The following is a 69,886-nucleotide window of genomic DNA, read 5'->3' as shown; positions in this document are numbered from 1 at the left end:
TCTAGAAGGAAGGTCACGACCCTGAGATGGTGACCAACGCCCACAGTCTGAGTACACCTGAGACATGTTCATGCAAAACCCAGAACGACCAGGAGACCCGTACCTGTCGAAGACCACAGCTGCAAAGCTGGGCTCGGAGAAGATCACTTCCCCCGTGTTGAGCTCTTTGGCGGCCCTCAAGCCTCGACCTTTGCTCCCGGCATCAAACAGCTCGGCTCGCTCCATGTTCCCTACAGTCATTGTGCCGGGCAAACAAAACACAGAGGAGACAGTGAGGAAGGAGAAAGCAGCCGAGGGCGGGACAGACTGAGGGAGTGCAGGACTCTCACTAACATTCGGGTGCCCTCTCTCTCTCCTCTTAGGCCGACCCCTGCAGAGGCCAAAAATAACCCTGAAGGGGTTGAACCACCTCAGCAGAGCGGTAAGAGAGGGAGGGAGGTGACGGAGGTATGAGGTGGTGCATGTGGGTACCCCTTGTTTGGGTCGGTTCCCCCAGTGGTATTTTGGTCCGGGGCAGCTGTGGCTGTCTGTCAGAGGCACATGACAGGAAACAGATTCAGTGACTTTATCTTTGCTTTTTACAGTAGAGTGGAGGTGACTGCACCCAGTTTACACTCATTAACACATAAAAGAAGATTTTAAAGTCTTCTTTTATGAAATAAATAGAAATAAAGTCACTTTAGTGTTAATTTTCATTGGAAAACAGACAGAAATACAAAGCCATGCTTCATATTTAAAACAATAAACTACATTATTCTTGTTTTAAAGTCACACCATCCACAAAGTGATGAGTCTGAAATAACTGCTGACCCAATAACCAATAAAGTGTATATCAGTCATGCTGACTGGTCACATGTGCAGATAAAAGTATTAAAAGATTCAGGACAAGTAGCGAAGAGGCAGAGCCAATGAGAAAGTGAATCCAGGTGTGAATTGTTTCATGCTGTGGATGCTGCACGCTCAGCACCAGTATGAGGAAAACGTGTATAAATGATATTTCCAGTAAATGTACATTGGTTACAGGCTGTGATTAAGGTCCTTAAAACAATACTAATACGTGGTATAGCCTGAACAACCTGATTTATCAGCATCAGCATTTAAAATGGTTTGTAAATCTAAATAAGTAAAGAAGAGACGAGAGAAACACCATTCATCTGTGCTGTGAGTATCATTGTCAGAGTTTATCCACTAGAGGGCACTCTTCAACATCCCTGTTAGCAACACAGTTCGAGGATTTGTTCCAGTTTCTTCATTGACCCTCCCATCGGCAGAGCTCCAGAGGATCTTGTGAGTACCGATTTATTCAGTCTTTCTTTGCTTTATTTTCATGAAATAATGGTGAAAAACAGTTAAATTATATTATTTCAGACTCACACGAGGCTCTCTGTGATTTTCTTTCTGTGACTGTGTGAATCAGTGATTTCAATGTTTATCTAACACACGGGTGGAGGATTTAAAGTCGGCACACAGTGTTGGTCAGTGTTGTGTTAACCGAGCACCGTTCACGCTGTACATCCGGTGACTTATTCCACTGTGAGAGGATGATCCAGCTCATCATCATAACATCTGTGCTCGCTGCATACATCAAACTGTATAAAACACCTGATTCTACAAGTGAAGGCTTTGATGAAAGAGTGAGCAGATTACTAAAAACTGTGTCAAATTCTCTCTGTTTCACATCCAAAGTGCTTTAAAACCAAACATATTGAGTTAGATTTTTCTTTAATCACTGCATTTACTATCTCATACTCATGCCTAATTTTAGAAGGAGCATTTAACATCTGGTAGAGCCCCCACTGGGACCCTCATCCTAGAAGCCTCCAAAGAAGTCCAGGTCATTGGTCCACGTCGGGCAGGCTGCGGAGCCCAGAGGAGGTGGATGCCTCAGAGGGTTTGTTACACCAGCTACACCAACCAACAAGAAATGGTTTCTTTCTGCAGTCTGATCAGCTTCCACTCTCTTCAATTTAAACATCAAACGCTTCATGAACTAAAACATTTACTTCTCTTTCGTTCAGCCTCTCACTACAACCACATCCAGCTCCTACCAGGAGTCACAGGAGGAGCTGCTGGAGGTCTCACAGGGCCTGGATCAGCTTGCGGAGGTGCCATCTCCTGCTGCTACTCCTCACAAGGCTCCCCTTCCATCTTTGGTGGCTCCTCCACCATAACCGAGCAGTTCCTGACCTCGTCCAACCTGAGCCCTGGTTTCCACTGCCAGACCAGATGAGGTGAGCCAAAGGTGTTTAGTCTTCACGTGGGTTTGATCAAGCCTGCTGTGTACACAGGTTTCACCTTTAAGCTGCTCTGTTCTCACAGTATAAATGACGTTCATACTTTGAGATCTACGTGTGATGAGTTACACAAAACTGATCGGGGTGGAGTAGCTGCAGCAGCAGCAGGCATCAAGCTCAAAGATGTCAGCTGACGTTCTGGACGAGGGGACCGACCCACCGTCATCACCTCCAATTCTTCCCCCCTTCCGATGCAGACGGTGGGTCAGCTGCAACGCGCAGAGATGACCTGATGCTGCCGTCTGCATTGGCTTACTCTGACCCTACTCACCCATCCCTGTTGCTTGTCACGTGTTTCCATGGTGTTATGGTGTGAAGATTTTTGTGCTGAGGAGTTTTTGTTTTCTGTTCTCATACTGATCCCCTATCAGGAGCTCAGTCTGAGCAGAGTTCTCTTTTTTCTCCTCCACTGCCCTTTTGTGTTGTACATTTCATTGTTGTTCTTTACGCTACCTGTTCTGACCTGTCTCCCCAATGTGAAGTTTGTGTAATGTATGTATGGTTGCAAGAGGTCCAATTTTGCTGCAGGCAACTGCAAGTCACAAATAAAGGCTTCATCAAATCAAATCATCGACATGGATATCACCAGCACAGTGACATGTCTCCAGACTCCTTTTTAAAAAAGAAAGAACTATTTGCCATCTTTGTTTACAGTTATTTCCACCACAGTGATAAGAAAGAATTTATTAGTCCCAGAAATTCACTTTGTTATAGCAGCAAAGTAGAAAGAGAAGGAATAAATCAATAGATGCAGCATACCGAAGAACAATAATAACAATAATGCAAAAACAGAAGAAAATATAAAATATACAAGGTAGAAGAAATATTTAGACATGCATGTAAACAACAACAAGACAAGCTCAACAGGTCAAACAGTGCAAACATGATTGAATTACAATTACACCTGATTTGATAACAGAGTTCACTTCTGTGTGATTTCAGCTCAGACCAATTTTTGAGATATTCACAGTCATATGATGGAGTTCAATTAGAAACATCAGTGTCAGTGATGGAGGTCTTTACACTCCACCACACATTTCAGATATTAAGTCACACTGAGGAGTCGGTCCGTGGCCTCCATGTCAGGAGGAAACACTGCAGAATGAGAAGGACATTTTCTACAGACACACTTTATCACTGCTTACTACAGGTTAGCTCAGTCGTCTGAGGAGAGTCAGGCCGAGCGTGAACGAGTCTATAAAGAACTAAACATAACAAATGTTACAGAAATCTGCTGCCGTTTTAACCTTTAAGCATATTTCAGAGCCTCAATTTCTCCATTTCTTTAAAGATAAATCAGTACTTCAGCTTCGCCCTGAGGCTGTTCTGTACTTCTGAGTATCTAAGTATTTGTGTACTTCTGGTCCTGGCACAGGACTGAAGCATTATCCACACTAACCCTATCTTCAGAGACCAACAGGATATAAAAACTTCATTAACTCTGATCAAAGTTTACATTTCAATTCAGAGCGTTTAAGTGTCCCCTCTCTCTCTTTTAACACGCACTCATTAATTTTATAAATATTTTAATAATATAAAAATATTACTTAACTGCTGTTAAACACGTTTCTGAGCACCGAACCAGCCTCTGATCAGGAACGTTTACAGCATAATGTGCGGCTTTAAACTTCACACTGATCTCATGTTACAATCCTGCTGTGATCTCAGTAAAAGTCGTGCAGGAGAAGCAGAACTTAGCATGTGGACAAAAATCCTAAATCTTAAAATTTAAATGTTTCGGCACCGCTGCCATCGCCTGCTTGTGTACCACCAGGGGGCGGAGTCAGAGGCACTTCCTGCATGATTTAACTTTACAGTCAGTCAGCTAAAGAATGATTAAACACAGATTTTGTGCGTGTTTTAAAAGGGAAAATGAGGAACGCTTCACGAATTTGCGTGTCATCCTTGCGCAGGGGCCATGCTAATCTTCTCTGTATCGTTCCAATTTTAGTATATGTGCTACCGAAGTAACACGACAGCTATAAGGACCCGGGAGCTATTTAAAGCCCTCCGTCACGGAAGCTGTCTGAGTCACGGTTACAGTGGGAAGAGGCTTAAACTGCGTTTAAACTGATGGGAAACTGCAGCAGAAACACGTCTGGGTGCTGCTGGGTCGGTTATACATCTGTAAGAAGACACAGAGGCTCAGAGAGCGCCAGTCTGAGTCTGTTCCTCATTCTCTGCTTTCACTTTGAGCCCGTGAGACACACGGAGGCATTGTGGGTAATATACACAAATCGGTTGTACTCACACGCTGCTGATTGGACGGCTGAAGGCAGAACATTACTCATTACCACTTGGTGGGAAATTCGGCACATAGTATATTTCAGAATCTCAGCTTATTGTGGGCAAAAACACTGATCAGCTCCTTCAGGCTGCGGAGGTCGCGGACAAACAGACTCCAGGACAGCTTGTACAACAGCGCAATAGCCCTAATCAATGCTAACAGCTGACAGCAGCCAATCAGGTCCAAGCTGACCTGAATATCTGCCTTTATGGACAATAAAAATAATACTAATAATGTGCAATAAAAATATACACTCATTCTTTTTATTTATTAAGTTACTGTGTTGTGTTCTCTTGTTTGTGTTGTGTTGTACGTATTGCCAACGTGGGACAGTTTTGCAATTTCGTTGTACTATTGCACTAGGTATGACTGCAACGACAATAAAGCGTTATCTCTTATCTCTTAAAACACCAGCCGCAGTTCCAGTGGCTGCCTCAGGGCGTCGCTGTGTGGACGCGAAGCTGAGGAGTGTGACTGCAAGAGGAGGAAATCAGCCGCATCACCAATCTCATTAAAATTATCAGTTACTTCTGATCAAAGCATTAACAACGTCACAAAGATGACTCATGACAGCCTGCACTAAACTAGTTGGACCAGGTTACAAACCGGCGTAGAATATTTGTGAGATTTTCAGGTTTATGTCGGTTTTCTTCTGGACTCTCCACCATCTGACCCTAGAACTGAAGAAGCTTCTCGGGTGAGAGGTGAAACGTCTTCAAGCAACTTAAAGAAGTCCAGACTCTTTTCTTTCCAAGCTCAGTAGACGTCGGTTTTCTTCCCACAATCCCCGCCTGAAGGAGGACCGGTGACTGTGAAAGACTTTAGCTCAGCTTCACTAACATTTGAAGAACTGGGCAGTTAAAAATTGTGCTTTTAATTTTGAAATGTAGGTCAGAAAAAACACATTTATTACAGCAAATGAACATGCTCTGTATTAATTCACAAAAGACAAACTCGTACATTTGCAAAATACGGCTTCAAATATTATTCTAGCTCCACAACCTCCTGAGGAAATCGGCTCACACTGTGGGAAATATTTGAACTTCATGTTTTTTATTTCAGACTTTCGGCTGGGATGCTACATGAGGGCTGCAAAGCTCTGCAGAGCAGAAACTCTCTGTCACCAACAACCATCGCCGAATTTATTAACCCCCCCCTGCATAATTCATGTACAACGTTGGGGTTGATATAAAACTCGCTTTATTGATTACAAACCAAAGACACAGTAATTTAGCTAAATATTGAACGAAGTCTGGCGCGCACAGGAGCTACAGTCAGTCAGCTAAAGAATGATTAAACACAGATTTTGTGCGTGTTTTAAAAGGGAAAATGAGGAACGCTTCACGAATTTGCGTGTCATCCTTGCGCAGGGGCCATGCTAATCTTCTCTGTATCGTTCCAATTTTAGTATATGTGCTACCGAAGTAACACGACAGCTCTAAGGACCCGGGAGCTATTTAAAGCCCTCCGTCACGGAAGCTGTCTGAGTCACGGTTACAGTGGGAAGAGGCTTAAACTGCGTTTAAACTGGTGGGAAACTGCAGCAGAAACACGTCTGGGTGCTGCTGGGTCGGTTATACATCTGTAAGAAGACACAGAGGCTCAGAGAGCGCCAGTCTGAGTCTGTTCCTCATTCTCTGCTTTCACTTTGAGCCTGTGAGACACACGGAGGCATTGTGGGTAATATACACAGATCAGTTGTACTCACACGCTGCTGATTGGACGGCTGAAGGCAGCAGAACAAAAGCCGACTCAACAACCCTCCTCCCACCCCCGACTGACCTTCACCCGCCCTGCAGGCTGGGAGAGAGACACCATCAGGAGGCGGGAGGAGAGAGAAACCCGGCCCTGCTGCACTCAAACAGAAAGACCTCCACAGGGTCTGGATCTTGCATCAGGACTCAGATATGGAGATTTTTCTGAATCCCAGCAGGACCTGGACTCATTCTGCTGCTGACTGCCTCTGAAACAGCTCCTGATCTGGCCTCTATTTTAAAACCTCTCTTAATTATTGTTATACTGAATGCTGCCTCTGAACATTAAGTGTATGTGTGGACTAAAATCTGCTTTGCTGTCTTTATTTTCCTGCGTTAAACTGAAGGAGGAAGTCTGCTTTTGTTTAAATGATAAAAACAAAACCTGCAGCTCCACCAACCTGCCACACAAGGGCGACACTGAGATATAAGAGTCTCTGATTTAAGACGACAGACCTCACCAGACTCCGTATAAAAATTGTAATATTTAGCAATCTCAGGGCATCGCTGTCTGACTGCAAGCTGCATAGTGGGAGTGCGAAAGGAGGAAATCAGCCACATCACAGATGTCCATTAAAAGTATAAATTACTTTGATCAAATCATTAACAAGGTCACAAAGATGACTCATGACACCACGGAGTAAACCAGTCGGGTCAACCTACAAATCCAGAATAAAATATTGATCAGACTTTCAGGCTTATAACGGGTTTCTTCCCACAATCTCCCATCTTAAGGAGGACAGGTGATGGTGAACGGCTTTAGCCCAGCTTCACTAAAGTTTGGAGAACTGAACAGTTAAAATGATGGTTTTAAGTTTGAAATGTAGGTCAGAAAAAACACCTTTATTATTGCAGATTAACATGCTTAATTCACAAAAGACAAACTTGTACATTTGTGAAATACGGCTTCGAACATTATTCTAAGCAGAGGTACACATCCTGCTGAGAAAATCGGCTCACACTGTGGGGAATACTTGACCTTCATGTTTTTGTTTTTTTTATTTGAGTTTTTCGGTTGGGATGCTACATGAGGGCTGCACAGCTCTGCTGAGGAGAAATTCTCTGTAACCAACATCCATTGTTGAATTTATTAAACCTCCCTGCATAATTCAAGCACAACTTTGGAGTTGCTATAAAGCTCACTTTCTTGGTTGGAAACCAAGGACACAGTAATTTATATAAATATTGAATGGAGTCTGGCGCACACAGGAGCCACTTCTCTTTTTTTATCTTTATTTTCTTCTGTGGAATTTACTTTGAAAGGTAATTAAAATATAAGGTAATCCATAGATGGTTGTGGAAAAACACCCCCCAGTTTTACTCCTCAGGGCCACTGCAGCCTGCTGAGGAATTCATCTCAACACTCATGTCATTCATTTTGACTCAGACAGCAGAGGAAACAAACTTCATCTCTGCGTATATTTGGATTCAGCGAGTCTTGAAAATCTTTAAATGTATGAAAATCAGATTTTCTCTGTTTGGGTAACACTCACAGTATCTCTGGTCATGATCTCTGTCCATCCACAGGTAGGGTGGTGGTGGTGATGGAGGGGATTTCCTTCAAAATGAAAGTCCTGCCCAAGTTGAAGTACAACTCAGGTCAACTGTGTGTTTTAATGACAGTAAATACAGAAGAATGAATGTATATACTTGTATCTAATTTAACATAAAGAATGACATATTTTAATATTGTGTCTGACTCCAACACCAACACGTGTTTGTCCTGCTACAGCCCTTAATGTGAAAAATCTCACATTAAGGGCTGTAGCAGGACAAACACGTGAACTCTCAGAATAGCCTCCATTCGTCAATATGACATCCATTATGAGCTTAAAACGTCCAACAAAAGGAGCAAGTGCTGACTCTCCAGGTTGGTCCAGCTAATGTGTGACCTCCAGCGGCGCCTCCTGTGATGTTTTTAATTTTTGCCTTACACAAACTTCCCTTACGCAGTATCATTAGAAGGTACAGAATACATTTTCACTGATCTGCAGATAACACCCAACTTTATCGATCCATGAAGCCAGATAACACACACTAATTAGACTCTCTACCACCAGGGGGCGGAGTCAGAGGCACTTCCTTCTTGATTTCACTCTACTGTCAATCAGCTAAAGAATGATTAAACACAGATTTTGTGCGTGTTTTTAAAAGGGAAAATGAGGAACGCTTCACGAATTTGCGTGTCATCCTTGCGCAGGGGCCATGCTAATCTTCTCTGTATCGTTCCAATTTTAGTATATGTGCTACCGAAGTAACACGACAGCTCTAAGGACCCGGGAGCTATTTAAAGCCCTCCGTCACGGAAGCTGTCTGAGTCACGGTTACAGTGGGAAGAGGCTTAAACTGCGTTTAAACTGATGGGAAACTGCAGCAGAAACACGTCTCGGTGCTGCTGGGTCGGTTATACATCTGTAAGAAGACACAGAGGCTCAGAGAGCGCCAGTCTGAGTCTGTTCCTCATTCTCTGCTTTCACTTTGAGCCTGTGAGACACACGGAGGCATTGTGGGTAATATACACAAATCGGTTGTACTCACACGCTGCTGATTGGACGGCTGAAGGCAGCAGAACAAAAGCCGACTCAACAACCCTCCTCCCACCCCCGACTGACCTTCACCCGCCCTGCAGGCTGGGAGAGAGACACCATCAGGAGGCGGGAGGAGAGAGAAACCCGGCCCTGCTGCACTCAAACAGAAAGACCTCCACAGGGTCTGGATCTTGCATCAGGACTCAGATCCGGAGGTTTTTCTGAATCCCAGCAGGACCTGGACTCATTCTGCTTATCATTCTGCTGCTGACTGCCTCTGAAACAGCTCCCATTTTAAAACCACTTTCAATTATCCCAAAAAGTTGATTATGTTCATTGTGTATGACCTCCTTGGCTTTGGTGACTCTCCAGGTTGGTCCAGCTAATGTGTGACCTCCAGCAGCCCCTCATCTATTAGCTCTATTAGGGACGTCTCTACACTAACGTTAGTTCAAGACAGCTGTTATGTTCTTTTCTGTTTTGTTTTTTTTGAATAACACCAAGGCATTCTTCTTCCTTCAATTTATATTATACATGCTTCCCATAGGCGGTATCATCAGAAGGCATAGCATACATTTTCACTGCTATGCAGATGACACCCAGCTCTATCTATCCATGAAGCCAGATAACACACACCAGTTAGTTAAACTTCAGGAATGTCTAAAGACAAAGACCTGGAGGACCTCTAATTTTCTGCTTCTTAACGGTGATCAAACTGAGTTTATTGTACTCGGCCATGAAAATCTCAAAAATATGGTATCTAACCAGATTCTTACTCTGGATGGCATTACCTTGGCCTCCAGTAACACTGTGAGGAACCTTGGAGTAATTTCTGACCAGGATATGTCCTTCAATGCACATATTAAATAAATATGTAGGACTGCTTTTTTCAATTGCACAATATAAAAAAGAGCATAAGAGAGAGCATATAACCCCTGTGCTTGCCTCACTGGACTGGCTGCCTGTGTACAAACATTTTAAAATTCTTATGTTTGTTTTTAAACGCTTTAACAATCTTGGCCCGGCCTTACCTCTCTGAGCTTCTTCATCCTTACACACCCTGTCAGTCTCGTAGGTCAGCTGACCAGTTGCTCCTGGAAGGACTGAGATCCAGGAGGAAGCTCAGAGGGGACAGGGCCTTTTCTATCCTTGCTCCTAAATTATGGAATAACTTGCCCTTGCACATTAGAAAGGCCCCTTCACTGTCCGCTTTTAAAACACGTGTTAAAACCCATTTTTATTCTTTGGCTTCTGACCTCAGGGAGACTTAGTTAACAACTAATTTAAATGCAAGACAAGCTAACTAATTATTTATTTGACCTTTTTTTTTTTAAACTTTATTTGGCTTTTAATTATATTTTATGTAATTTTATTATTATATTCCAATGTACAGCACTTTGCATCTGCTGTGGTTGTTTTAAAGTGTTTTATAAATAAAGATGATGATGATGAAGAAGAAGAAGAAGAAGAAGAAGAAGAAGAAGAAGAAGAAGATGATGATGATATCTCTAAAATTAGAAATATCCTGTCTCAGAGTGAAGCTGAAAAACTAGTTCATGCATTTATTACTTCTAGGCTGAACTACTGTAATTCATTATTATCAGGATGGCCTAAAAACTCCCTGAAAAGCCTTCAGTTAATCCAAAATGCTGCAGCAAGAGTACTGACAGGGACTAGAAAGCCACTCTCTTCACTGGCATCCTGTTAAATCCAAAATCAAATTCAAACCCCTGCTCCGGCAGGTGATGACGTACCTGCTTCCGGGTCGAAACTACTCTGTGTTTATTAAGGGTGTTGTGTTTTTAACATTTTTTAATTCTTTGTATCTTGCAGTATTTAATCTGAACAAACCCCTAAAAAAAGGCAGTGATCTCCGTCGGCCTCTCTCCGTTTTTATTACCGCTATTCATTTTAAAGCTTAGTTTTTAAAACCTTACGATGCTACAACAGCCCAGCTCATGCAGCAGTATATTAATGACTATGTCACGGATCACAGAGTGTACAGACAAACTCCAGTTTTCTACCAAGTTTTAAAATTACTCTTATTAATCTTTCTGGGTCACAAAATAAACTTTTAACATATTTTCAGGCGAGGAAGTAGTTGTGTAAACTTCAAATATCTGCTTGATTTATCAAGATATCGCATATTTGCAAAAGCGCTTCGACGTTTTCGGAGACGTCTGCTACCCACCAGCTCGATAGCTAGCCGAGAGCTCGAGGGTCACTGAAGCCGCCGAGAATGGCACAACTCCCAGCACATCATTTTCAGATCACCGCGGCCTTTCGCTACTCAGGTTAAACATAATATATAAGTCACTTAGACAACCTAAAAATGTTATTGTTTGGGTTTTTTCAGTGTTTTATTTGTTCGTGAGTAAATCGGTTTGGCTGAGATTAAAGTTATTAGATTAGATTAGATAAAATAAAACTTTATTAATCCCCCGGGTGGGTTCCTCCTTGGTTTTTACACCGCTCAATAAAAGTCAAACAGAAAAATGATTAAACAGAAGTGTGAGACGTTCGAGAATTTACGCCAGTGTCCTGTTATATTTTAGATAGCAAAGAGCAGATGGCCGAGTTTATTAAACTCCACCGAGACAGCGGTGACGCTAATCAGACGGCTAGACCGTCCAATTTCCCCAGCCGTTTACTTCCGGCCTACCCGACCTTCTGAGGACCCGACTCACGTAGACCACGAAGGCCGGGTCCTCAGGAGGATGCAGCCCATGAATTTGGACACAGCTTCAGGTTACCCGGAGCGAGACAGCTAGACTGCATTAATTGCCGAGGCTTACAGGCAGAGCAGGACCGTAGAGCTTAGAGGGGAAGAGGTGTCTTTGGAGGGAATCCAAGGGAGAGAGGCAATCAAGCAAGAGGACAGGCAGGCAACAGACTACCTTGCCGAATGCTGATCACTAATTGCACAAACAAAAATCAAACGGAATCCAAAATCTCACATGGAAAAAGCAAAGATTTAATGCAGAACCTAGTTACCACCGAAGGGAGACTAACAGTCAGGCGAAGAGTAGCCATGGAGTGGATAAAAGTTAGTGTTCATCCTCCAGCTGTTTATATTATGCTAACATAGCTGAGTCGCTAGCGATCACATATTTCACATCATTATATACACTGGCTTTTTGTGACGGAAAAAGTGTGGACTTTATACCAGTTTTTAAATTGTGTTGATAGGCCACGTAAAACCAGAGTTATGATAAAATTATATGTAATGTTTGGTTTTCTTCCTGAATACTGTCGTTGTTTATATTTACTGCGGGAAGAAACGGCGTTTTATAAGGAAAACGCTCGAAAGCCTGTGAGCAAAAAGAAAACCAAAACCACCCTTTCCTATTGACCGAAAAATGTACCATGTCGACCAATCAAAAAAATGATATGGCAACATAGCATTTAGTTGTTTAGGGAGGGGGAAGTTTTACGAGTGACGGCGGTGTTTTGAGATGTGAGAGATTTGCGACGTTTAGCGCTAATCTTGCGTAGTTAGTGTGTTTTGTTGTGTAGTTCGTGTGTAGTGTAGTCAATAGTTTTGTTGTGTGTGTCAGAACAATGAGGCGACTGCTGAATGTTACAGGTGTTACAGGAGTGATACATCTCCTGTTGCCAGGCCTGCAGGTATCAGGCTGTTGTTCTCCTTTATCTCATAGTGGACAGAAATTATTTTTTGGAGTGTCACAAATAATTTGTGTGGCATCAAATTTGATGCAGAACAGCTGATTGTTCTGTAAATAGTTTGAAATGTTTATTTAAAAAACGCCTTGGCTGCATTTTTAGGTAAACAGCTGCAAAAAAACTTTGTTGTTTACAAAACTCAGTAACTTTTTTGAAGAAGTAACTATATAATTAATTGCCCAGCACTGGTCATTTTATACTGTATTTTACAGACAGAGTTACAGGACTCTCTCCCAGACCACAGACTCATAATACTCATAATGCAAGAAAGAAAGAAAGTTGTGCTTTCAAAATTGGAGTTCAAGTTATTTTTACTTCCAATAGTGTTAACATCCTACACAGGTCATGAACAAGATTTTTTCAAATTTCCATTGTAAGTGGGCTAAAGCAGTTAATTAAATGTAAATGCTGTAATTTGATTATTTTAATAAACCATGTAACTTGGATGGATTCGACGCTGGCGTGACCACAGTGCACACGTCTGCTGTCTGTCTGCGTCTGCTCACAGAGGTCCAAGGGACCGCTCAGGGACACATGAAAAATTAGAGGGAACATACAACCAGATTAACATGTGAGTGAAGTTGCCCCCCCCCAATCTTCTTCAATCAAATAAAAATGGTATCAAATGTTTGTGCTGCAAAAAATTTCGTTTGTGCTGCATTCATTTTAAAGATATTAATACAAATTTCTAGATGTCATCAGAGGTCAACTCCCCCCCTGTTTGTGCCGCTCTCATTTACATTAAAAATAAAAATATTATAATAATATAATATAATAATAAAATATTAATATTAATAAATATTAATAAAAGAATGTCTTGATGCATACTCAATCATCCAGGTAAGTCTTTTCTCTGCACATTTTAACTGAAATAACAGGGTAGGGACTTTGTATATTCCATCTGTGTAACTCACCTTGGAGAATCGTGTAGTGTTTGCTAGGAACACCAGTAGCCAGTATAGGTAATTGATAAGCACAGCTGGAGAGAATTGGTAGTTATACACAGTCTATATAAGCTTGGTGAGTAAAACAAACCTTTGGGGGTTTATGAGGAGAGAGTAGTTACAGTGAATTTACAGTGGTTAGAAAGCAATTATAGCCAGGGTGGTGATTGAGAAGCGCTTGTGAAAGTGAGTGGATTTAAGAAAGTGAGTGATTGGGGTGTTTCAGTTGGTTTGCTTTCTTTTCTTTCTGACTCTGTGTGTTTGTGGTACAGTGGAGTAGGTAAGTTATCAGGTGTAATAGATACATGGACAGGCGTAGGTGGGGGAAATGGAGCCCAAACTTGTGAGGGAGCTTCTGGAGTTCAAACTCCACAACTGCTGAAGGGTCAAGAAGCAGAGAAAGATGTACAATTAAGAGAAGAGTTGAGACCTTCAGGAAAAATGATGAGTACAATTGATTATTTCATGTAAACTATCAGAGTGTACTATTCTGCTTTCATGTGTTCATTTGTTTTGTTTTTTTCCCGCTTTTACACGTTTAATCTTGATGGAAAGAAAACTAAAACTGAGCACTTGGTGAAAGTGGTCTGCTCTGCCAAAGAGGCAAATGAAATGCTTAAGGATATTTCATTACAGCCACTTTGGTGGACACTGTGGATGGAAGAAGACTCAGACTATCATGGCACACTATTACTTCCCTGGCATGGAAGGGGACATTCAAAAATGTGTGAGTACAGTTCTTCAAGATGAGCATGAACAAAGGTGTGTGTTTTACTGTGCTTTTCTTTGTTTGTACTCTGTTGGTTTTGACAAACACATATTATCTACAGCTATAAGTTATTGTGCTGATTATTATGAAAAGCAAGGAGAAATTTAGACTGTTTTTAAGAATTTAATGTTACTCTATTTGTCACTAGGTTGCTCAGTGTCCACAATGCCAATGTAACCAGGGCAATATCATCCCATATGGAAAGGATGTATATAAATCTTATAAAGTTTGTATCTGTCTTTTGTGAAACTTGTATGAAAAGCATACAAGAGTGAAAAAAGATATAAGATCCCTAGAAAAATTATATAAATGAAACTTGTATGTTTTGGATACTTCCTAAAACAATATATGAAAGTGGCCACTTTCATGAGTAAATCATGTAAGCCTTATATGATTCACTATATGAAGTAGGCCACATCTGATGCAAGTTTTTTCTATTTCTTTTCCATATGGGAAGGGAAAAAATTATACATTCCAATAGTTGTTACAGTAATGCAGACAGAATAGTTGATACTATTCAAATACTTCAAACATAATATAACAAACTTGTCTTTTTTCCTCATAATTCACAGAGCCCTTTGAGCTCACTGGAATGGATCTTGTTGGTAAACTAACCTTAACAAATGGCGGTAATCAATACATTTGTGTCATGATTGATTATTTCACCAAATGGACAGAGTCCTACCCACTAAAAAGTAAAACAGCAGATGAGGGCACCGGTGTATTCTTGATCTCTTTTACAAATTAGGTGCACCTAAAAGACTGCTAACAGACCAGGGCTCAGAGTTTTCCCACAAGGTACAACATTAATAAATAAAGCAAATATGTAATTTCAGCTGTGATGACTAATGTGATCAACTTTTCAAGGTCATCTATGACCTGTGTGAAACTCTGGGCATCAAAAGAAGCCTCTGCTCAGCATGTCATCCCCAAACAAATGGCCTTGTGGAAAAATTAAATGGCACAAGCCAGAGGTTAAGTACTGCCCTTTATATTTAATGTTGTAACTACGTCACAAAACTGCATATTGAGTATATTTTTCTTTTTCATGCTACCAAATTTCAGATCCCTCAATAAACTGGTGACTGACCACTCAAAGAGCTGGGACAAATTTCTGCAGTTGACTATGTTCGGGCTCAGAACAAGAAAGCAGGTGACTACAAAATAAAGCCCCCTTTTCCTCATGTTCGGCAGGGAGGCAAGGTATCCATTGGAGATCCCAAAGGAATGCAGGTAAAATGCTATAATGCACTTGAGGGAAAATGTTTTAATCCAGTTTCAGTTACTCGGTGTCCTTCTATTTTGGCAGATTACAGAAGAAAGCGTCTGTATGATCATTTCAGTGAAGTTTGTGAGGGCCTAAAATCTCAGGAGGTGGTGTATGCTGAAGTGACCAAAAATGCCAAAAGCAGCCAAGAAAATATCCACAGGAGAGAAACAAAAAGGGGAGAGGAGGATAGTTTTCAGGTGGGAGACCTTGTTTTGCAGAAAAATATAAGGCAAGAAGAGAGGAAAGGTGGCAAACTGGATTTGGATATGGTGGGACCCTTTAAAATTATGAAGCCGGAGGGCAAAACTTGGTGTCAGAGAAGGGAAAGAGGACTCTCAAGATTAACACAGACCAATTGACACACTAGTTCCAGCCTAAAGAGAGGGTCCAAGCAAAACTGAAGGAACTGTTTGCTCCTTGTGAGGGGCCATCAGCACCACCAGTGTCACCACCTTCCTGTTAGGGGAAATCGCCGGTGCAGTCTTGCTGTGACCCAGAAGATGATGACTAAGGAGATGGTGAAGTTATTTTCTGAGAATGTTGACTTGGCCCCTGGGAAAGAGTTGGAAAGTGAGGTATGTAAACTTTTTCCAAATCACCTTATTGGAAGGGAATGACGGTGTAATGTTTGTGCCTATTTGACAATGGTGGGGCGAAAAAATGCTGCATTAATTATGGACTAATGTTTAATGACATCAGTTTGGCAGGGGTCCACAAAAAGTTGTCATGCCTGTGGTGAGAGAAGCTCGGGTGCAGAAACAGATCAGTGGGTAAAATAACCAAATCAATACCTAAGACTGAAGCACCTTAAATGGTTTACTTCAACATCACTGGGTAAAATGTCACTTTGATGCACCAACAGAAAACTTATAGTTCAGGTGACCTGCATGCCTTTGCACTTTAAACACACGGAGCACCTAAAGGACACATGAAAACATCGAGCAATCCACAGATAAGACTTTTGCACAGAAATCTGCAGTACCTGCACATTCAGATATGTTTAGTTCCTTCACTCAACAGCCTGACTTTAGACGAATGACTCTGACAATCTAATTTTTCTTTCAGATTGAATGCAACAGCTACGGAAAGTGATACCACACAGTGAGCGTGGACTGTACAGAAGGCTACTACAAATGTTATGCATGCTAAATAAACAGAAGAAATGATCGCTGTTGTCTTTGCTTAATGATTGGTTTAATTCTTGACAATCCACATTGCTGGCATTGCATCTTTCAACATGCTTGTGGGTAGATTTGAATGCACATGATTTATGTGAGTGAAGTTGGCCCCCAAACGAAAAATTTTGCAGCACAAACGTAGCACAAACGTTTGATACCACTTTTGTTAGATTTGACGAAGGTGGGGGGCCAACTTCACTCACATGCCAGATGCAAGTGCAGCCACTCAGCCTCTACTCAATGTGGTGATAGAACCAGGTACAGATGTGTGTCTCAAGTTAATCTGGTCGTGAGATATGGCACCTGGCCACAGGTGGCAGTAGTGGACTGAGCTCCATTTGAGAGTGCTCCAGCTGCTAGGTGATAGTCAGTAGATCTGCTACAGACTGAAGATCACATGCAAGTTTTGGAAATTAAACTATGAATATTCTTAACTTGGCTTTAAAACCAAAAAATTCTAACTCACCGAAAAAATCAAAACCACACCACAAACCAACTGACACACGTAGGTCACTCACTTTCTTAAATCTACTCAAGCTCGACTCAATCTCACTGGCTCTGTTTATTACTAATCACTGTAACTGCTGTAAATTCACAGTAACAACCATCTCCCTACAAATGTTTGTTAAATTAACCAAATTTATACAGACTGTATATAACTACAAACTCTCTCCAGCCATCTTGATGAATTACCTATATTGGATCAAAATGTTCATTTCCGGAGAAAAGACGCAGATGTCTATTTATTTGCTGTTTTCGTAGTTGCCTCATGCATGAGAATATCACCACATAAACTTGCGACATTTTTAAAATACTTTGTTGTTCAAGAGCCAGGCAGACTAAAGGTTCAGTTAAGAAACAAGGGGACAGAGCGGTTGTAGCACAGTGTGGAGCACTAGTAAAATTACTGCTCACTCTAACCCCATGATTACACTCCAAAAACCACTGCACACCATTCCAACCCCTAACTGCACTCAAGTAAATGCAAGTTTTTGGAAAAATATAGTTTTAAAAGTACTTTTATTGCACCATGTTCATTCACTCATGAGCTGCTGTAACATGAATCAGATGGCTGAATAGCCACTTCAGCATGCAGTCAAGTTCTATAGTCTTGATTTTATGAGCTTTATTTTATGACCAAATGATTTATTCTCTTGTAGATTTTTGGTTTTTCCGTGTTTTTTTCCACCGTGACATTTAGAAGAGCTAAGAAGATCTCTTCAGAGCAACAGTTAGTGTTTTGAAACAACCTTCTGTATCTGTAAACAATATTTTCAGTAAACTGACCGCTCTGTGACCATCACTAAATGAATATATTAACATGACTCCGGCTTAATCAGGATAATACTTTCCTGTTGTGACCACCTGAGCTTCAGATAAAGAACAAACTAACACACTACACATTTTTTTAAAAAAGGTAAGAATTCACATTTACAGAGGTTCAAATTGTTATCAGCAGCTTTTGCCCTGCCAGGTTGTTTTTTATTTAACTTATTAGAATACACCAAGAAACATGAAAACATGCAAGGCTAATGCAGTTTCTGAAAACTGGATGGAAAAGTAGGTGAGCTGTGAATAATATTTAAGCTCCTGAAACTCAGGATTTTTATTTTTTTAAGTAAGTAACAACTGTGTTACATCTTCCAGTTAATAAAGGAAGCTTAGTTGGGCCAGACAGGAATATAAACTCATTACAAATAGTTAGGAGAAAATTAAAAATAGTTTAGGTCTCAGGGCTGCTATTTCTCTCACCCAAAACACCCTTTCACGTGAAATACATCAGCTCTAAACTTGTGCTGTCTATAAAAAAAAAAAAAATTCCATGTGATGACGTTTTCAGCTAAGTTTCTTCCTGAACAGTAATGGCGGCGCACTGCTGAAAACGTGGTTTGTGACTTTGGCATTCCTTTAGTTTTTAAAGTAGCCTGTGGCATTAACAGAAAACAATAACATACTCATAAAACAAAATACAGTCAGCTGATCTAGAAAGCACAAGAATGGCTGCCGAGTCATCTGCGTTGTTCCGCTGGTTCTTGTGGTTTTTCAGCATTGTCATGCTTGTCTCTGCAGGTGAGCGTTATTTCTTAAACATTCACATTTGGTTTATAGAAGTAGTAGTATCCGCCCATTTTACATATAAATACTGTTTCTTGAAGAATTATTTTCATAATGACTGAGTTTCTTTGTGTGTTGACACGAGGCTGGTGGTGGTTGTTATACACACAAAGCAAGGCTACGCTACGCTAAGGCAACACGAGGCTGGGTGGTGTCTGTGGCCTTGTAACGTTTTGACTCCATGTCTGACCACAGAGACCAAAGAACTTTACTGCCTGCAGCATCTGTAGTTTTCAGAATGAGTCTCCATTGAATAAAGCTTTTTGTTCAAAGAATAAAGGCCAGCAGTGGCTGCACTGAATAGACACAGTAACCTATAATGAGGGGACTGCATATGTACCATGGCATGGTTTTGTTCTGTAATCTGTATGCACTGATTTACACTACTAGTAAAATGTTTTAGAACACAAATTCTTCTAGTTTTTAAATTTTTATTTCAGAACCCTACAAAAAGGCCTTTTTCAGGGAACAAGAAATAGCTTAACAACTTAAAGCTGTTCTGCAACAGTAGAGATTGATCAAGCCTTCAAAGTCGATGCTACCAATTGCTACAGGTGTCCCAATTTTTCTTGATTACTTACAAACTGGTCTGTCTGCTGGGGGCAGGGGGTTGTAAATGCAGTGTTGGAACACAATGAGGTACCATACCCTTAATGTACTCAGTTGTACTGCAGTAATGTACTGAAGAAATTTGTGTGTTGCTATAGAAAAAGAAAGAAAAAAGCAATTAACAATGGATGGCAGACAACTCATCATAAGGTTTAAAAGTCTTTCCTACAGTGAATTTGCAAAGAAAGTCACTGTGTTAGTTGGTACAGTTCCCTTCACCATCAAAGGGCACTCAGAACCTGGGGAATCTCAGACAGGAAGAGGTCTGGCAGACCACAATAAAAATCAACAGACAAGTTTCTGGGAGTCAACAGCTTATGTGACAGACTTCCCAACTTCAAGCACAGCGAGTTACAACAAGAAACCATTGGTAAGTCGTCAGAATAAGAAAACGAGACATGCCTGTGGCATGAAACACCACCGATAGACTACTGAAGACTGGAAGAAGGTGCTATGGACTGATCTATCAAAATTTTAACACTTCATCATGCATAATTTACGTACACCACCGGGTATTGTTTTGCTGCGGTTGACTGTTACAGAATGAGAGGCAATGAAGCAACCACAAGGTGGACATTTTTCCCTCTTCATCCTTTCTGGGTTTTTTCCCACTAGTTTTGCTTTTGGCTAGTGTCAGTTTCATTACCTGTAGCATGAGGCGATACCTGGACCCCACAGTAACCAACTCGTCCAGAATGTCTCATCATTATGTGCCACTGCCACAAAGTTTGCTGTGTCTCAGCACAGTCTCAGAGGCACGGTACACTGACCCAACAGTGGTCTGTCTCACTCCTCACTGTGATTGGCTGTTGTAGAAGCAAGCAGTTATACAATGGTTGCTCTAACCCCTCTACTTTGTGTTGTTTCCTCTTTTAGAGCTGAAAAACATCACAGCTGAGTCTGGACTGAACGTCACTCTGCCATGTCGAGCTCCAAACAATAACATCCTGATCTCAGTTGTAGAGTGGAGCAGGCCTGACCTGAAGAGAGACGAGTATGTGATCTTATACCGGGACAACCAACTTCATCCAGATTACCAGGATCCATCCTTTAAGGGCCGGGTGGACCTGCAGGATAACCAGATGAAAGATGGAGACGTCTCATTGGTGCTGAAGGATGTGACGATTAGTGATGCTGGAACATATGAGTGTCGTATCATCCAGAGGACAGGAACAACTCGAATGAAGAGAACTTGGCTGACGACTGACCCCATAAATATCATCAACCTGAGTGTTGTTCCTTCAGGTGAGTTTGAGTTCAGTGTGTGCAGTTTGAAGAGGAAATTGATTCTGGTCTGTGCTTCAGTGATCACGTTCCTGTCCCTCACACCTATTTCTCACCTACAGATCCACCAGGAGGACACAGAGAGGACAGATGGGAGGCAGATGGATCTGTTGGACTGATAGTTGGTGTGCTAGTTTCTTCTACAACAGTGGTTGTTGTCAGTGGTCTATTGATTTACAGAAAACTTCAAAGGCAACAGAATCACGGCTCAGCAGCAACAACAGGATGAAGTGCAAGCCTCCTGGTGCCGTTTCCAGTGTTGACATTGAAGACTTGACTGAACGCTCAGTATTTGGTTTGATTTTTACATGCCTCTTATTATCCTCAGTGTTTATACACCAGTACTTTCTTTGGGTTTTCATTACTGTATTTTTCGGACCACAAGGTGCACTGAATTAAAAGCCGCAATAAGCAAAACAAAACAGTCAGATAAGTCAGACTTTATTCATGTAATTTTTCTTGCTTCCTTCACTTCTGTACCATTGATTCATTAATGTTGAATTCTCTCGCAGCTTCTCTGTTCCCATGTTGTTGCAGTTTATTAATGACTAACCTCGTATTGTGGATGGATCATCTCAGTTGTTCTCCTGACCGAAGTTTGGTCCGTTTACAGCATCCTGCCATGCGATTGCATTTTCCCCCAACCATCGGGAACCCTCGTGTTATCGTTTATTTAGTTGAAAAAGGTTAGCGTTCATCCTCCAGCTTCACTGTGTTTATGTTATGCTAACATAGCTGTGTCGCTAGCGGTCACATAGCACATAATTATATACCAGCTAGTCCAACTTCTGTAACCCTGCAAACGTCACTGCTGTTTAATTTTCTGTCTTCATTTATGCTGGAAGTGATAGCACAGCTGTACGTTTGAATTTTTTAGAAATCTCTCAGACAGAACATGCTAAACTAATCTACGTTAGATCTTACAGACACTGAGCTGACTGACAACAAATACACTGTGTATTACTGTAGATTATAAACCAACAGTTGTTACTAAGCTGTTTAATGGTGCAGGACCTACTGGTTGATTACTGGGGAGTCTTGTCTACGCCTCTTCCTGTTGGTACTCTCACTACAGATTGTGTAGCATGAGTTTGTGTACTGCTAATAAATGTCTGCATCACTTTTTGTAAGTCAGTCTAGTCTTTTGTTGTCCTTGGCTGTAAAAGTTAAAATTCATCTTCAACATTTAAATAGTTGTAATTAAACAGAGCTGGAATCAGTTCAAAGCAAAGAAATCATCACTGAACCTGAGTAAAATCTAGACCAACCAAGTGATAACTTCTAGACTGCAGTTTGCAGTCTAGAAGTTATCACCTGAAAAGCCATTTAGTTTATTTATTTATTCATTTAAAAAAAAAAAAAATTATATTTAGTGGAGTCATCAGATCTGCTAATGTTAGCTAGCTTAGTTAGCGAGCTCCATTCATATGCACACACTTTTACATCCTCTCCTCGTGTCCCATCACAGATGTGAGCTTAAGTGTTAAGGTCAAATTGAAGCAACAGCTGGAACAAAAATATTTTCATAAATCATTCAATCGCTTTTAATGATCTCAGGCATAAAAGTGTTCATGGCATACTTTACACACCAGGCCAGTTCTAATTTAATCACAGCACGGCATAACTGACAGAATCAAACTTAAAAAAACCAAAAACTCAAAAAACAACAACATTAATCTTCAATAAACTCCGATGTGAAAATGAACATCTCTTCACGGGAGCCAAGAATCCAGCGACTGTGGCGTTATAGGTCGGAGCCCTCACTGTCTTCTCCGTTCGTCAGCTAACCTCACGTTAGTTACAAGCCGCCTCTGCTTCGTGTTCGTTGTTTCTAAACTACGTTTACCTTGTTTACCTTACTGCTGTTTCCTATGATCAAATCTGTGTTTGGGTCCACGTCCACGTCCTGGCCTCTGGGCTCCCTCTCTTCCGTGCCTCCTAACAGACTTCAGTCTTCAGTTACTCACCTTCACAGGCTCGTGCTGCAGCAGGACTTAATGTCGTTAAAGCAAACCTTTAGAGAGTGTTTTTCCTCACACACACAATCCAGACGTGTCTGCTTTAAAAAAAGTCAACATACAGCCAGAAACCACCTGTTACTTTGCTTAACAGCTTCTTGTAATGGACCGTGCTCTCCTGTGAAGGCTCAAAATGCACTCAGCACACCCAAATAAATACGACAATAAGAAAGATATTAAGGTGAAACTCAAACTCAAAACACACAGAAATGATAAAATTACTCAAGCAGCAGCAGAAATTTTTGCCCCATTGGTGTGAGAATCCATCTAACACAGGATCATGGCAGTTTGTGATACGGTCATCTCAAAACACTGATTTGTGTCTGTGTGTACAAAATAAATATTTTCCTATATAAGCAGGCATCAGCAATAATTTATATTTATAATTAGGGCAATGCGGTTCCTGTGTAGAGAAAAAAAAAAAGGTGTGTTGCACTGAGGTTTTCGGGTAATGTTATCAGTACATGTTACAGAGCTCTAGTATCAAAAATATCTCAGGTTGAGGACAGCAAAGAACCAAAGTTTGGGAACATGTTTCCAGCATTTTCTGGTAACATCTCCTGTGGTATTTCAAATAAATTAAGACAAATTTACATTTATTGATGGGGTGCACAAAAAGACATGCTGTTCTTGAGCATTAAATGTGGTGCAATTTAACTACTCTAATATACCAAAACATTTGCATTTTGAGGGAAACACCTACATATCCAATAACGTAAAAAAATGAGTGTAACCACACCTTTTATTTGGAAATATTGACCCCGGGCTTCTTCTTTTTTTTTTTTTTTTAGCAAAAAAATAAATAAATCTTTTAATACCAAAAGACGGGTTTGTGCTGGTTGGATTTATTTAAGATGTTTTCAACAGAGTTCTTCACAGAAAAATTGTAAATAAATTGAAATATCTCAGATGTAGTTGAAGACAAAGCAAAACGAATATAAGAAAAGAAAAAAGGGGGGATTCTGACAGCCTTTTGATTAAAAAAAAAAAGGGGTATGTAACAATTAGAGAAAGACCAAGTTTACAGACAGCAAATGCTCAGAGAGAACCAAATTAATAAGGATCAGGTGAACAAAATCAGGCATTAACAAAGACTGGACAAAGAAGAAAAGGAAAATAGTAAAACAATATATTGTTAATGTAAGAGTGATGTTAGAAACCAAAATTATCAAAAGGTTTTTTAACAAATGTGATTTTCTTTTTTGAAACTAAATGTTGCTGCAGCTGTTTTTACATTAGTGTTACATGGCAGCTCAATAGAGGATTTACCTCGATGCTGCCCCAACATTTCGTTTTGTTTGTGGAGTGAGTCAAGTATACAGCGCCACATACTCTAAATATGGAGCAAAGCTGTGAGCATTAAAAACAAGGTATGTGTTTATAGTATCATTGAATAATAAATAACTTCTCTTAAAAACAACGTACAAATACCAATAATTATCAAGTTGTTGCAATAATTAAAATTAGTAGGCATTTTGTTAAGAAAGTGACGTTGACAGGATACCATTATGAGGTAAAAAAAAAAAAAAAAAAAAAGGATAAAAGTAAAATAAAACTATTTTTTACTATTTACTATTTTTTTTTTTTTTTCAGGTGTTACATATGGGACATACATGGCTGGTGGAAGGGAAAGGGAGAAAGAAAGAAACAGCAGGGAAGAGGAACAGTGATAAAGGGCACAAAACAAAAAATGAGGTGGGGGGACAAAAAAATACATATATATATATATCACCTGGATCACCTGTTGAGAGAGAAAAAAAAGAAAGAAGAGAAAACAAGCAAAAAAGAGAGCGATATAATAAACAACATCATCACGATAATCTATGTGTATATAATATATAATATGGAATATTATTGTGCAGCACGTAGGATCGACAGCGCACAGTGTGCTTTGAGGTAGCAGCCAAAAAAGGTGTAGTTTGTGTGTGTGAGCACCCGTGTGCACACCTGTGAGCGTGAGCGCGCTTGTATTCAAAAGGTTCCTTCATGTAATGATCTGCTAGAGGGTGTGGGGGGCCATAGCCCCGTCCTCCAGGGCATGAAGCAGGTATGGAGGAGATCCAGGCTCCAGACATCCAGAGACCCTCAGAGTACAAGAGTCCAAGGAAGACTAACAGAGGGGCAGCCGCGCCACTATCCCGGAAAGAGCTGAGGAGAGTCCCAGATGAGGGCTCACCCAGCAGCCACGGAGCAGAAGCCAGATGGGGTTGCAGTGACGTGCCCGTGAGCTCCGATGGCAGCCAGCTGTGCCAGAGTGACTGAGCCCTAGGCCCAGGGGCACTTTGTTGTACCTGTGACTTTTAAATGTGCTATAGAAATAAAATTGATATTGAAATTGAATTATGATATCAAGAGAGCCAGTATATGGGACAGTATTGTTTCTCTTTCTACCAGGCTGTCAAAAAAATTATCTATTATTCTGGAAAAGATGGGCCTATGGGGGTAGGTCACCCCTTACATGCTAAAAAGAAGTGGGACAATTTAAAAAATCAAATACAAAACATGTATATGTGTTATCAATAATATGAATTTGGATGGATGCATAGATAACTGTCATCAGCATATTTTATTTAATTTTTTTTTACATCTATAACATAAAGATAATTTGGAACATTTTAAATGTCTGATTAATAAAATAGAAGAAAATGAAAAGGTAACAACAAAACGAGAATATATACAAGAAATCAAGAATATTTACAGGATAAGAAAACAACTATGTACAGGTATTTATAGTGCAGACCACAGGATTAATCTGACTGACCTGTACCTGGATTGTTTCTTTGAACTTTAATAGCACAGCAGGCCCGATGTTTGCCTGGACAGGAAGTCTCTGGCAGTTTCTGCTGAAGCTAGATCAGAGAGAGGGATGTTGTACTGTTCCTGAGACCCGTATCTTGTCTTTTCTGGTTGGGTGGTCTGTAGAGAGTGCTTTGGATGCTTCCTTCCATTGTCCATCGGTGGCTGCCACTAAGATGAAACAAAAAAAATGTGGATACTAGTCACTCTTCAACAAACAAAACAGGTTAACAAAGCACTAAAAAAAAACATAAGAGGAACCTATACTTAAATTTTTTAGCTTGCCTGTTAAAAGTAGTCGTGTTCTGGTGTACCTCCTCCAGGACAGCAGAGAGTTTGCTCTGACAGAGAGAACCCCTGACTGCCTCCAAACCAGCCATCCTCTCAACCACTCCTGCATATTTCTCAGGCTCATTCTGCGGGGCCATGATGTCACCGGCACGGAAGCAGAAGAAGCATATGCTGTTATGACCTCCAGCACTTGCAGGAAGATGGCTCAGAATTCATAATAGAATGTGCCCTGGAATATTGGCTGTTGACGCGCTGGGCTCCCACAGCTTGTACTTGCCTTTTGTAGGGAGTGATGAGGCGTAATGGACATTAGAGTCATGGGTACACTCCATCTGCCAAGATAAAATGCCCTTGAGGAGGGTAGACTGACTGACTGCCTGCACAGTGGGCTGTGGCGGAGCAGTCTGGACTCGTACACTGACCTGAGGCTGGTCAGGTACGCGTCAATAAAGCCCTGATGGTCACAAGCCGCCTGTAAGATGATGGGCCCTCAGAGGCTTAATGTAGATGTGGCAGCAATCGATTGCACCAGCTGCTTTCAGAAAAACTCTGAGGCATACTAGCCCTGCAAACGTATGGGACACTACCTCCATGTCTTTGACGGTCTTGGGGATCTGGAAGACCTGGTGTCCACGACCTCCTCTGTGAGTCTGTGGACTGTAGAAGACTCTAGAATGAGGCACCCCTAACACCTGAGAGCAGCCTGTGGGATGCTCCACTTGCCAACTAGCAAAGAAAAAGTCTCAATTGGGGCACCCCATCCATGCTTCCGATTCTGGTTCAGTGGATTAAGCAGCACTGCCAGAAACTACCAGCTCAGCTGAAATTCAGGCTTGGTGTCCTCATGGTTAAAGACACTGTCCAGCACTGGGACACTGCAGTACAGAGGTCTGCTCTGGTTAAGGAAAAGCTAAAGAACAACATAAACAGTTTTACTATTAAGGTACGATATGGGCTATCTTCAGAGATCAAAGCATTCAGAATTTTACACTTAATTAAACAAACTAACGCACAGTGAAAAGACTCCAATGTTGTACGCCTTACCTGTGCAAATCAGGTTTGTTGTGAACTCAAACATTAAAGAGTCTGTTTTCAGTTTTGTGACATTTTTCCACACACACAAGAAGATCAACTGAATCGGTGCCAAGGTTGCACATCTAATCTTGGACACTTTTAAACCTGACCCTTCCTGGCCGCCAGAGATTCTACGCGGCGCGGAGAACAACAAAGGACGGGCCGCTCATCCGAGGCGCAGAACAAAGAAGCGCCGGGGAAAACGCGCTGGTATTAGGAACAGACTGAGACAGCAGGCGCATCGCGCACCACTGCCCAGTATCCTACTGGCCAATGTACAATCCATGGAGAACAAGCTCGATGACCTAAGAGCAAGGGTCACCTTCCAACGTGACATGAGGGACTGCAACATTCTGTGCTTCACGGAGACATGGCTGTCCCCCACCGTGCCGGACCAGGCCGTAACTCCGTCGGATTCATTCTTTGTGCTCCGCGCGGACAGAACGGCAGAGTCGAACAAAACCAAAGGTGGAGGAGTGTGTTTCATGGTAAACAGAAAGTGGTGTGATGCCAGGAGCATTTCTACTCTCTCCAGCGGCTGCTCGCCACATCTGGAGTTCCTGAGCATTAAGTGCCGCCCTTTCTATCTGCCCCGTGAGTTCACCTCAGTCATCGCCACGGCGGTCTACATCCCACCCCAAGCGGACACAGGTATGGCTTTGTCCGAATTACATGATGTGCTGAGCTGGCTTCAAAACAAGGACCCGGGCGCAGCCCTCATTGTAGCAGGACACTTTAACAAAGCGAACCTCAGACAAGTCATGCCAAACTTTTACCAGCATGTCTCGTGTCCAACGAGAGGGGATCGGATTTTGGATCACTGCTACACGCCATACAAGCAGGGCTACAAAGCTGTCTCACAGACTTTTGGGAAGTCTGACCACAACGCCATCTTCCTCATTCCCCAGTATAAACAAAGCATACGGAGGGAAGACGTGACCACGAAGGAAGTAAAACGGTGGACTGCCCAATCAGAAGCTACGCTACAGGACGCACTCAACGACGTAGACTGGGACATGTTCAGAGCATGTGCAGTCGACATCAACAAGTTTACGGAAGTAGCAGTATGCTTCGTCAATATGCTAGCGGAGGAGATTATCCCCACTGCGAGAGTCACCACATTCCCAAACCAGAAACCATGGATGGACAGATCGATCCGCACTGCAGTAAACGCCAGGACCACCTCCTACAACGCGGGTCTCGCCACTGGCGATATGAGCGCCTACAAAGCGGCCTCATACGGCGTGCAGCGCGCGGTGAGAGATGCCAAACGCAGGTACCGGGAACGTGTGGAGTCCCGCTTCCACCAGGGCGACACACGGAGTATGTGGCACGGACTACGCACCATTACGGACTACAAAGCCAGGGACACTGCGCCGATCAACGCCGACTCTGCATTCACCAACGAGCTGAATCGGTTCTACGCCCGTTTCGAGGTTAGCCAGGCGGCTAATGCTATCTACCGCCTGACTACCGAGGACAGTGACGTCATCAGCGAGAGACCGGTGACCAGCATCGCGGAGCATGACGTCCAAGCGGCACTGAGGAGAGTGAACACAAGGAAAGCGGCGGGGCCAGACGGCATCACCGGCCGTCTGCTGCGCTGCTGTGCTGACCAGCTAGCAGGTGTGTTCACTTACATCTTCAACGAGTCCCTGGCGAAGTCTGTGGTCCCCACATGCTTCAAAAGATCCACCATCATCCCTGTGCCCAAGAACAGCAAACCCTCATCCCTGAATAATTACCGGCCAGTTGCACTGACCTCAGTAGTAATGAAGGTGTTTGAGAGGCTGCTGAAGAACATCATCTCCTCCTCCATCCCAGACACCACAGATCCGCTGCAGTTCGCCTACAGATCCAACAGATCCACAGAGGATGCCATCGCCCACGTCCTACACACCACTCTCAGCCACGTGGACAAGAAACAGGGTAACTATGTGCGAATGCTGTTTGTTGATTACAGTTCAGCGTTTAACACAATAGTGCCCTGCAGACTGTTCACAAAGCTCAGGGATCTGGGACTCTTAACAGCCGTCTGTGTGCATGGGTGTTGGACTTCCTCACCGGCAGAACTCAGGTGGTGAGGGTGGGCAGGTGCTTCTCCAACAGCATCACCATCAACACAGGAACACCTCAGGGATGTGTCCTCTCGCCACTGCTCTACTCCCTCTACACTTCAGACTGTGTGGCCACCCATGGCTCCAACACCATTGTGAAGTTTGCTGACGACACAGTGGTGTTGGGTGCCATCTCCAACAACGATGAGACGGCCTACATGGATGAAGTGAAGAATCTGGCATCGTGGTGCCAGGACAACCACCTCCAGCTGAACGTCAGCAAGACCAAGGAGCTGGTGGTGGACTTCAGAAGGGGTCAGCACAGAGACTACAAGCCCATTATCATCAATGGAGCTCCAGTGGAGAGGGTGCAGTCCTTCAAGTATCTTGGTGTCCACATCTCCTCAGACCTGACATGGGCTGCCCACATTCAGGTCCAGACCAAAAAGGCTAGGCAGCGCCTGTATCACCTACGACAACTGAGGAAGTTCAGGGTCTCTCCAAAGATCCTCAGGATTTTCTATACAGGCGCTGTGGAGAGCATCCTCACACAGAACATGACATCGTGGTTTGGGAACAGCTGTGTGAAGGACCAAAAAGCTCTCCAGAGAGTGATCCGTACAGCAGAACGCTGCTGCAGGATTGCTCTCCCCCCGCTTCAGGACACCTACACCAGGAGATGCCGGACTAGAGCAGCGCAGATACTGAAGGACCCGTCTCATCCTGGCAACAAACTGTTCCAACTTCTGCAATCTGGTAGAAGGTTCCGCATCTTCCGGACAAGGACAGAGAGACTCAAGAGGAGCTTCTATCCCCAAGCCATCCGTGCCCTAAACACACACACCCGCCCTCTCACATCATCTATAATTGACTGAGACAGGACTCTTCCAGACACTAAACCAAGGCACAATGTACATTTCAATTCCTTTAATTTTAAATATGTTTATATTGTCTATCCTGTAAAATAGTCAGATATCTATTATATATATATATATATATATATATATATATATATATATATATATATATATATATATATATGCTCTATTTTAAATTTGAAAGATATATTTAGTTTTTCTAGCTATAATAAATGTGTATATTTGATCACCAATGATTCAGTTCCTGAAATTAACCATAAAACTAGCTAAAAACTTACAGATTAATCAAACTATTTTACCTGGATATGATAATCTGTCAGCTTTAGATACAACGGTACAGCTCCTGCAGCTCTCTGAGGATTTTTTTTTAAAGGGAAAATTTCAGGTTCCATTTTGACACCACTGCAGGTATTTCACATTTTCACAAATCTGCTCAACTCTTGTTGTGTGTTTGTGTTCTTTCCTTATACACACTGTGCTTATGTGCTACAAGTGAAATAATTTCCAATTAGTGAAACTAGCCTACTAAATGAACAATGGGCTGTGAGGTCAGTTCCATAAGGTTGTGAAAACCTGCAGTCAGCTGAGACTAAAGAAGTCACTTGAACCGAAAGTTTGTGCAACACAAACCAGCACAAACGTTTGAGCGTGCAGAAAGACATAACCCAGCTAGGGTTCACCACTCTCTGATGGCCTGTAGGAGGCAGCACGAGCAGTCAGCCGGTATACAAAGTATAGAAAAAGAAGTGTTTCCGGGTGGCAGGTGGATGTTTTGGTGTGGGTCGGGTTGATTAGGTCGTTACAGGTTCTCCATTAAACCGTGTCTTCTGCACACTTTGATGCGCTCCCCTGAGCTCTGCTAGCCGGATATCAGTGTCGCCCCCCTCACTCGCTCCGACCCTGACATGGCCTCCAGGCGGCCGGACAGCTTCGACGGGCTCGGGTACCGCGGCCGGGATGACCCGCTGTACGGAGCGGGCTACCCGGTTCGGAGCGCCGGAGCCCCCGCCGAACCGCAGCTCCACCACTGGGTCACCACGCCGCCCGACATCCCGGGCAGCCGCAACCTGCACCCTGGAGAGCGGACACCTCTGTTCGATGACGCCCCGGGAGAGATCGCAGGTTCTGCAAGCGGCTGGGAAGCTCCAAATCCCAGCAGGCCCCCCGCTGGTAGGTTGTTGTGCAGGTTCAGAGTCACCTAGTCTAGCTGGCTAGTGACAGGATGAAGCCAGAGCTGGCCAACTAAAGAGATAATGGTCTGATAGGCGCCGATGACCTGTCAGCATGCATGCTAACCGGAAGCTAGCGCACAAGCTAATCAAGCTCAGAGTAATTATGTAATAAACGGACTGGGCTAGCGGCTAGTTAACTAGAAGGCTAATTATATTAGCCAGTTGGCTAACAAAATGCACAAATAGTAAATACAGTAATATAGTAAAATTTTGACTCGCCCATCATTTCCCAAAATGGGAAACGCAAAATGCAAAGATGTGTTAAAACATGCAAACATACCTGGAAATACAGTAAGTAACGCAAAACAGAGTCTAACTCCAACGAGCTTGACAGTAAATATCTGGTATGAGCAGCTTTATTCTGCAGCACCGCCTGAACTCTCAAAGGCAGCTTTCTGTAATTTGTGTTTGTTGTGCTATGTTTAGTTTACTACTTATTAACTAACTTTATTGGAGTTAAAAGTTATTAAAACAGTGGAATCATCCTCGGTGATGAATGAACTAGACAGCAGACTGTTTGGTAGCTTATGTGAATAAAGCCGTTATTGATTTTATTTATGGACGTCCTGCACTGTGCGAGTTTATCGTGTTTGCTTTTGTCGTTGCAGAGCAGCTGAATCGATTCGCTGGCTTCGGGGTTGGATTCGTCAGGTGAGGAAATCGTTTCTCATGGTTTCAAGATGAGCAGAGGCTCGGACCGAGTCACTGCATGTGGACCAATATTCAGCTTGAATGAGTTTATTCAGTCTGAACTGTTTGGACTCCATGGTTGGGAACAATCACACATCTTTCTGTTCTCAGTGTTTCCATTGAAGCTGAAGCTTCATTTAGTTTCAGCGACTCACTGCAACAAAAGTCTCCACTGTTGAGTCAAAGATGCTGGTGGTGATTTTGGTTCTAATCACAGGGAAAAATTAGAGCAAAAAAGGGACGAGACTGTGTCAGTGCTCGCCATTAGTGACAACCAAAAAGCGAGATGTTTTACTTTTTGACACTTTCATCCCAAAAACAGGCTGAAGTGTGAGTTTGGAGAAGTCAGGGGGTTTCTAACTAAAACGTGTGTGTGTGTGTGTGTGTGTGTGTGTGTGTGTGTGTGTGTGTGTGTGTGTGTGTGTGTGTGTGTGCACTCAGTCTGTTCACAGAGAACGTCCTCTCTCACCCCTGCATCGTGTTCCGCAGACAGTGCCAGGTATGACCTCACCTTCTTATCAATAAATGATCCATAAATAATGATGGCTATGGATTAAAATACTTTTATTAACGCTGTGGGAGAAACTTTTTTATTTCATTTTTGTGCGTTTTGAGACATTAAATGTTTTATTTTCCTCTTTCTGTTGCTGCACTCTGATTGGCTGTTTACAGGTGAACTACCACGCCCGGTGTTATCACCTGACTCCATTCAGCGCTGTCGCTGTAATGTACAGCATCACCAAAGCTCAGGTAACGGGACACACTAAAACCCAAAGATGAATAAAAATATATGTAAAAAGATCATTTTGAATATGTTTGATTGTTTCTTATAAATTATGATAATTATATTTGTATAAAAAGCAGTATAAAAATATTAATCAAATAGGAAAATCTAAATGTATTTGGACATAATGACATTTAGAATATTTCTTTTAATAATACAAAGTTAAATATATTAAAATTAAAATGGAAAATGAAAGTATTCTAACATTATTTACAAATAAGTTTAAAAAGTTTAAATATTGCAAAATAGTAAATGCAGATACAATATGGAGGTTTACAACTGATCAGAATAATCTAAATAAATAATAATACAGTATAATGTATTTATTATAAATACAATATGAAAACTCATAGATAAATATTAAAAGAATAAAAATAGAGACTTAATTATTGATGATGGAGGGGGCACTGTGATGTTGCCTCACAGGAAGGAGGACTACTACTGATCTACTCCGGCTTCCTCCCACTAACCTGAGTCGGCCTGTCCACACGCATTTATACTTCAGGATATAAATTGTGTTATTATGCTGTCGGTGATTAATATGTTGTGTTGATCAGGGTGTGAAGGCTCTGTGGAAGGGGATGGGCAGCACATTCATCGTTCATGGTGTTACGCTCGGAGCCGAGGGCATCATCAGCGAGTTCACGCCACTGCCACGGTAACCACCTGCTCCCACTAGCACATGGATACAGTATTGTACAACGTCACTCTGACGTGTGTGTGTGTGTGTGTGTGTGTGTGTGTGTGTGTGTGTGTGTGTGTGTGTGCGCGTGTGTGTGTGAAGGGAGCTTCCTCACAGGTGCAGCTGGAAACAGGTGGCTGGGCATTTGCTGCTTAAAGGGTCAGTTTTTCTTCTTCTTCATCTTCTTACCTGTCAGTTCTTTTTTTTTTTTTTTTTTTTTTTTTTTTTTTTGCTGTTAAACAGAGACTACAAATACAAACTGACCCCGCCTCCTCTTTCTCTCTCTCTCTCGCAGATTAACGGCAGTCGTCGCTCTTCCATTTTACTGTGCCAGCCTCATTGAGACCGTGCAGGTCACTGATTATTGTTTATTGAATAGCGATGCCTCTTTTATGACAGCAGTCAGTTAGCAGCAGCTCATTAGCTTTCCTTTTATCACATGATGAGGTTTACCAACTAGTGGTCTAGATCAGAACCTCTTTCTCTGTTCATGACATCACTCACAGAGCAACCAATGAGAGTGAGGTGTTGTTGCGACTTTTTGATGTTGGTTTATGCCTTCACTGCCATGAGATCACATAAAGTGGTGCATAATCTCTCCAACACCTTACCAGCGTTGTGTGAGATTGATGACGCCATCAGCCACACGGCTCCTGTTTGAAACAACGAGAGCATGATGATGTCACACAAACAGGAAGCTGAGGAGCAGCTGTTCAGTCATTTAGAGCAGCGGTCCCCAACCTTTTTTGCGCCACGGACCGGTTTATGCCCGACAATATTTTCACGGACCGGCCTTTAAGGTGTCGCGGATAAATACAACAAAATAAAACTAGTACCGGTACCGAAAAAAAGAAGATTTATTCATAACACACGTGAAAAGACCAAGGAAAACGAGTTAACGATAAAAACGATAACAAAATAACGCTGAAAACCGATAAAAACCCTTAAAACTATACATTTCACACCTGAGCCTCAACTCTTGTGGCCCGGCACCAAACGACTCACTCACGGTCCGAGGCCCGGGGGTTGGGAACCGCTGATTTAGAGCAATGATTAGCTGGATGTGTGTGGTTTTTTTTTTTTTTTTTTGTTGTTGTTGTTTTTTTTAAATTGATCATTTGATCGGACCTGTGTTCCTCTCTCCATCTTCAGAGCGAGATTGTGCGGGATGAGTCGTCCTCTGGCCTGCTGGACTGTGTCCGTGAGGGTGTTGCTCGACTGCTGGGTGTCGGCGCACCTCACAGTTGTCGCCTGCTTCCTTTCAGATGCCTGCTGCTTCCCGCTGCGCTGCATGCCATTCTGCGCTATGCCGTGGCTACCTCCATCCAGCGGGTGGTGCTGTGGCTGCACCAGCGTAGCAAGAAGCAGCGGGCAGAACCATCCAATCCACTGGATGCCTACTTCCCCGAGCTGGCGGCATCTTGGGCGGGTTCTCTGGTGGCTGACGTGGTGTTGTTTCCTCTTGAGACGGTGCTACATCGCCTGGCTCTGCAGGGTACGCGCACCATCATTGATGCCACCGATGGAGTGGTCGCGGTGGGAAATGGCGGGAGCCCGCTGGTAGTGCCCGTAAACACGCAGTATGATGGCTTCTCTGACTGCCTGCACGCCATCAGCCGCAAGGAAGGCGGGGCTGGCTTCTACCGAGGTTTTGGTGTGCTGGTAGCCCAGTATGCTTTGCATGGAGCGCTGCTGGCCGCCGCCAGGACGCTGATGAGGGTGCTGCTGCTGGATGCCAAGGCCAGCTAGGTTGTTACTACAGAGACTGTTGTCATGACAACAGGACATTTCTCATCTTGTAAATGAGACGAAAAAGACCTGCTCGTGTGACGACATCAGCACTTGAGTCCTGTTACCTAGCAACCACTAAGAATCACCAGATTGTGTCACCTCCTCCCCAATGATGTCACTTCCTGCTTATGTTTGGACAAACAGTGGTGGCAGTTGTTTTCCTTCACGTAAACTGAGCATCACTTCCTGTGTTTTTGTTCAGCTCTGACAGCTGATTGGTCACCCACTACTGATATACAAACAAACATGTAAACAGATGTTTTTGTATAAAGTTGTAAAAAAATAAAAAAAAGTTCAGTGTAGATTTAGACTAAATTATTTCTGATCGATTGGTCTCTAAAGCGATACTTGGATGAGATGAGCCTGGCTTTTCAAAATAAGTGTCTGTTTAAGCTGGTGTAAGGTGTAATGGTGTCTGTAAATGTTTAAATGTGAAATAAATCAATGTTAATTTGACATTTTTCTTCTTTTTGAAACATTTTTAAATGGATTAATTTGGATTATTTTGAAATTCAGCTTTTTAAGTTTCATAGAAGAAATTTCAAACTTTTCTGACTTATTTTGAAAGTTTTAAAAATGTGACTGCATCTGTGTCACAGCACTGTGAAGGTAAAAACTCCTGCAGCCTCTTCTCTCCTTATGTCAGGAGCAGAGATCTCCCTCAGCATGATAAGGGTTTCTTGCTCAGAGGTGGAGGACAGACATTTGAGACGTGAGAAAAACCATCACAGAGGATCCTGTACGTGTCACAGGTAGCAGGGGTACTTTCTAAAGTCTGCTTCAATGTTTTCAGCTGCAGATAATAACCTGACCGGTGGAGACTGCAGCGTTACTGGTTGTAATAACTGTGTTCTTCCACAAGGTGAAGCTGTTTACAGTAAGGTAAAGCATTTCCCTGTAGAGCCCTTAGTTCAGTTCGATTATATTTATATAAGTTTCCTAAAAGCGCTTTATATTAAAGTGTAACACACTGTTTGCTACTACAGCTACACATGTTTCTTTTCCAACTATTTATTTATGAGTGACTTATGTATGTATATATATGTATATATTGTACTATTCTTAGTTAGTGTATTGTCTGTCTTGTCTTAATATTGGTTTAAAATGGAGCACTGTAACAAAAAATAATTTCCCCCAGGGATCAATAAAGTATTCTGATTCTGATTCTGATTCTAAAGACTTTACAGTAATACAGAGAAAACATGTGGATTGACTTTTAATACAGATACTTTAACTGGGGTGAAAATAAGCATCTGTCTGAGATTCTCTTTATTTCCAAACAGGACTAAGGAGATGAGAGGAAAACATCACCAATGCTTTATTCTTAACCTCCAGCTTTATCTGGATAGTTCACATGGAACAGGAACAAACTCGTTATTGATCTGTGTAACTTTATTCAAAAGTAATTTGCAGAGTGCAAAGCAAAGCAAAGCAAAAGCCTGACAATAAATTCAGAAACTGACGGAAAAGTCTCTGAGAAACAGTTTCCGTTTATTCACAAATTAAATACGAATTTCAAGATCATAACGTATAAGGTAGTTATTTGTAGAGTTATTTGGTTGTAATAGTTATTTGGCCCAAAACTTGAGATAATATACAGAAAAATACATCTACATTTTTAAATATGTAAACTATAACACCAAGCTAAATCACTAAATGATCCAGAAAAACACAATAATGATAAAAATTCAGTATATATAATCCAGTATATGTAGACAGAAATAATAGTACTCTATCACAAGAAAAATTCTTTCAAAATCAGACATATTTTACAGTATTCATAATTTGCATTATATAATAAAATATACAATTATATTTAAAAGATTTTGTTGCAACTGTTGTGTTGCATTTGAAGAGAAAGATGTTAATGTTTTTGAAGTGATTTGAAAATTATTCCAGATTTGTGGACCACTGCATGGTCACACTGCAGGCACAAATGATAATTAAGCTGTTATAACAAACACATTAAATATCTTCATCCTTTCATGAACATTAAAGCATTTTCTTTATCTTAAAATAAGCTCCTTGAGCCGACTGTTGTGATTTGGGGCTATATAAATAAAACTGCAGTGAATTAACTTCCTGTGCTAATCATGTGTTGTTAGACAATACCTGCTAAATATGTCCACCTCGGTCTCTTGTTACAGCAAAGAACAAATAACAGACAGACTCTGATAAAACATTGATGTGTTCCTCCGCTTCCTCTCTCAGCTGCTGCTTGTTAGACACATCGTCCTGCTTTCTTCAGCTTCCGGCTGCTCAAAGACTCCTCTTCGTCAGCCCACTTTCATTCAGTTCAGTTATAAAACAAACCAAACCGATAGCCTGCTTCTATATTTCACTGGTTTACTTTTTCTTTTCTACTTAATGTATTTAATTTAGAGGTAGGGTCAAGTTTTATTCATGCATTACTTTCAGTTTCTAAAATGTCATCATGTTTATCCAAAAGACAAAAGCAGAAAAGAGGTGAGGAAGCCGTCGCTCCCGAACCTGCGTCACTGCATTTCTCTGTGTTCTTAACTTTCATTGTCAAAGAGCATTTGTGTTGAATAGAAAACATCTGCTGTTTCTTTAAAATGTGCATTAGACTGAGAACGTCACCAGGTGAGTCAGACTATCTAATATAATAATGTAACACTGAAAACACCTCAGCTTTCTGTTTTTAACTCAGAATAAACTTGGCCAGTTTTCTAGAAATGAGATCTGCACCCTCGCGAGTTGGATAGATGTGGTTGCTCTCAATGAGACCAGGTTTTAACCCAAACATTTTCCAGTTATTTATGAAGCCCACATTGTTTTCTGGACACCAGTTAGACAGCCAGCAGTTAAACGATGACAGGCTTCTAATGATGTGAGCATTGGTTCGACTGGGGAGGGGACCAGAGAAACCTACAGAATCCGACATCGTTTTTGCAAAGTTACACACCGACTCAATTTTAGGTTTTATGACCTCCAGTTGATGATTCTGGATGTCGTTATTGCTGACATGAATTACAATTTTATCAAATCTATGTTCATCCTGAGCCAGGAGTTTCAGTTTAGCCTCAATGTCGCCTGCTGTGGCCCCTGATCTGTATGTAAGTGTAGTTGCTGGAATCTCTGGGTCCACATCTTTAAGAACAGAGTCGCCAATAACCAGAGTTTTTTTCCGTGCGAGTAGATGAAAAATGGTCTTTAAATCCTGATATAATTTCTTCTTTTTTCCTCTCAGTGTTTTCAGTAGTTTTTCAAACGTGTCTTCATCTGCCAGCCGATGAAGGAGAGGTCCACAGTAAAGCCTGACAAAGCAGAAAATCTCAGTTAAAGTTGATGAAGTGTGTTACACATCTGTGGAGCGCATCATTGGTCTGGTGTTTACCGGGCACACTGAGGTTCTGGTAGAGGGGAACACAGCAGCTGGTTCAGGTGGAGGCTCTGCCTCATGCAGCACAGCCATTGGCTGAAAGCATGAGCCACACGGGGCTGCCATTTCCTCCTGATAGCTGCATCCTTTAAAGTTTTCATCTTCCTCTCAAACTCGTCCTCTACAGACAAAATAAGACAAAGTTTCAGTGACACAGAACCAGAGACCAGCAGCAGTTTGTGTGGAAGCATCAGGAACTCTGACTACAGTCCATCTGCTGACTGCTTTCAAAGAGACTATAACCTGCTGTAACATGCAGGGAAATATCCTCTGTATAAATAGTCTATGTGGACCCACTTCCTTAACCATAAAGAATGTAATTATGTAGATAACTGTAAAATTTAAATGTTCAGACTTAACTGTCTTTGTGAAACTGTAACAAAATGCCAATTTATAAGAAATACAGCTAATAAACTATGTTTCACAGAGTTACAGCAGAATAATGAACACTGATTTCCTTTTTTTTCCTTTCAATCAGCAGTGGGACATATTGGCTTGAAAACAGTGTGATGCTTGCAGACCTGTGACCTTCATTCAGCTGTCTCTAAAACCATCTCTCCAGTCTGAGAGACAAACTAAGCCTAATCTAACTCTGCTCAGGTTATGATGTCATGTAGATGTCTACTTTATTAGCAAAATCTATGAAATATAATGTATAAATATAATGTATAAATATAATGTATTTTCCTCCTCATTCAATGATATTATTACTTACATAGTAATAGTAGTGGTAGAATAGTTACTTGCATATTTCCACAACCCTCCATCCATAATCACATACTGTGTATGCAACCATTGCATGTAGCGTATTATCTTACTTATTTTGTATTTGTTTATATTTTATTTGTATTTTTTTCAATTTTTCTTCTGCTATCCGTACCTGAGCTGAGGTAATGCACAAATTTCCCCACCACGGGATCAATAAAGTCTTATCTCTCTTATATCATCGAGGTCATATTGGGACCACTTAAACTGAAACATGCATCTCACCTTATTTCACACTTTTATATTATTTTTGATGCTTTTTGGGCTGAATCACATTTAGATGTTCCTAATAATTAGTCCACTTCAATGACAGACACAAAGAGAACAAAATAAACAACAACACTAATTAGGAGTGAAAACAATAGCAGGCGTATCACAAGTGTTACTAATAAAGTAATGAGTGAAAATACTGATTTACACATATTTCCATGTATTTGCTAGTAAAATATCAGTCATGTTGCTCAGTGAGCTCAGAGACTTACCTGGACCATCACGATCACACACAAACCCCAGCAGGAGGGCGTGGAGGCAGTGGACAGTTTCAGCTTTTTGGCCAAGCTTTAAGTTGTTAAACCAGAAAACAGTCACACAGACTGGCAGCTTCAGCTGGTCGGGGATGTTTTCTAAGGCTGAAGTCTGAACCTGCAGAGCTTCTTCAAACACTCTGCAACGCAAACCCTCAGGAGCCTGCACAGAGAGGTACCACACAGACAAGATGCTCACGTGTACCACAGAAACACATCTATGACCTGTCAGAGTAATTAAACACATATTTCATGATTAACCTCAGTACCTTATGCAGATGCTCTAGTTGCAGTTGTTTCCCTATGGATGGGACACGTTTGTCTTTGATCTCTTCTCTATCCCTGTCATATTCAGTGCACATCTGACCTCCAATTAACAGTCCATAGAAGTACTGTCTGATGGGGTAAGCAGCTGTGTAACTACTGCGCTGTGAAAAGTCCTCCACAAGAACAGGCAGCATCATTGTCTTCTGATCCACAACACTTATGACGAAAGTGGTGATTTCTCCACGCTCAACTTTTTTACTCACCCATGATGGCAACTCAGAACTTGTTTCTTCTGGTTGAACATACTTTTGAATGGAGAGTTTGAAAGTTTGGTTTTCTTCTTTACCAACATGACTTAAAGCTTGACTCAGAGCACGTTCTCTCTTCTGTGAGTCGTTCAAACCATGCAGATTCACTTTACTTAAAAACCTGAGTATACCATCCAGTCTTTTAATCCTGTACTCACCAGATGAAGATGATTCATTTGCAAAGGTACCATTGTCTTTTAATATTGAATAATCATTTCCTGCTATTGAAGCAAAGACTGGCATGAGAGCAGGGTCCAATTTAAAATGCTCACAAAACTTTGAACGTGTGTAGAGCTTAGCAGGAATCTTGCCATCCTTCTTTCTTTTCCACTCAAAGTTGTCAAGATGAAGGAAACCTTTGTTCACATCATAGATGCAGAAATCTGCGTCATGGGACAGCACAGCACATTGTTTCTGATTTGCAGCAGAAACAACTTCAGGGTCTGCCTCTCCTAAACACTGTTTAAACTCTATGCCTTTCTCCTTCAAGATTTCTATGAAGACATCTTTTACCAGAGGTGGTAAGACGTTACATCCTTGTGGTGCAGCGTCAGGCTCACTCTCTGCTATTGTCTTTGCATTTTCTAGTCTACGCTTTAGACGCGAATGAAGAGTTTTCTGCTTCTCTGATCCTGCAGCTCCATCCAAGAAGATGTATGGAGTGACTTCGCAGTCCTTCAAAGCCTCAAAGAACTTACAGACATCGTCTTTAAATCCAGGATAATCTCCTCCACAGCGCTGGTCCAGCTTTGGATCAGAATTATAATACAAACAATAATAAAGAGCTGCACCATCAATAATGAGACTTGTTTTTTCTACTTTAACCTCTTCACAGAAACACAAATCATCTATCATTCTCTGTAACTTTGAAATCCCCATGATTCCTTGAAGAGTATGAAGGCGAGCCGTAGTTATTGTGGTTTTGCCTCTGTGTCTGTAGATTTTTATGTACCTATGGAAACAACATATAGGTACACACCCACACAGAAACTGTCACACCCAGTGTTGGGGAGTAACGGAATACATGTACCGCTGTTATGTATTTAAAATACAAAATATGAGTAACTGTATTCCGTTAGTTACCGTTTAAAAAGGTGGTATTCAGAATACAGTTACTTTGTTGAAATAAATGGATTACACTGCGGTACTTTCCTGTTTCATTTTGTCAGGACTGTTTGGGTTTTGTTTGACAGCTACGCTCTTTGTTCCAGGCGGCATGCGGTTGCCATGGTTACAGGGCGACGCTCTCTCTCTCTCTGCGACTGTGTGTTTCTTACAACAAACGATTGATAGATTGATGCATATATACCATCAAAACAGCGTACATCACTGTGTTTATTTTCATTCAAAGGCTTTATGATTTTTCCTATAATGGTCAAAATACCCGGGCCAACTTTCTGTCCCAGTCCAGCCCTGTATGCAGCTCATCTGCAGTCTGGTGTTACCTACATCTTCCTATTCGGAAGGCAGGATTTCCGAGTTCTGAGTACAATTGAAAGCACCACGACTGCAGTTTTTGTGTTGGATGTAAAAAGCGCACATGACGCTGTGACATAGGCTAGAATCATGGCAGCGTCAATGACGGTCCAGGCGTGGCATTTCTCTCGTGGAAATGTGCACATTTTTTTTCTTTATTGGTAGGTGGCACAGTGCACTTGTGGCAAGTAAGCAAGCTAGAAGACTGGCAAAGTTATGGAAGCAACACATTAACAAGAGAATTCTGAGTAAAACCAAAGTTACTTTCCCTAGTAACTAGTTACTTTGAAAGTAACAAGTAACTTGAAGTAACTGAGTTACTTTTGATAGAAGTAACTAGTAATGTAACTAAGTTACTAATTTAAAGTAACTTACCCAACACTGGTGTTCAGTAACTATGTGACTGAGTGTGCAAATAAGCATGTTGTTCCCAGGTCCAGTTTGCAGAAGATTTGTGGATGTTTGTCTTGTTTTTGAGTCTTTTGGTGAGTATTGTAAGGTGTTTGTAAAAGTGTTTGTGTATATCAGTCCTTTGGTGGTAGTCAGTTGAGGGCTCAGACTGCTTGAGGGTAAAAGCTCTTACAGTGTGTAGTCGTTACATTTTTGATGCTGCAAAACTGTCTGCCAGATGGAAGGAGGGAGAACACTTCATGTGAGGGGTGGAAAGTTTCCTTCACTATGCTGTTCGCACGTCGGATGATGTGTCTGTCGTCGAGTTGGGAGATGGGTGGGAGAGGCCTCCAATGATCCTCTCTGCTGTCCTCACTATCTGCTGCAGAGACTTCTTTTCAGCAAAGGTGCAGTTCCCGTACCAGATAGTGATGTAGCAGCAGAGGACACTCTCAATTAGAGCTGGGCGATATAAGATTTTTTCATATCACGATATGTTTTTTTCATTTCAGGCGATAACGATATCACTATATTTGTAAGATTTAAATGTGCTCACAAGTAAAATGTGAAATAATCAGCAGCGTGTTTTTATTTAAATATTTGTTTCCCATAATAAGTTCAACAGGGTAGATGTACTTAAGGAACATGAGACTTTTTCAGATAAATAAAGGCAAATATTTCAAACTACACAAAAGGCAGCCGCTAAAGTGTTTAAGTTTCAAAATAGAACAAACGAAACAGGCTAAATTGTCAATTCCACTTAGAAACAAAATATTAATTCTAAAAATAAATCTTAGTTTGTTTTACAGAAGAACAGACAAAATTGACTAACTTTTGTCAATATCAAATAAACTGAGAACTAAAAGGAAATTCTCAATCTCTCCTTGTTGTATAGCTGAGCTTTTCAAACAGTTTTAACAGTTACTTTAGTCTGACAAAAGCCGAATGACGAATTAGCGCTTCCAGTCAGAGACTGAGGCTACGTCCACACGTACACGGGTATTTTTGAAAACGGAGATTTTCCGTTTTCGTTTTAAAAAATAATCCCGTCCACACATAAAGGCAGAAATGAAGGAAAACGCTGCTATGAACATGCCACAGCAGCAGGTGGCGCTAGATTCCTAACCGTGCAGAAATGTTGGCCAATCAGAAGTCTAGAAGCCTCGGTGGGAAAAAGTAAACAAAGCTGGGGCATAGAAGCAGAACAGAGTCGTATGTGTGGAGGGACAGTAACTGTGTGTATATGTAAGCATTTAAACACTGCAGAGAGTAGAATTAACAGTAACAGTATTGTAGAAATTCATTTCACCGAAACAATAACGTGGCGCACAGTGTGACGTCAAAAAATGTGCACACCTTTGACGCTGCGTTTTCTCAGTTTTCCTAGTCCACACATAAATGCAAAAATGGAGTTTTCAAAAATCTTCGTTTTCAGTGACCAAAAACGCCGTTTACGTGTGGACGAAAGGTGCAAACGCATAGAAAAATCTGCGTTTTCAAAAATACCCGGGTACGTGTGGATGTAGCGCATGCACCAGTTCATTGTATTTCCAGACTTGCTTTCGGCACAATTTACAGTGAACGCTACTGTTTTTTGTCAGACTTGAAATAGCCGAAATACCTTCACACTACGGAACTTCTATGGCTCTTCCGTTCGACAATCTCTCCGGCATTGGAACCATCATCTGTTTTCTCTTCGGTCACGCTCGGTTGATTCTTCTAGTCGGCACACTCATTTCCTCCATTACCCGGGCGGTACGGTGGCTGGCTGCTTCCCAAACAAATACACATGTGCGGCTTGGCACTTGTGCTGTACGTATCAAGTCACGTGACGTGACGCACCTTTTTTTTTTTTTTTAAGAGGACAAGAGCGGCGAGGTCTATCGCGATAGTTTAATTTTTCTATCGCAAAAAGTTCTATCGCAACACATATCGTTATCGTTCTATCGCCCAGCACTACTCTCAATGCTTGCCTGGTAAAATGAGGATGGCAGGAGGGAGACTGTCCTTCTTCAGTTTTCTAAGAAAGTGAAGACGTTGTTGGGCTTTGTTCATGATGGTGGTGGTGTTCAGGTTCCAGGAGAGGTCATCTGATATGTGCACACCCAGGAACTTCACACTGTTGGCCATCTCAACAGCAGATCCGTTGATGTGCAGTGGGGTGTGAGTCGTTGAGCTCTTCCTGAAGTTAACAACCATTTCCTTGAGAGTTTGCTTGCTAAACATGATTGCGCCTGTGTGTTTGGCACGCCGTATACTGCTCTCTCGTATCTGTCTCATTTTATTGTTTTTAGCTAATCACTGGCACACAGCTTTGAAACCTCACCTGAGTTTTAGCTCTCAGTGGTTAAACACTGGACTTAATTCATTCAGGTTCTGTCTGTCGGGTCACATTTAGTTCGCTGTTTTATTTACAACTGAGCAAATCGGGTTGGCTCAGATTAAAGTTACGTAACTGCAGTTTTACTGAAGTTTAATGTCTCACTGGTACATGAACCAAGACTGGACCATTCATTTTTCTTTATTATCTGGTGTGATTTGGATTTTTAAACAGTGAATTAGGAGATTAAACTGACTTTTAATGTCTTTTTATACAAAGAGAAAAGAGAAGGTGTATTATCACCGAGAGGAGCAGAGCTTTCAACAGCATGTTCATCATAATGACTGCAACCTGTACAGAAATATTACATTATCTGTTTTTTAATAGTTATTCAACTGTATTATAAGGATCAGCTATCTGTTAGAATTTTCCGAGTTTACTAACAACGTAACAAATATATTCAAATAAACACATTTCTTATTTTGGAACTAATCTTTCAAGAAGTGAAAACAGTCTGTCCATCCTCTCCCTGCTCTCCTCTCCTCAGCATCTCTTTGCTGCCTCATGCTGGAAGTTTCTTCCTGTTAAAAGGGAGTTTTTCTGGATGAAGCTTGCAGCCATATGTTGTATTTGAGTTTTATACATTTTCTAGCTCAACACATGGCAAAATGTGAAAAAGTGAGAGGTGTGTTTAAAACATACTGAAAATAAGGAGGGAATTTCAAGTCCAGAAACAAAAACTAATAGATTAATTGTTGTGTTGTGCTGCTCTCTAACAACAGAGTCTGAAACAACCTTCCTGGAAAAACCAGGAAGGTTACTTAAACCTCTGATGCCATAAACACATTAACCTACAACTTTGCTATTGTTTAAGCAGTGAGGTCAGGTATCCAGGTGACCGTGTGCTCCAAAGAACAGCTTCAACCTGTTCACCCTGATCTGTGGAAGCCTTTGAGTGTTCAGGTCTGAAAAGACCAAACTGCTTGCACCTGTTTCAGATTTTCTGTTAAATCACATGACCCAGAGTCTCACCTAATCCTCCACCCTCCTCACTGATTCATGTCTGTTTCTCTGAGGAAAGAAAAACCAGCTATTGCAGACTAAAAACATCCTGTTCATATGTGCAAATCTACATTTGCTGTACAGGAAGTCGTGGTTTGTTCCCCGGTTGCTCTACTCTGTGTGTTTTAGTGTCCTTGGGTGAAATACTGAAACCCGAGTTCCCCCCAGTGCACCTACTGGAGGATGAGTGTGTGAATTTTAGGTCAAAAAACTCTGAAATATAGAACTGTATGAATGGATTAATAAACCAATCAGTTTCTTTGTAAGAATTTAATAGCAACAGGTTGACCAAAGTGCTGTACAAAGTAAAAAAGTAAAACAAACACAGAAAAAACAAAAACAAAACAATTAAAAGCTAGGGAGTAAAGACGTGTTTTCAGACGGGATTTAAAAATGTTCAGTGTTGGAGAGATCTTAATTCGAAGAGGCACACCGTTCCAAAGTTTAGGTGCAGCAATCACAAAGGCCCGGTCTCCTCTGTGTTTCAGTCTGCTTCTAGGAAATAATCAGAAGCAACTGATCAGCTAACTTAAGAGTTCTGTTTGGAGTATTTTTAGTTAACAGATCAGAGAGGCACGAGGAGCTAATCCATTTAGAGACTTAAAAACAAGCAATAAAATCTTAAAATCAGTTCTAGAACGTACTGGAAGCCAGTGTGAACGAGCCAAGACTGGGAAATTATGGTCACGTTTACGTGTGCCTGTCAAGAGTCGGGCTGCAGCATTCTGAACAAGCTGAAGACGAGAGAGCAGAGCCTGGCTGAATGAGGTGTGCAGTGATAAACTGCTTTGCATGTTTAAGTAAAGGGTTAGTTCTTTATTCTGAATATAATCATACAAAACAATAAAACCACATTAATTATTCATCCATAATGCAAACACACATGCAGCCTCATAGCCTTCTTTCATTGCGGCTGAGTGATGCTGTGGACGCATGAATACATCAGTAATAAAAAAAGAGATTATAGTCAGTCGGTACAAGTATGTTTACTTGCATCACAGAACTATGGTTCATCCCTTGTGCCTTCACAGGTCTGGTTACAGTTTAAATTTTTTTCTTTAATTTGGCTTCATTAATTACTTTAATAATTACTTGTTTAACACTGTTAAACTATTCTGTATAGTGTCTTTAAGTGTCCACGAGATTTCACTAATACCCAGTGTCTGATTTTGTAAATAACACATATGCACCATACAGTGGGGCAAAAAAGTATTTAGTCAGCCACCGATTGTGCAAGTTCCCCCACTTAAAATGATGACAGAGGTCAGTAATTTGCACCAGAGGTACACGTCAACTGTGAGAGACAGAATGTGAAAAAAAATCCATGAATTCACATGGTAGGATTTGTAAAGAATTTATTCGTAAATTAGGGTGGAAAATAAGTATTTGGTCACCTCAAACAAGGAAAATCTCTGGCTCTCACAGACCTGTAACGTCTTCTGTAAGACGCTTTTCTGTCCCCCACTCGTTACCTGTATGAATGGCACCTGTTTGAACTCATCATCTGTATAAAAGACACCTGTCCACAGCCTCAAACAGTCAGACTCCAAACTCCGCCATGGCCAAGACCAAAGAGCTTTCGAAGGACACCAGGAAAAGTATTGTAGACCTGCACCAGACTGGGAAGAGTGAATCTACAATAGGCAAGCAGCTTGGTGTGAAAAAATCAACTGTGGGAGCAATCATCAGAAAATGGAAGACATACAAGACCACTGATAATCTCCCTCGATCTGGGGCTCCACGCAAGATCTCATCCCGTGGGGTCAAAATGATCATGAGAACGGTGAGCAAAGATCCCAGAACCACACGGGGGGACCTGGTGAATGACCTGCAGAGAGCTGGGACCAAAGTAACAAAGGTCACCATCAGTAACACACTACAACGGCAGGGAATCAAATCCCGCAGTGCCAGACGTGTTCCGCTGCTGAAGCCAGTGCATGTCCAGGCCCGTCTGAAGTTTGCCAGAGAGCATATGGATGATACAGCAGAGGATTGGGAGAATGTCATGTGGTCAGATGAAACCAAAGTAGAACTTTTTGGTATAAACTCAACTCGTCGTGTTTGGAGGAAGGAGAATACTGAGTTGCATCCCAAGAACACCATACCTACTGTGAAGCATGGGGGTGGAAACATCATGCTATGGGGCTGTTTTTCTGCCAAGGGGACAGGACGACTGATCCGTGTTAAGGACAGAATGAATGGGGCCATGTATCGTGAGATTTTGAGCCAAAACCTCCTTCCATCAGTGAGAACTTTGAAGATGAAACGAGGCTGGGTCTTCCAACATGACAATGATCCAAAACACACCGCCCGGGCAACAAAGGAGTGGCTCCGTAAGAGGCATTTGAAAGTCCTGGAGTGGCCTAGCCAGTCTCCAGACCTCAACCCCATAGAAAATCTGTGGCGGGAGTTGAACGTCCGTGTTGCTCGGCGACAGCCCCAAAACATCACTGCTCTCGAGAAGATCTGCATGGAGGAATGGGCCAAAATACCAGCTACTGTGTGTGCAAACCTGGTAAAGACATATAGTAAACGTTTGACCTCTGTTATTGCCAACAAAGGTTATGTTACAAAGTATTGAGTTGTATTTTTGTTATTGACCAAATACTTATTTTCCACCCTGATTTATGAATAAATTCTTTACAAATCCTACCATGTGGATTCATGGATTTTTTTTCACATTCTGTCTCTCACAGTTGAAGTGTACCTCTGGTGCAAATTACTGACCTCTGTCATCATTTTAGGTGGGGGAACTTGCACAATCGGTGGCTGACTAAATACTTTTTTGCCCCACTGTATATACTTAACACATCACATATTTTTCGTTACTCTGTTTCTGCACACAGGTTCTTAAATTCTTGATGTTGCTTGGACACAATAGCCTAAGATCGTTTATCAGCAGGGGTTAAAGTGGGATTTGGTAGGTGGAGGAACCCTAAGATCAGGTGTAGCCGTGCAGCGTAGGAACAAGAATCACTTAGAAATAAGTCATATAGTAATTTGCAGGGATAGAACGAATCAACAGTCCCAACATTTAAAGATCACCAGCTGCAGCAGGAGAAACAGAGAGGACAAGTTTAAGGCAAATGTTAAAGAATTACTTTTATAAATGAAGAGTTAAAATATAACTCGTGGATCATCAGTGCTCAAATTCATGAATATGAATGAACTCTGATCATTTTTGTTTGTAACTGCTGTGTCTGACTCAGAGCTGCATCACTGAGCGACAAAAAGTTCAGGCTCATGAATATTATTTATGAACAAACATGAATATAAAATCAGATCAGATCAGTGCTGGTGGGGAAAATGAAATTCTCACAGATTTAATCACACACTCGTCCTGTTTTGAGGGCTTTGGGTTTTTGATTCGTGTTCATCTTTCTTGTTTTTATGATGACAGTGTTGTGATACTATTCTGTTCTTGGCTTTTGTGTTCAGTCATTATTAGAGACAAATTGTTGAAAAGAGCTACTTTTTACTGTCTTGAACTGTTTTACGTTTTCTTGAGTTTAGCTTATACCGAGAAAAAAAACAGATTTACCAACATATAGAAATAAAATGACCTTTGACCCTTAGTTGTACCGCTAAATCCTCTACTTCAAACACTTCATTCAATCGTGCAGAAAAAATAAAGAACAAAAAATTAAATTTAAATATAAACTATTTGACCTGTATAATTATCATCTGTTTTCAGTATGGCTTCATGTCACATCTGAAGATCTTTTAAAAAAAGAGCATACAGAGGATGCAGTAAAAATAAAGTAAAAGGGGAAAAGGACACAGGATCCCTTTCCAAAAAGTTAATGACAAACAGTCTTTAGGTTCTCATACAATTCCTTCTTTTCTCCTCTCAGTGTTTTCTGTACTTCTTCAATCGTGTCTTCATCTGCCAGCCGATGAAGGAGAGGTCCACAGTAAAGCCTGATAAAGCAAAATCTCAGTTAAAGTTGATGAAGTGTGTTAAACATCTGTGGAGCGCATCATTGGTCTGGTGTTTACCGGGCACACTGAGGTTCTGGTAGAGGGGAACACAGCAGCTGGTTCAGGTGGAGGCTCTGCCTCATGCAGCACAGCCATTGGCTGAAAGCATGAGCCACACGGGGCTGCCATTTCCTCCTGATAGCTGCATCCTTTAAAGCTTTCATCTTCCTCTCAAACTCGTCCTCTACAGACAAAATAAGACAAAGTTTCAGTGACACAGAACCAGAGACCAGCAGCAGTTTGTCTTCTTGTTCAGGCTGATGTGGAAGCATCAGTGCTGCTGCTGTCACACAAACTCTGACTACAGGATGTCTGACTACAGTCCATCTGCTGACTGCTTTCAGAGAGACTAACCTGCTGACAGCTGACTGTGAATAATAAACAGAATAATCAGATTTATGGAGCTGAAACTGTAGAAATTTCATCAGAATGGCAGAGCTGTCACAGGTGTTCCTAATGAAGTGACATGTAGCTAGGGCTGCTCAATTAATCGAATTTTAATCTCGATTACAATCTGGGCTTTCAACGATCATTAAAAATGACTGAGTCGATTATTAGCCCCTCCCTCGTGCTTTACTCTCGCGCTGCTCCCTGTGGCAAATCGAGCGCACCTCTCTGCATTTCGAACACGTGTCACAACAATTAATTAATCACTGATTATTGTTTATTGAATAGCGATGCCTCTTTTATGACAGCAGTCAGTTAGCAGCAGCTCATTAGCTTTCCTTTTATCACATGATGAGGTTTACCAACTAGTGGTCTAGATCAGAACCTCTTTCTCTGTTCATGACATCACTCACAGAGCAACCAATGAGAGTGAGGTGTTGTTGCGGCTTTTTGATGTTGGTTTATGGCTTCACTGCCATGAGATCACATAAAGTGGTGCATAATCTCTCCAACACCTTACCAGCGTTGTGTGAGATTGATGACGCCATCAGCCACACGGTTCCTGTTTGAAACAACGAGAGCATGATGATGTCACACAAACAGGAAGCTGAGAAGCAGCTGTTAGATGACCTGCTGTTCAGTCATTTAGAGCAGCGGTCCCCAACCTTTTTTGTGCCACGGACCGGTTTATGCCCGACAATATTTTCATGGACCGGCCTTTAAGGTGTCGCAGATAAATACAACAAAATAAAACTAGTACCGGTACCGGTAAATTTATTCATAACACACGTGAAAAGACCAAGGAAAACCGAGTAAACGATAAAAACAATAACAAAATAACGCTGAAAACCGATAAAAACCCTGAAAATCACACATTTCACACCTGAGCCTCAACTCTCGTGGCCCGGTACCAAACGACTCATGGACCGGTCCGAGGCCCGGGGGTTGGGGACCGTTGATTAAGAGGACCCGAGGGAAGCTCGGAAAGCTAAGCGGAAGTTATTTGGGACGACCGTGGCTCAGGGGGTTGGGAAGTGCATTTGTAACTGGAAGGTCGCCGGTTTAATCCCTGGGCTCTCTGTCCTGGTCGTTGTGTCCTTGGGCAAGACACTTTACCCTACTGCCTACTGGTGTTGGCCAGAGGGGCCGATGGTGCGATATGGCAGCCTCGCTTCTGTCAGTCTGCCCCAGGGCAGCTGTGGCTACAACCGTAGCTTACCTCCACCAGTGTGTGAATGTGAGAGTGAATGAATAATGGCATTGTAAAGCGCTTTGGGTGCCTTGAAAAAGTGCTATATAAATCCAATCCATTATTATTTGGAGAGGAGAGTGACTGCTGCTGGTTGAAAAGAGAGGTAAAAAAAACTTCAGTGGTGTGGAAACATTATGGGTTCGCGGAGTCAGACATGGATCAAGTAGACATAGTGTGTAAACTTTGCTACAGTGTCGTAGCTGCACCACAGAGCAACACTGCAAAGTTCACTAAACATAGATGTTTACATTTTTCATTTATGTTTTATATTGCAAACATTTGCACTGTTATCAGTATTTGCACACTATTTTATATTATTTTTTGACAATCTTCAAAGTCACTATTCAATACATTCTTATTGTTAAATAAATATCGTCAAATAATCGAGATCTCAATTTCAGTGAAAATAATCGTGATTATCATTTTTGCCATAATCGAGCAGCCCTACATGTAACTATGCATTTCATTGTAAATATCCATCATTGTATCAAGTAAGACTTACCTGGACCATGTTGGTCAAACACAAACCCCAACAGGAGGGCGTGGAGGCAGTGGACAGTTTCAGGTTTTGGGTGGTGTTGTAGCCTCTTGAACCAGAAAACAGTCACACAGACTGGCAGCTTCAGCTGGTCGGGGATGTTTCCTAAGTCTAAAGTCTGAACCTGCAGAGCTTCTTCAAACACTCTGCGACGCAAACCCTCAGGAGCCTGCACAGAGAGGTACCACACAGACAAGATGCTCACGTGTACCACGGAAACACATCTATGACCTGTCAGAGTAATTAAACACATATTTCATGATTAACCTCAGTACCTTATGTAGACGCTGTAATTTCAGTTGTTTCTGTTCATCACTGCTGAGGAGTATTGATGGGACACGTTTGTCTTTGATCTCTTCTCTATCCCTGTCATATTCAGTGCACATCTGACCTCCAGTTAACAGTCCATAGAAGTACTGTCTGATGGGGTAAGCAGCTGTGTAACTACTGCGCTGTGAAAAGTCCTCCACAAGAGCAGGCAGCAGAATAGTCTTCTGATCTAAAACACTTATGACGAAAGTGGTGAGTTCTCCACTCTCAACTTTTTTACTCACCCATGTCGGCAACTCAAGACATTTTTTTTCTGGTTGAACATATTTTTGAATGGCGAGTTTGAAAGTTTGGTTCTCTTCTTTACCAACATGATTTAAAGCTTGACTCAGAGCACGTTCTCTCTTCTGTGAGTCGTTCAAACCATCCAGATTCGCTTTAGTTAAAAAGCTGAGCATACCATCCAGTCTTTTAATGCTGTACTCACCAGGTGAAGATGATTCATTTGCAAAGGTACCATTGTCTTTTAATCTTGAATAATCATTTCCTGCTATTGAAGCAAAGACTGGCATGAGAGCAGGGTCCAATTTGAAATGCTCACAAAACTTTGAACGTGTGTAGAGCTTAGCAGGAATTTTTTCATCCTCTTTGCTTTTCCACTCAAAGTTGTCAAGATGAAGGAAACCTTTGCACAAATCAAAGATGTAAAAATCCTTATCAATGGACAGCACAGCACATTGTTTCTGATTTGCAGCAGAAACAATTACAGGGTCTGCCTCTCCTAAACACTGTTTAAACTCTATGTCTTTCTCCTTCAAGATTTCTATGAAGACATCTTTTACCAGAGGTGGTAAGACGTTACATCCTTGTGGTGCAGCGTCAGGCTCAGTCTCTGCTACTGTCTTTGCTTTTTCCAGTTTATGTTTTAGACGAGACACAAGATGTTCACGCTTCTCAGGCCCTGAGCCTCCATCCAGGAAGACGTACGGAGTGACTTCACAGTCCTGCAGAGTCTTAAAGAAGTTACAGACCTCATCTTTGAATCCAGGATAATCTCCTCCACAGCGCTGGTCCAGCTTTGGATCAGACGTATAATACAAAGAATAGTACAGAGCTGCACCATCAATGATGAGACCTGTTTTTTCTATGTTAACCTCTTCATAGAGACACAAATCATCTATCATTTTCTTTAAGGTTGAAACCTCCATGATTCCTTAAAGTGTTGTGAAGGTGAGTGGTGGTTATTGTGCTAATGCCTCTGTGTCTGCAGATATTTACACACCTGCTAGAACATCATACAGGTACACACCCACACTGACAAAACCAGTCACACCTGTTCTGACTAATCTAACATACCTATGTTACTCTTTGGTTTCATTTCTTTTATCTTCATGTCGTGGTCTTCTGTTTTATTTCATTTGATTTGATTTGATTTCAAGTAAACTCAGGTGCCCTGGCTTTTTGTGAAACAATTAATTGGTTCTCGACCCGTCAGAGCATTCACCCATACTTTTAAATGACAGAGTAAAAACGGTGTTAGTGATAAGTTAGACAGAATCATTACCTCGGACTGTCTTCTGATTATTGAGAGAAATAGAAGTGGAGATACTTCTGTTACAAATGCAATATTAATATAATATCAATAGATAATAATACAAATTTTATTTCAATGAATGTAATCACTCTGATCATCTTTTATGTAGAACATAAGCAAAGAAAAACACTGTACAGCTGTGGTCAGAAGATCTTAATAATAACCCCGAACCACCAAGGCTGCAAACAAGTCGACAGCTGAGCTACTAAGTTATACATGAAAAAACACTATTTTTTTTAAAAGAAAGATAGCGATGTAGAAATACACACGACTGTGTTTTCAGATAAAAGTAACAGTCACACAAAGAAAGGCAGAAATAGATGAGGAACAAACGGTGCTAAAAGAGAAAGTTATCATATTCATGAAGCTAAACTTAATAAATTGTGCGTTATTGATCAGTATTTACTCAGGTGTGGATTTACGCATTTGTAATATAGTCTTACATGTGTTTATATTGATTATTTGTGTGTGGATTGAAGCACGCATTTCCTGAAAAGTTACACACAAATCATTGTACACATTTGTGAGTCTAATTTTAAGCTTTTGGGTGATCCTTGAATGAATGTTTGGATGAAACACCCTCGCTTTCGCAGAGAATTCATTCCAACAGCATTTTGATTCTATAACTCCTCAATCACAATATCATGAGTCACAGGACATTCTGGACATTCATGGACACGCTTCATGCAAAATGCACCTTTTATTTGTATGGATGTGTGCAGGTATATGTATACGTATGTATATTTAGTGTACATGTAGTATAGACATGTACATGTGTATATTAATATTTACATATATCTATTACTTACATAGTAATAGTAGTAGTAGCATAGTTAAATTCATGTGAATCTCTGCTACACTTCATGTAACCTACCTGTGACCATGAAACCACCGACACTGTGCAGCAGTCACACACAGTTCTTTACTTTGAATCCATCACAGTGCAGCAAACTAACCTGTTTATCCTGCATTACCTGCAGAGGATGTTCATGTAACCTTTAACACAGTTTACCTCAGTTCGTTTAGCAGCAGGTTTCACAATATGAAAAAGCCCAAGTCTCATGTATGCAATGTGTGATTTAAAAACATGAGCACTTACATGTAAGCTTTAACCCTTGGATGCACAACCTACCAATACCTACGCTCTTTCTTTTTGTGGGGTCAAAAATGACCCCAAATAAAATCTGTTTTTGCAATAAACTGGGTGTTATTCTTCAAAATCTTTAAAACAAAGAGTTGTAATATATTCATATTCCAGGTGTTCCTCATAAAACACATATGTGACATGAGGCCATTTGCATTTTTACGTATTTTTTCATTAATTTTAAGAAATTGCAGTTTTTGTATCACTACCTAAGTCTTCACAAAAAATCAATGCTTTTTTGCAATAAACTAAAGACATTTCTCTCATTTTGGTTAAGATGATATATCTTGTTCAAACAAAAGAGTAATTTCATTTTTGACATGTACATTTTTTTATTTTGATTCACATTTTAGCACTTAGCAATCAATCAATCAGGCGTCAAAACATGTTTGTGTTCAGAACTACAAATTAAATGTCTTTTATCAATTATTTTTTTTAATGTCTCAATTCCAACCCTCCTCCTTTATCCGGGCTTGGAGCAAGAAAAAAGTGACCCGAAATAGGCTCTCTGGTGAAGTTACTTTGTGTGTGTGTTTGCATTTATAAGTAGTTTTAAATCTTGTGATCCACAAAACATCATAACAGTAAAAGAAGAAGTGACTGCGTTACAGTCATTACGGGAGCAGCGGCTTCACTCATGCACGATTCATTTGGAGGTGTGAACGTCTTCTGCCCTGATAGCAGCTGGGGGAGGACTATCCTCCACCTGTGAGCGCTTTGGCACGGGTGAGGTGCCCACGGCAGCACCTGCTGCTTGTTGAGATTAAGAGTGATACACACTTTCACGTCAAAAAGTTGTCATAAATAAGTCTCCAATAACACCAGAAAAAGTCGCCAGATTTGTCGCTAGTCGCTTTTTAGAAAAATAAGTCGCTATGGGGGTCTGAAAACTCACTAAATATAGCGACAAAGTCGCTAAGTTGGCAACACAGGTCCTGGATCATTTGTAGGGCAAGGTCCACAGGGATCCTAGCTGGCCTTCGAGCAGCCATGTTTAGATCAGAGGTTCCCAAAGTGTGGGGCACCTAGATAAACACAAAGCAGGAGATGAAACATCGCCAAATATGTTTCCAAACCAACTTCATTCCAAGCCAAAGACTAGAAAATATGATGAAGCTTGATTGAACTGCTCCAGTAGGAGAAACTTAAGTTATTTTACTTTTCCTTTCTTGTTATTTTTCCTTGCTTTTGTGCAGACATGGTACCTGCACAATCGTTTTGTGTTGTGTTTATTTATTGATTATTGAACATCAGCTCCAGTAGCCCTTCTTAAGTCTAACGATCGAGGCAACTGATAATCGCACAATATCTAGCTTAATACCTGGTTTCTATGAATTCATTAGCACTTCATCAGTGTTACATGAGGTTATAGTCTGAGAAGCAGTGCCAAGACAAAAGGTATTGATATTTATGCAAACAAAAAGAGAAAATAAAATGTCTTTATCTTAAATAATATTTTCTTTTTTCCTGCTAATGTGCCCGGTAAACTCTGTAACATTGTTCATGGTGTTACATGTGATTTCTGTGTCATAAATCTTTTACATGTTGGTTAAACTGCAATAAAAATGATGGGGCACATAAGGATGTTGAGTAACTTGAATTCAATAGTATAATGTGGACTCATAAAAATATTAATCCTTGATGATATTAGTGAACAAAAAAACCTCCAAAATCATATTTTCAAATTTGTTGTCCATAACGCAGTTGAAAAATAACAAATTCGAATGATAATTTAAATTTTATTTTGTTTTTTATTCCAACATTTTATATCCCACTACGTTTTTCTGACCAATCCCAAAACAAAATAGAAAACATTCTTTTAAAACAATTTATTACTTAGACTGTAAATTAGTATTTACAAACTCATAAAGCATAAAACTCCTAACAACATGTCTCCTGTACTTGATGAGGTACGGGCTACAGCATGGAGATACAAATGACATGCAACACACACACACACACACACAGCATTAACCTTGTACAACAGCAGCACAAGCTGAAGCACAATATGCAACACAAACTGTGCTCACCCGACTTTATTGATCATCAATGACACGTTCTATTAAAAGGGTCCAGGTGATCAGGAAAATTGACAAAATGTGTCCCAGTCAGAAAAAGGAGATAGGGAGGCAAAAGGGTTAAATTAAAGAGTTTTATTTAAGTTTCTATTAATAACTCAACTAAAAGAGAAGGACAAGCCGCTATGACCAGTTAAAGAAACAAACAACTCAGACATTGGTCAGAAAACTGAAAAGTAAATAAAAAGAAAAAAAAAAAAAAAGAGTTTGGTCACCAAACACTCCTCTCCACAGAGCAGGCGTAAACAATCACCAAACATAGCTCTCTAGCTGCAACAACCAGAGATCACCGTTCTCCTGCCTTAAATACCTTTAATTGCTGATGGGAGTCAGCTGTTCAAAAGCAAAAAGGTGGCAGCTCAGGCAGGACATATGTAGGACACGCCCACACAGGCAACTTCAGGAGAAGGCCCTGCTAGGGCCGTAACAGAAACAAACACCCCTACAATCAAACACCAGTGAAACACACACACACACACACAGGGACATTAAACAGAGCAAAACAATGTATTTATTTTTCATCACCTTTTATTTCCTGAACTAGCAAAACTGAGGCTGGTCCAAGTTTGTATTTGTTAAACTGAGCATAAAGGGGGGGGTGGGGTGGGGAGGATCTGATGAAAAGAAAATCACCGGAGAACAGCATGAAATCACAGAGTTAACAGGATTAGGGGCTGTATGTCAGTATGAGCAAACAGAATGTAAGATGGCTGATTACAGACACCACCTGAGATTCAGCCTCAGATGCAGAAAAAAACAGGATTACTCCTAAGAGTCTGCAAATGAGCTCTGTTAAGGCCTTGAAGCAACAAAAATACTCCAGAAGGCACAGCACCAGCTGAACGGGTAAGATAAAGACATTTTTACCATCAACATGCTAAAATTTAAAGAGGACCGGATCTGACAGAGACTACAGTTTTTCTGGATGAGAATACTCTCCAAAAGGTGTTTGATTTTACAAAAAAAACTTGTCTATACCAAATGATTTGTCTGATAAATTCTTGAAAGGCTCCTCCTTTCCTCTCTCAGCTGCTCATTAAACACCTGACTGGCATCCATGTTCCTGTTTTCTTCAGTTTCCTGCTGCTCATAAACTATATTTGAGTTAGTGCAGCTCAATCACCTGACTGAAAGAAGTAAAACAAACCAAACTGACAGCTCTTTATTTCCCTGATTTTGTTCTTTTCTTCTTGCTGTATTAAATGTTGAGGCAGGATTGTGTTTTATTTCTGCATTACTTTAAGTTTTAAAAACGTCATCATGTTTATCCAAAAATATAAGGAAGCCATTAATCTCTTAAACCTGCATCACTTCATTTCTCTGTGTTCTTAACGTCTACTGTAAAAATAATATATTTAGTAAACCACATTTAGCTGTTTTGACTCTTTGGTGTTATGGAGTCACAGTCTCTATGACAACAGACCCTAACTCGGCTTTCTTGTCCAAATTCTGTATAAATTCATCCAGACGTCTAGAAAGGAGAGCTGCACCATCCAAAGTGGGATGGATGCCATCTTCCACAATAAGACCAGGGTTTTCCCAGAAGGTTTGCCAGTTATCTAAGAATTTCACGCTGTTTTCTGAACACCATGCAGACAGCCAGTGGTTCAATGACAGCATGCGGCTATAGATGACATCATTGGTCTCATAGGGGAGGGGACCAGAGAAAACTACAGTGTCTGACATTTTTTTGGCAAAGTTACAAACTGATGCAATGCTAATTTTAGTGACCTCGGATTGACAGAAAATGCTGTCATTACTGCCAACGTGAATTACAATCTTCCCATATCTATGTTCATTCTGAAACAGCAGTTTCAGATAAGCTTTAATGTCACCTGCTCTTGCTCCTGGAATGCAATTGATCACAGTTCCTGGAGTCTCTAGCTGCACATCTCTGAGTACAGCATCACCAATAAGCAGAGTTTTTTCCACAATGTGTGGATTGTCTGGATTGGTTTTGGAATCTTCATCTGAGTTCTCCTCTATCTCAGTCTTCTGTACTTGTTCCTCACTTGAGGGCCCTTCCCCAGTAGTTTTTGGATAAGAAATCGTCTTTAAATATTCATATAATTCCTTCTTTTCTCCTCTCAGTGTTTTCTGTACTTCTTCAATCGTGTCTTCATCTGCCAGCCGATGAAGGAGAGGTCCACAGTAAAGCCTGACAAAGCAAAATCTCAGTTAAAGTTGATGAAGTGTGTTAAACATCTGTGGAGCGCATCATTGGTCTGGTGTTTACCGGGCACACTGAGGTTCTGGTAGAGGGGAACACAGCAGCTGGTTCAGGTGGAGGCTCTGCCTCATGCAGCACTGCCATTGGCTGAAAGCATGAGCCACACGGGGCTGCCATTTCCTCCTGATAGCTGCATCCTTTAAAGCTTTCATCTTCCTCTCAAACTCGTCCTCTACAGACAAAATAAGACAAAGTTTCAGTGACACAGAACCAGAGACCAGCAGCAGTTTGTCTTCTTGTTCAGGCTGATGTGGAAGCATCAGTGCTGCTGCTGTCACACAAACTCTGACTACAGGATGTCTGACTACAGTCTTAACCTGCTGTGACATGCAAGGGCATGAGTCATCTCTGTGGGCCCTCTTCCTTTCAGTGTAGCCAGTAGTGATTCATATTCTACATTTATTAACAGTCCACGATGTCCATGTCTGCACAGTTTTCACATTGATTTCCCAACACTTTATAATCTACAAATTTTTTTAGTTAAATAAGTTTTTTTTTGTGTATCTTGAAAAATTGAAAACTCCGATTACACTTGTAACACTAAAAACAACTAACAACATTTCACCAGAAACATGTTTTTGCCACTGTCATCCTCTGTCATGCTCACAATCTTCTTCTAGCCTGGTCCCAAGTTAACCTGCTTAGAGCCTCAGACTGTTTTCGACCTGTTTGGTGTTGAAGGTCAACAGGGGTCAAAGCAGCTCATCAAGACACACCAGAATAACTGTAAATAATATACTTATCTTTGTAACTGAGAAAGTTTAAAGTTTTGAAACTTGTACTTAGAGTGTTGATACTGATAGATACAACTGTTTATAACTTAAGGTCTCCGCTATATGAGCTCACCTTGTTTCCCATCATTTGGAGAGGAGGCTGTCGATGCTGCTTCAACCTCTCTGTGAGCTTCTGAAATGAAGGAACATCTTTCACATGTGACACTTTTTCATTGTTTTCAGTGACAGCTGATAGCTAAACCAGATTTTATTTTAAATTGTATAACAGTTAACTTCCCTCATTTTGCTTTTCTTGATTTCCTTCTTTTCATTTTTAATACCTTTTATTCTTCTTCCATGGGGAAAGATATCCCTCATGGTGCACATTCGCAATTACTTAGATAGAATAAATAAGCAGTGACGTCCAGTGTAGGACGGACAACACAATTTTATAAGTGCCATCAGAAAGCCTCCATTATAGTGTTTTTTTCTTAACCATTCTTCCATAAAAAACAATTGTAAGGTCACTGATGTTGGACGAGTAGGCCTTGCTCGCACTCTCAACTGTAAATCATCCCACAGTTGTTCTGTCAGGTTGAGGTCAGGACTCTGTGCAGGTCAGTCAAGTTTGTCCACATCAAACCTACTCATCCATGTCTTTATGGACCTACTTTGTGCAGTTATGTGCAGCGATGTTGGAACAGGAAGGGGTTGTCCCCAAACTGTTCCCACACAGTTGGCCAAAATGTATTGGTATGCTGAAGCATTAAGAGTTCCTTTTACTGGAACTAAGGGGATGAGACCAGCTCCTGAAAAACAATCCCACACCATAATCCCCTCTCCACCAAACTTTACTCTTGGCACATTGCAGTCAGACAAGTACTGTTGTCCTGACCACCATCAAGAACAGACTCATCAGTCGGATATCCAGACAGAGAAGTGTGGTTCATCACTTTAGATAACATGTCTCCACTGCTCTAGAGTCCAGTGGCAGCTTGCTTTACACCATTGCATCCCACTCTTTGCATTGTGGTTGGTGATGCAAAGCTTGGATACAGTTAGTTGCCATAGAAACCCTTTACACAGGGCTCTCTATGCACTGTTCTTGAGCTAATCTGAATGCCACGCGAAGTGTGGAGGTCTGTAGTGACTGTCTGCACAAAGTTGGTGACCTCTGAGCACAATGCTTCTGCTTACTCTGTAATTTTACATGGCCTACTACTTTGTGAGTTGCTGTCATTCCCTATCGCTCCCACTTTGTTATACTGCCACTAACAGCTGACTATGGAATTTTAGGCTACGTCCACATGTACATGGGTATTTTTGAAAATGCAGCCTTTTCTATGCGTTTGGGCCTTTCGTCCACACGTAAACGGTGTTTTGGATCATTGAAAACTGAGATTTTTTAAAACTCTTTGCATTTACGTGTGGACAAGGAAAACTGAGATTTAGTCAACCAACGTCAAAGGTGTGCGCCATTTTTGACTTCACGCTGTGTTTACATGAGATAAATTTCTACAATGGCAGATATAGACAAAATACTGTTGCAGTTTTTTCACGCTTATATACACACACACGGAGTTACTTTCCCTCCATTTAGAAAGACTGAGGCGTCAGAGTGAACTTCTACTTCTGTGGCTTCTACATTCAACACATATGCTCTCACAACCCAAATCCCAATGCCAAAGTCGTCTGTTTCGGACGAAGACTGGGTCGAACCACCTCTTGATAGACAACTTTGAAAGCACGGAGGTACTTCCAGAAAAATGGCGAGAGAATTTTTGCATGTTGAGGACTTCACTTTTGGCTCTTTGTGAGCTACTTCGTCTGCACATTGAAGCCCAAACAACCAAAATGAAGTTGCCTGTCAGTGTTGTAAAAAAAAAAGTTGCATGCACATTGCATTATTTAGCTGATGAAGTGAGGTTATGCAAGACTGCAAACGCTTTCGGACTATTAAGGCAAGTGGTGTTGAAAATTGTAAGACAAGTTTGTACTGCAATTACTGTTCACTTGGGCCCTGTGTTTATACAGTTACCAGCAAGTACAAAGTAGAGGAACTTGTAGCAGGGTTTTACTGAGCCTATGGAATTCCTCAGTGTATTGGTCCTGTGGATGGGACCCATGTGGAAATAAAGCAACCATCCATGAATTCTATGGACCATGTTAACAGGAAGGGGAGGTTTTCTCTGAACATACAAGCCACCTGTGACTGAAGGTATTAATTTATTGATGTTGCGTTGGCAAGGCAGTGTACACAAAACCCATATTTTTGCAAATTCTATGCTGAACACACATTTCAAAAATAGCATGAACTGTGGAACATAAAGAGGCAATTCCAGTTTTCCTTATTGAGGATCCAGCATACCCATGGCTTCCTTACCTAAAGAAAGAATACGCAACCGTGGGAAGCACTGCTCACGAACACTATTTTGGTCTATGCTTAAGTCGAGCTCATTGAATTTGTTTTACAGACTGAAAGCATGGTTTGGAGCATTGCAAAGGCCCTGGCAAGTCTCCCAGTTCGTGTTTTCATGTGTTTTTGCTGTTTTATATTCCAGCGTGATATTGAGGAATAATTCCACCTCACTGTCCCTCCACACATAGGACTCCTTTCTGCTTTTATGTGCCATCTTTGTTTGTGCTTAACTGGCCAACATGGTTAGGATTATTTTGCCACCTTTTTTTTTTTTTTTGCATGTTCTTGACAGCATTTGATTTGTTTTTTATGGAAGCCCGTTTCCGCCACTAAAAAAAAAAAAAGCTAGTATCCATAACTCGAAATTTCGAGTTAGCTCTGCCAATCAAAAATATACGTGAATGAGGTCGCTTTCTTGTTACCCGGAAGCATATGGCGCAGGACCGCGCACTCAAAAACGGATCCCAACAAATTAAAGTATGTTTGCTGATAGTAACACCATGTGATTCAGCTAATAACACAGGGATTTCATCATTTGTGAAGCCAGGCTGAAAACACTCAGCAATCTGTGCATTCACGACTGGATGTAATACCGGTAGCTTAGCTGTAGCATTTGTAGCTGAGGGCTTCAGCTTCCGGGTAACATGGAAATGACGTCATTCACGTAGATTACTGATTGGCAGCGCTAACTCGAAATTTCGAGTTGCTTTTCTCAAAATTTTGAGTTAATAAATCGAAATTTCGAGTTAATATGTCGAAATTTCGAGAAACTAACTTGAAATTTCGAGAAAATAACTCGAAATTTTGAGTTATGGATCCTTTTTTTTTTTTTTTTAGTGGCGGAAACGGGCTTCCATAGTTTTTTGCCTTTAGATGTGGACAGAGATATTTTTTCAAAACCGCACGTGTGGTCCGGATTTTTTTTTTAACGAAAACTGAAAATCTCTGTTTACAAAAGTACCCGTGTACATGTGGACATAGCCTTGGTAGGCAGGAAATTTCACGACTGTACTTGTTACACAGGTTGCGTGGTACCATACTGGAATTCACTGAGCTCCTGAGAGCGAAGCATTCTTTTACTCATGTTTGTAGGAGCAGTCTGCATTCCTAGGAGCTTGAGTTCATACACCCTACACCACGAGAGTCATTGGAACACCTAAACTCAATGATTTGGATGGGTGAGTGACTACTTTTAGTACAGGGTGGGCCATTTATATGGATACACCGTAATAAAATGGGAATGGTTGGTGATATTAAAGTCCTGTTTGTGGCACATTAGTTTATGTGAGGGGGCAAACTCCTCAAGATGGGTGGTGACCATGGTGGCCATTTAGAAGTCGGCCATCTTGGATACAACTTTTGTTTTTTCAATAGGAAGAGGGCCATGTGACACATCAAACTTATTGGTAATGTCACAAGAAAAACAATGGTGTGCTTGGTTTCAACGTAACTTCATTCTTTCATGAGTTATTTACAGGTTTCTCTTTGTTCACAGCCATTGACATGTCGAAGAGGTTAACACGTGAGGAGCGGATTGAAATTGTGTTGATATCTGGTGAACGCAGTAACCGGGTCATTGCAGCAGATTTCAATGCAAGACACCCTACGAGACCACCTATCTCCCATGCTACAGTTAGCAAACTGCTTGCTAAGTTTCATGAAACTGGTTCAGTGTTGGATTTGCCAAAATGTGGACGCAAGAAAACTGTCACTAATGAAGAAACATCAGTGGCTGTCCTAGCTTCATTCAGCAAGAGCCCACAGCGTAGCACTTGCCGCATGTCACTGGAGAGTGGCATTAGTCCAACATCCCTTCTGCGGATATTAGCTACTCACAAATGGCACCCTTACAAACTCCAGCTACTGCAGCATCTCAACGAGGATGACCCAGATCGGCGCACAGAATTTGCAGAATGGGCAAAACAAAAATGGGAACAGGACCCTCAGTTCACGCAGAAGATTTTGTTCAGTGATGAGGCAAACTTTTATGTGAATGGTGAAGTTAACAAACAAAACCACTGCTATTGGTCTGACACTAACCCACATTGGATGGATCCCTCCAAGACTGTTGGAACAACAAAAGTGATGGTTTGGTGTGGTATATGGGGTACAACGATACTGGGTCCATTTTTCATCAATGGAAACCTCAAGGCCACTGGATATTTGAAATTGCTACATGATGATGTGTTTCCCTCTTTGTGCACTGAAGCTGGCACGTTCCCTGAGTTTTTCCAGCAAGATGGTGCACCACCACATTATGGGTGCCAGGTCCGAGCATTCCTAGATGAACAGTTTCCTGGAAAGTGGATTGGTCGTCGTGGGCCAGTTGAATGGCCCCCAAGGTCTCCCGATCTGACCCCCTTAGACTTTTATCTTTGGGGTCATCTGAAGGCAGTTGTCTATGGTGTGAAGATACGAGATGTGCAGCACCTGAAACTACGGATACTGGATGGCCATATATAAATGGCCATATAAATGGCCCACCCTGTAGTACAGTATATTTTCTATCCATTATCTGGGAAATATATACCATGTTACCCAGTGAGACTTACCTGGACTGTCATGGTGATACATAAACCCCAGTAGGAGGGCGTGGAGGCAGTGGACAGTTTCAGGTTTTGGGTGGTGTTGTAGCCTCTTGAACCAGAAAACAGTCACACAGACTGGCAGCTTCAGCTGGTCGGGGATGTTTCCTAAGTCTAAAGTCTGAACCTGCAGAGCTTCTTCAAACACCCTGCGACGCAAATCTTCAGGAGCCTGCACAGAGAGGTACCACACAGACAAGATGCTCATGTGTACCACGGAAACACGTTTATGGCCTGTCAGAGTAATTAAACACATTTATTGATTAACATCAGTACCTCATGCAGACGCTCTAGTTCCAGTTGTTTCTGTTCATCACTGCTGAGGAGTATTGATGGGACACGTTTGTCTTTGATCTCTTCTCTATCCCTGTCATATTCAGTGCACATCTGACCTCCAGTTAACAGTCCATAGAAGTACTGTCTGATGCAGTAAGCAGCTGTGTAACTGCTTGGCTGTGAAAAGTCCTCCACAAGAGCAGGCAGGATCATTGTCTTCTGATCCACAATATTTATGACGAAAGTGGTGAGTTCTCCACGCTCAATTTTTTGAAGAACCCATAAAGGCAGCTCAGAATCAGTCTTTGTTGGTTCAACATATTTTTGAATGGAGAGTTTGAAAGATCTGTCCTCGATCTCACGAACGTGATTTACAGCATTTTGCAGAGCTTGTTCTCTCTTCACTGAATCATTACAGCTGTCCAGCTTCAATTTGCTTAAAAATGTGAGCATACCATACAGTCGTTTGATGTCGTTTTGGCCAGGTGAAGATGATTCATTTGCAAATATTTCTTTACCTAATCTTGAACAATCATTTCCTGCTATTGAAGCAAAGACTGGCATGAGAGCAGGGTCCAATTTAAAATGCTCACAAAACTTTGAACGTGTGTAGAGCTTAGCAGGAATATTTCCATCCTTCTTTCTTTTCCACTCAAAGTGTTTAAGATGAAGGAAACCTTTGTGCACATCATAGATGCAGAAATCTGTGTCAATGGACAGCACAGCACATTGGTTCTGATTTGCAGCAGAAAAAATCTCAGGGTCTGCCTCTCCTAAACACTGTTTAAACTCTATGTCTTTCTCCTTCAAGATTTCTATGAAGACATCTCTGACCAGAGGTGGTAAGACGTTAGGCCTGTATCTTTTTCGTACAGTGCAGCCAAGCTCAGTCTCTGCTACTGTCTTTGCTTTTTCCAGTTTTTTTTTTAGATGAGACACAAGATGATCACGCTTGTCAGATCCTGAGCCTCCATCCAGGAAGACGTACGGAGTGACTTCACAGTCCTGCAGAGTCTTAAAGAAGTTACAGACCTCATCTTTAAATCCAGGATAATCTCCTCCACAGCGCTGGTCCAGCTTCAGATTAGAGTAATAATACAAAAAATAGTACAGAGCTGCACCATCAATGATGAGACCTGTTTTTTCTATGTTAACCTCCTCACAGAGAGAAGGTATCTGATCTATCAAGTCCTCTAACTTTAAAATTCCCATTATTGCTTAAAGTGTGGTGAAGGTGAGCGGTGGTTATTGTGCTAATGCCTCTGTGTCTGCAGATATTTATACACCTACTAGAACATCGTACAGGTACACACCCACACTGACAGATCCAGTCACACCTGCTCTGACTAATCTAGCATACCTATGTTACTCTTTTGGTTTCATTTCTTTCATCTTCATCTTGTGGCTTTCAGTTTTATTTCACTATGTGGTGCAAAATGAAATGTGTTTCATTAACTTTCCAGCTCTGTTAATATATCAAAGATACTTAGTTCTTTAAGATAAGAAAACGATACGATAAACCTTTATTAGTCCCAAACTAATAAAGGTTAAAAAAGGTTTTATTATCAACACATGTCCCAACTGGTGTTTAAAAAATCAGTATTTAAATTCAGTAATGAACTATGTTGTGAAGAGGAACTTTTCAAATTGAGAGCCACTGCTAAAGAAAGGCACGATTTTACCACCTCTCGGGTTGATCACTGTAACACTGCCTATTCAGTCCATGTTCTCCTTTCTTTACTACAAACAGTCCAAACTCAGGTGCACTGGCTTTCTGTGAAACAATGAATTGATTGACTCATTAGAGCATTCACCCATACTTTTAAATAACAGAGTGAAAACAGTGTTTGTGATAAGCTAGAGAGAATCATTACTTCAGACTGTCATCGGATTATTGTGAGAAAACCTGATATTGTTGGAGACTATGTGAGGAGCAGGCATTGCACTGAAGTAAAACACATTTACAAAAGATTTCAACATTTCATATCTTGACTCATGAGCTTTGAATAGCTGCAAATCACTGCAGTGTGTTTGTATTCACATTTTTAGGTTTCTAATCAGAGGTGAAACAACTAGAGTCATTTGTCACCTAAGTAGAGGTAGAGATACTTGTTAGAATCAGAATCAGAAAGGGTTTTATTGCCAAATGTTGAGCAGGTTTACAACATCAGGAAATTGCTGCGGTGCTTCAGTGCAAACATATTGTCATAAATTACGCTTAAATAGACAAGAAAATGAAAGTAAGAATAAAAATTAAAAGTGCTACGTAGAAAGATATATACATGAGTGCAGGTGGTGATCAGTGCCAAACATGGAATGATGCAGTGAACACAGCGTAGGGTCATGTGTTAGTGGTGGGAACAGTCATACGGTTATTGTTCATGTTTCCAACAGCAGAGGGGAAGAAACTGTTCTTATGGCGAGAGGTTCTGGTGCGAATGGACCGGAGCCTCCTGCCTGAGGGGAGCAGGTCAAACAGACTGTGTCCAGGGTGAGAAGGGTCAGCTGAGATCCGAGCTGCACGCCCCAGTGTCCTGGTGGTGTACAGGTCCTGCAGAGATGGGAGTCTGCAGCCAATCACCTTCTCAGCAGAGCGCACAACACGCTGCAGTCTCTGTTTGTCCCTGATAGTGGCTCCAGCGTACCACACGGTGATGGAGGAGGTGAGGATGGACTCGATGATTGCAGTGTAGAATTGCATCATCGTCCGTGTTGGCAGGTTGAATTTCTTCAGCTGCCTCAGGAAGTACATCCTCTGCTGGGCTTTCTTAATGACGGAGGTGATGGTGGGCTCCCACTTCAGGTCCTGGGTGATGGTGGTACCCAGGAAGCGGAATGAGTCCACAGAGGTGATGGGGGTGTCAGTCAGGATGATGGGGGGGAGTGGGGCTGTGTGCTTCCTGAAGTCCACAATAATCTCCACTGTCTTCTGGGCATTCAGCACCAGGTTGTTGTGGCTGCACCAGGACACCAAACGTTCAACCTCCCTCCTGTAGGCAGACTCGTCCCCGTCCGAGATGAGTCCAATAACGGTGGTGTCATCTGCAAACTTGATTAGCTTGACAGACTGGTGGGTGGAGGTGCAGCCGTTGGTGTACAGGGAGAAGAGCAGAGGAGAAAGAACACAGCCCTGAGGGGAGCCGGTGCCATATTAATATAATATTAATGCATAATAATGAAAAGTTTATTTCAATTAATGTAATCACCTTGAACATCTGTTATGTAGAAAGTAAGCAGAGGAAAACATTGTACAGATGTGGTCAGAAGATTGCATACTCTAAAAGATTAAGAATAACCCAGGAACCACCAAGGCTGCAAAACCAACAGCTGAGTTAGTAAGTTACACATGAAAGCAGTAGAAAGAAGAACAAAGATAGTCTCTGTCACCAGCTGCATCTGGAGAGGCCCAGCATCCACCTATTGCTTTTCACTGTTCACAGCACTGTTTGTTCCTTATCTATTTCTTCCTTTCTCTAAGATGATGTGGACTTGAAAGAGCAGTTTGTAAGAACTGATCCTGCCACTGAGACAGGTTTCTCAGGTAGGAGGAAAGTAGCTCTGTGCATCTTGACCATGTTTGGCTCCACTCCACAGTGAACTTTATCAAAACTAAATACCGATCCCAGCTCATCAATGAGCACCCCACATGTGTATAAGGATGACCCTGACTCCATTCAAGCCCAGGTTTAAAATGCTGTCAGAATAAGCTAAAGCTCAATTCATTCACTGAGCAGAAAAGTGGGGAGTTGATTAAATATGGAGAGAAATTTGCACCCAAATGTCTGAAACTACACGTAACATCTCCCTCACTCACTCACAAAACCTCAAATACGTGTGCACCGGTCACCTGGTACACACAGATCATATCACATGCCCACGTGGGGTTCACACAGATCGACAAGTGCAAGCTATGTTCAAGTCCCAGTGTAAAACTGGGACTTCTGGGCTTCAACTGTGTACCTGTGTCTATTTGTTTTGTTTTGTTTGTTTATTCTTTTTACTTATTTCAAATAAAGGGGACACTTATGCTCCCAGCAAGGTTTTTGAAAGATAAAATTATCAGATTCATGAAGCTAAACTTAATCAACTGTTTGTTAATGATCAGTATTTACACGGGTTTGGATTTATGCATTTGTAAAATAGTCTTGTGTGTTCAGATTGATTCTTATTTCTGTGTGGTTTGAAGCACGCACATGTGAGTCCTCAAAAGTTACACACAAATCATTGTACTCATCTGTAAATATTATTTTACGCTTGTGGATCATGTTGTATGCATTTCCAACACTTTTAAGGCAAATTTCTCTCTTTTTCGACCTCTTTAAATTTTAGTTGAATACCCCTAATATACTGTTTATGCTGTGTTTATATTAGACTCTGCAAAGCTGGTATGAAGGTGGAATTCAGTGAATGAATCTCAGGATCATCATCTAAAAGTCATCTGAATCTCTGCTACACTTGATGTAACCTACCATGAAACCACAGACACTGTGCACCAGTCACACACTGTTCTTTACTTTGAATCCATGACAGTACAGCAAACTAACCTGTTAACCTGCACTAACCTGCAGAGGATGTTCATATAACCTTTAACACAGTTTACCTCCGTTTGTTTAGCAGCAGGTTTCACAATATAAAAAAGCACAATGTCACATTACAGACCCAATGTGTGATTTAAAATCATGAGGACTTACATGTAAGCTTTAAATGAGCAGTCCTTACCTTTAAATATCACCTGCCTGTGAAATACAGCAGCTGGACCTTTAGCTAGCAGCACAGTTTGTGCATTTGTTAAGCTGATAGAAACATTGCGTTTGAAATTACCTGCCACTTAAAAATAGTTTACTCCTTTTATGTTTTTATTGTCTTTATTTTTATCTCATCTTCAGTAGAGCTAG

At 41.3% G+C, this 69,886-nt stretch overlaps 6 protein-coding genes, 1 long non-coding RNA gene and 3 other non-coding genes across 11 annotated transcripts in view; 3 read left to right on the top strand and 7 right to left on the bottom strand.

Annotated features, from left to right (window-relative positions):
* The window catches only part of LOC101481292 (histone-lysine N-methyltransferase SMYD1), a 6,459-nt gene extending 6,082 nt beyond the window's left edge, over nucleotides 1–377 (bottom strand). Inside the window, exon 1 of the mRNA XM_004561881.6 lies at nucleotides 104–377. Within this exon, the coding sequence (XP_004561938.1) occupies nucleotides 104–240 (137 nt within the window). The 5' untranslated portion in view covers nucleotides 241–377. The remainder of the gene's footprint in view (nucleotides 1–103) is intronic.
* Nucleotides 378–4,162: 3,785 nt separating this feature from the next.
* Nucleotides 4,163–4,268, bottom strand: LOC111500842 (U6 spliceosomal RNA). Its single transcript, XR_002721270.1, has one exon. It is a non-coding gene; the product is annotated as a U6 spliceosomal RNA (small nuclear RNA).
* Nucleotides 4,269–5,906: 1,638 nt separating this feature from the next.
* On the bottom strand, nucleotides 5,907–6,012 carry LOC111501065 (U6 spliceosomal RNA). Its single transcript, XR_002721272.1, has one exon. It is a non-coding gene; the product is annotated as a U6 spliceosomal RNA (small nuclear RNA).
* A 2,478-nt stretch (nucleotides 6,013–8,490) lies between these two features.
* Nucleotides 8,491–8,596, bottom strand: LOC111501066 (U6 spliceosomal RNA). Its single transcript, XR_002721369.1, has one exon. It is a non-coding gene; the product is annotated as a U6 spliceosomal RNA (small nuclear RNA).
* A 5,008-nt stretch (nucleotides 8,597–13,604) lies between these two features.
* Nucleotides 13,605–16,690, top strand: LOC143419675 (uncharacterized). 2 transcript variants are annotated; one of them, XR_013099685.1, is made up of 4 exons: nucleotides 13,605–15,234; nucleotides 15,326–16,105; nucleotides 16,230–16,300; nucleotides 16,596–16,690. It is a non-coding gene; the product is annotated as an uncharacterized LOC143419675 (long non-coding RNA). The 2 variants fall into 2 exon arrangements; XR_013099684.1 differs by having other exon boundaries at nucleotides 13,605–16,105.
* Nucleotides 16,691–18,717: 2,027 nt separating this feature from the next.
* Nucleotides 18,718–21,722, top strand: LOC143419674 (coxsackievirus and adenovirus receptor-like). The gene is made up of 3 exons (XM_076887064.1): nucleotides 18,718–18,778; nucleotides 20,309–20,677; nucleotides 20,779–21,722. Exons 1-3 carry the CDS (start codon nucleotides 18,763–18,765, stop codon nucleotides 20,943–20,945), a joined length of 552 nt encoding a protein of 183 aa, XP_076743179.1. The 5' UTR covers nucleotides 18,718–18,762; the 3' UTR covers nucleotides 20,946–21,722.
* An 8,835-nt stretch (nucleotides 21,723–30,557) lies between these two features.
* On the top strand, nucleotides 30,558–35,465 carry slc25a46 (solute carrier family 25 member 46). The gene is made up of 8 exons (XM_014409694.4): nucleotides 30,558–31,000; nucleotides 31,671–31,713; nucleotides 32,194–32,251; nucleotides 32,425–32,502; nucleotides 33,094–33,194; nucleotides 33,321–33,377; nucleotides 33,514–33,571; nucleotides 34,371–35,465. The coding sequence occupies exons 1-8, from the start codon at nucleotides 30,736–30,738 to the stop codon at nucleotides 34,965–34,967; spliced, it is 1,257 nt and encodes a 418-aa protein (XP_014265180.3). The 5' UTR covers nucleotides 30,558–30,735; the 3' UTR covers nucleotides 34,968–35,465.
* A 1,008-nt stretch (nucleotides 35,466–36,473) lies between these two features.
* On the bottom strand, nucleotides 36,474–44,368 carry LOC143419293 (single-strand DNA endonuclease ASTE1-like). Its single transcript, XM_076885492.1, has 6 exons — nucleotides 44,248–44,368; nucleotides 42,444–42,604; nucleotides 39,971–41,023; nucleotides 39,660–39,864; nucleotides 38,368–38,533; nucleotides 36,474–38,287 (listed from the first exon to the last, which is right to left on the bottom strand). Exons 1-6 carry the CDS (start codon nucleotides 44,366–44,368, stop codon nucleotides 37,672–37,674), a joined length of 2,322 nt encoding a protein of 773 aa, XP_076741607.1. The 3' UTR covers nucleotides 36,474–37,671.
* A 3,909-nt stretch (nucleotides 44,369–48,277) lies between these two features.
* Nucleotides 48,278–53,188, bottom strand: LOC106675361 (single-strand DNA endonuclease ASTE1-like). Its single transcript, XM_076887063.1, has 4 exons — nucleotides 51,958–53,188; nucleotides 51,647–51,851; nucleotides 49,524–49,689; nucleotides 48,278–49,445 (listed from the first exon to the last, which is right to left on the bottom strand). The coding sequence occupies exons 1-4, from the start codon at nucleotides 53,158–53,160 to the stop codon at nucleotides 49,325–49,327; spliced, it is 1,695 nt and encodes a 564-aa protein (XP_076743178.1). The 5' UTR covers nucleotides 53,161–53,188; the 3' UTR covers nucleotides 48,278–49,324.
* A 3,316-nt stretch (nucleotides 53,189–56,504) lies between these two features.
* Nucleotides 56,505–66,224, bottom strand: LOC143419466 (single-strand DNA endonuclease ASTE1-like). The gene is made up of 5 exons (XM_076886242.1): nucleotides 64,992–66,224; nucleotides 64,683–64,887; nucleotides 59,845–59,904; nucleotides 59,005–59,170; nucleotides 56,505–58,926 (listed from the first exon to the last, which is right to left on the bottom strand). Exons 1-5 carry the CDS (start codon nucleotides 66,201–66,203, stop codon nucleotides 58,161–58,163), a joined length of 2,409 nt encoding a protein of 802 aa, XP_076742357.1. The 5' UTR covers nucleotides 66,204–66,224; the 3' UTR covers nucleotides 56,505–58,160.
* Nucleotides 66,225–69,886: the final 3,662 nt, after the last annotated feature.

The sequence above is a fragment of the Maylandia zebra genome, linkage group LG7 (assembly GCF_041146795.1).
Source record: "Maylandia zebra isolate NMK-2024a linkage group LG7, Mzebra_GT3a, whole genome shotgun sequence".
Classification (NCBI taxonomy): Eukaryota; Metazoa; Chordata; class Actinopteri; order Cichliformes; family Cichlidae; genus Maylandia; species Maylandia zebra.
Note: the sequence above shows the minus strand (reverse complement) of the source record. Positions and strands in the feature narration are given on the sequence as shown.

Bases quoted from the DNA above. Each gene is read 5' to 3' on its own strand.
- LOC143419674 (XM_076887064.1), top strand. The intron at 20,678-20,778 runs GTGAGTTTGAGT...TCTCACCTACAG, and splicing joins CCTGAGTGTTGTTCCTTCAG to ATCCACCAGGAGGACACAGA.
- LOC143419466 (XM_076886242.1), bottom strand. From the start codon at position 66,203: ATGGGAATTTTAAAGTTAGAGGACTTGATAGATCAGATACCTTCTCTC. The intron at 64,888-64,991 runs GTACTGATGTTA...CTCTCTGTGCAG, and splicing joins AACTAGAGCGTCTGCATGAG to GCTCCTGAAGATTTGCGTCG. The intron at 59,905-64,682 runs GTAAGTCTCACT...CCTTCATTTCAG, and splicing joins GTATCACCATGACAGTCCAG to AAGCTCACAGAGAGGTTGAA.
- LOC143419293 (XM_076885492.1), bottom strand. From the start codon at position 44,368: ATGTTTAGCAAGCAAACTCTCAAGGAAATGGTTGTTAACTTCAGGAAG. The intron at 42,605-44,247 runs GTGTGCACATAT...TATATCGCCCAG, and splicing joins CAACAGTGTGAAGTTCCTGG to CTCTAATTGAGAGTGTCCTC. The intron at 38,534-39,659 runs GTAAGTCTCTGA...TTTTGTCTGTAG, and splicing joins GTGTGATCGTGATGGTCCAG to AGGACGAGTTTGAGAGGAAG.
- slc25a46 (XM_014409694.4), top strand. From the start codon at position 30,736: ATGGCCTCCAGGCGGCCGGACAGCTTCGACGGGCTCGGGTACCGCGGC. The intron at 31,001-31,670 runs GTAGGTTGTTGT...TTGTCGTTGCAG, and splicing joins TCCCAGCAGGCCCCCCGCTG to AGCAGCTGAATCGATTCGCT. The intron at 31,714-32,193 runs GTGAGGAAATCG...GTGTGCACTCAG, and splicing joins TTCGGGGTTGGATTCGTCAG to TCTGTTCACAGAGAACGTCC.
- LOC106675361 (XM_076887063.1), bottom strand. From the start codon at position 53,160: ATGGAGGTTTCAACCTTAAAGAAAATGATAGATGATTTGTGTCTCTAT. The intron at 49,690-51,646 runs GTAAGTCTTACT...TTTTGTCTGTAG, and splicing joins GTTTGACCAACATGGTCCAG to AGGACGAGTTTGAGAGGAAG. The intron at 49,446-49,523 runs GTAAACACCAGA...TTGCTTTATCAG, and splicing joins CCAGAACCTCAGTGTGCCCG to GCTTTACTGTGGACCTCTCC.